The 72,089-nt window shown below is 41.7% G+C and overlaps 1 protein-coding gene across 2 annotated transcripts; it reads right to left on the reverse strand.

The window, feature by feature from the left end:
* Nucleotides 1-4,553: 4,553 nt before the first annotated feature.
* Nucleotides 4,554-47,730, reverse strand: SCHIP1 (schwannomin interacting protein 1). Of its 2 annotated transcripts, XM_022573453.3 has the most exons (7): nucleotides 47,247-47,730; nucleotides 33,770-33,888; nucleotides 13,851-13,968; nucleotides 12,677-12,874; nucleotides 11,674-11,797; nucleotides 9,199-9,292; nucleotides 4,554-5,291 (listed from the first exon to the last, which is right to left on the reverse strand). In XM_022573453.3, exons 1-7 carry the CDS (start codon nucleotides 47,322-47,324, stop codon nucleotides 5,240-5,242), a joined length of 783 nt encoding a protein of 260 aa, XP_022429161.1. In that variant the 5' UTR covers nucleotides 47,325-47,730; the 3' UTR covers nucleotides 4,554-5,239. The 2 variants fall into 2 exon arrangements, with proteins under 2 accessions (XP_022429161.1, XP_089767085.1); XM_089910959.1 differs by lacking the exon at nucleotides 47,247-47,730 and having other exon boundaries at nucleotides 33,766-35,094.
* Nucleotides 47,731-72,089: the final 24,359 nt, after the last annotated feature.

The raw sequence follows: 72,089 nt of genomic DNA on the forward strand, positions 1-72,089 counted from the left end.
AAGCCTCAATTAAAATATCCTGAAAAACTCATTACCCGTCAACCTACTTCATAAGAATGTGTCATATCCTATTTAGAAAAAATAAATGAACGTCAGTGCAAAAGGTAATTGCATTTCTAAGCATCAGAATTCAGCTGGGGTGGTAATAGTCAAAGCCTGGTGCTGAGGATTGCAGATACCCAAGGCTCTTCCAGTTGGACACCAAAGTGGTCTCCTGTAGTCACTTGATAAATATTTGTGTTTCTGACATTATAGTAAAATCCAAGTTCTTGTTTCTGGAATGAATTGATTGTTTGCTCATGACAAATCTTATTTTGACCTTATCCAGTTTCTGCCCCAGTGGCTAAAGGAAGATATAGACTGGGGATTAGGATTTAAACTAAACTGAAGAGGTCCATGAAGTGAAAAAGGGTGAGTCACTGACCTAAAGAAGATTTTCTAGAGGGAAGAGGCACAGCCTCTAGCAGTGTGGGTTGGTGGTTAAGAACACAGGGTTTGTCTTCAGAGACCTGGGTTTGTGTTCCAGCTCTTTCTTAAAGGACTATGGCTGCCCTTGTTAAGGACTTGCATTAGTTATGGTAATGCTAGCTATGGTAACAAAGAGATTCAATGCAGTATAATGGCTCAAACATAATCAGAGTTTTTCTCACTTCTGCAACCGTATGGGGCAAACCCTACTGGACAGCAGGCAGCTCTCTTTGTGCAGTTGACTCAGGGACCCAAACTCCTTCCATATTTTGGCTCTGCCTTCCGCTAGGTCCTTGTGATAGCAGCTGGTGCAAGGAGAAAAAGAAACCATGGAGAAGGCAAACCCCTTCTTCAAAGCCTTGGCTAGAATTAAGACACATCACACTCACTCTGTTGGTGAAAATCGGTCATGGGTCACATCTAAATGCAAATGGATGGTGGGTGGGAAATGTAGTCCCTGTTTGTTTAGCCACTTCCCAGGGACAACTATGTAACTAAGAACATGGTGGAGAGGGATGAATTTCAGTAGATGGCTAGCTATAGCCGCCATAGGGCTGTCTGTCAGAGACAGCAGAGATGACATTCTGTGGAAGGAAAGTCTCCAGGATCATAGATCAAAAATTTTGAGAGGGGAGGGACTTAAGAAGCGTCAGCCAGTCATGGGGTTTCAAGCTTGAAAACGATGAGATTAAACCTGAGTGAAAATCAGGCTGAGGGGCTCCTCCGGCAGCTGAGAGAAGAGGTGTCAGGCATCAGGAAGAGTAGGGTCCACCAGCTAGTGGAACTGTCAAAAGGGTGGGTCCCAGGCTTCCCTGGTGGCACAGTGGTTGAGAGTCCTCCTGCCGATGCGGGGGGCATGGGTTCGTGCCCCGGTCCGGGAAGATCCCACATGCCACGGAGTTGCTGGGCCCGTGAGCCATGGCCGTTGAGCCTGCGCGTCCGGAGCCTGTGCTCCGCAGCGGGAGAGGCCACAACAGTGAGAGGCCCGCGTACCACAAAGAAAAAGGGTGGGTCCCAATGATCAGGGTTTCTCTTCGAGAGAAAACTCTGCGTTCTGTGCTGAGGGCTATCATTACAAAGATGGTTGAGGTTTGCCTCTACCCTCAAACAGGAAATAGAGAAAAATCTGTATTCAGGAAGCAGATGACAATCCTTGGAGGCCAAGTTGCACGTGCGTGTGTGTGTGTGTGTGTGTGTGTGTGTGTAATAGAGAGAAAGAAACAGTTGCATCAAGGAAGTAACAGCTATGCTCTAGAAATGAGTTGGTGTTAGTCAGATAAGGGGAGTTGGTCTAATTTTCTTTTAAGAAACTAAACTTCTCTTCAGTAGACTCACTTGGTCTTCCCTACCTTAATTAGCTCTCTGTAGTTTGAAGTATCTAAACAAATACCAAGTAATGTTTAAAGAAAAAAATGAGGTCATCACAGAATTAAAGCCCATGGAGATGTAAGTACAAGCATGTTTATTGCATCGCTGTTTTTAGTGGCAGAGATCTGGGAAGATCCTTCATGTCCATCAGTAAAGGGAATGACTAATAAAAGTATGTTCCAGCATACTGGGCATTACTATACAGCTGTTAAAAAGAACGGCTTAGGTCTGTATGTACTGACCTGGAAGGGTGTCCACGGATAAAGCAGGTTGCAAAGCACTGAGTTTTATGTGCTCCCACCTTTGCATAAACAAATTGAAACACAAAACCTGTATGTGTGTATCTGTTTGTATAAGTGTGGAGAAAGGTGTGTGAGAATACACTCTAAGTTTTAACATCAGTATTTGGAGGAGGGAGGGGGGCCTGAAGGTTGAAGTGAACTTTTCCCTTAAGCATCTGTTTTGTAAGTTAATGATTAATAAACAAGAAAAAGCCTACAAGGATGTGTTAAACCTCAGAAACTGGTAAAATACAGAATGCCTCCTCTACCCAAACTGTGATCATTTACTTCTCCTGTCAACAATTATTGGGTATCTACTGGGTGCCAGTGCTTTCACAGACACTGTTTTATTCAATCTTTAGAATAATCCCAAGAGATCTTATCTGCAGAAGGTAAAATAACGTAGAGCTTTAGTAACTTGCTTAAGGTCAAATCACTAGGAAGATGGTGGAGTCAGCATTGTGCCCAGTCCCTTCTGGCTCTAGAGCCTGTGCATTCTTGCTTACACCTCTCTCTTAAAATTGGGAGGATAGGCGGCCCTATTTTTTAACTCAGGAATTCTAGCATCTAACTCAGCCAGGTAAACTAGTGAGGGTGCTAATTAATGTATGGAAGGGTGATCTACAGCAGATAAGAATCCTGTTGGGAATAATCCCAGTCCTTGCTGAAAAAGCTAATCAAAGGGGCTGGAAAGACCCGATTTTGAAAGAATCCCCTCGGAGGTGAGTCACTTGGTGACATCTCTACCAGAGGCAGGGAAGTGTGAAAGGAACATGGGTACACTGGTATAATCTCCTTTGATGGTCTTGGGGTGGTGGGAAGAACTGCTCTTCTTTCAGCTGGCTTTGCCCCCGGAAGTGTTTTGAGGGGCCCTTGTGGGTGTAATCTCACTTCCTTCCTTCTCGAGTTAGGGCTCTTCACTTATAATTATGGGTTTCAGACAACTGAAGCATTTCGAGGCCATGGATTTCTTCAGAACATACTTCAAGCCAGAGAGGCAGCATTGCTTAAGACAAAGAGAAAACTCATTTCTAAATTCTTATTGGAGTTGGCAGTTCTGGCAAGGATTTAAAGAATGAAGATCGTCTTTCTTGGTGGGCTGAGTTTTAGCGTCAGGATTTCAGGTTACAGATGTCGCTGTAGGAGGTTTCGGTCACGTTACCACTCTCACTCGGGCTCAGGCATTTTCGTGGCATTCTTCCTAGGTTGGCTTTCCCCCAAAGTTCCAAATTAATGGGAATATATTTCAATTAGAAAAAAAAAAAGATACTAAAAAATGATTTAAGAAAAGCTAAGAAAGAAGGAAGTCCAAGGTAGTGGTTCTTTATATTAGTGTCACCAAGGGACCTTTAAAAAATCCTGGACCAATTAAATCAGTGTCTATGGGGGTGGGACCCAGGCCCCCGTGGTTTCTAAAGTTCCCCAAGTGATTCCACTGTGTCGCTGAAGATGAGAACCGCTGGCTTAGTGACCAATATTCTCACCCAGCTGAAGCAACAAAGCTCCACTAGCTGTGCCTAGATTTTCAGGGCTGGAGTCACCCCAGGGGAGCACTGACAGCTGGTGCAGGACTTCGGGGTTCAGTTAGAGACCTTGGTGCAAAGAGGACTTCGGGCTCCACCCTTCAGCCCAGTGGCGAGCAACCTGTCCTGTTCCATAGCCAACTGTCGAAAACCAAAATACATTTATGGGCTGCATTATTTTTCTATTCCAAATGAAAATAACTTGATTGAAGCCCATAAAGAAATGATGAGTGTTTCAATGTAAGATGGACTATTTTACTAAAAGAAGAAGGCTATGAAAATTGGCAACTCTGAATTACTTAAAATATCTATCTGGGTATTTTTAAAAAAGGAAACTGACTAACCTTCTATCTTCAGATTACATCATGGACCTTATAGTGAAACCAGGTGGTCTGTGGGTGGCTCTGGAATGTTGATTGCTCATCTCAGCTTTAGTTTAAGGTTCTCTAATACCTGCGTGGACATTCGCTAATTACATCGATTTTCTGAAACTCTCTACCTATTGAGGAACAGTCTGTAACCTGCTTTAGACTTGGCATTTTTCTTCATGAGACCAATAGAGGTGGTTAAAATGTGAAAAATGGCACCAACTGGCCTTGGGAAAAGTGTAAATGCAGGCATCGTCTGTTCACGTGGCAAATTTGGGAAACGCAGTTTGGATGCAGTCATTGGCTCTGACAAAACCAGCAGCTATTAAATAATAAAGTATTGAAATTCCAGACTGATAACTTTCAGCAGTAACAGTGCTGGCTCTGATGTGCCTGATGTTGTCATCTTTGGATCACACACAGACACACACACACACACACACACACACACACACACACACACACAAACTCTCCCATACTCTCCACGATCTTCTTGGCGATTCCCTGCATTTCTTGTTCTCCGGAGCCCTTTGTTTCTTCACTGATAAAAGCTTCCCGGTGGGGATTTCAGTTGAGGAAGAGTGAAGACGGAAGAAGTACAGCCAGTGTAGGGCTTGCTAGTGAGCAAAAAGACATATCCTATGAAACAAAGTTTTAATTTTTATTTTACATATTTATACATAAAACTTTTAAGGAACCCTCTGAATCCAACAGAATGTTAATAGCACATCTAAAAATGAACTTCAGGTAGTCAACATTCACAAAATGTTGAAAACTGATTAAAATATACATATTACAGAGACCTACAACTTCACTACGAGGCAGGCATGTATTTTTTGACTTGGATAGCACCGTCATTTACAGTTCTTCTTTAAAACTACAGTGAAGAATGAAAGCAGTCAAATGGTAAAATACTGCTCCAACTCAGAATCTCTAAACAAATAAAAATAAAGTTAAAACTACCCTCTTTGATTAACCATGATTTGGGATGGTGTAAGTACTGTACATTTTTTGTAACAATATTTTATTAAAATGCCTGATATTTAGTGGCACAGTAAAAACATTAAAATAAATTAAGAAGCAAAGGCCAGTCACTGGACGTTAAGCTTCAGACATTATCGATGACTAACACTGATATTTGTTTGTTTCTATGCCACCTTTAGCAACAGCATTTTTACAACCACAGAAGCAAAATAAATTCTAGCTTGTCCTCTGGTTGGATGGCTTCTTTTCACTTTGCAGGCATTTTCTCGGCCATGTGCTTCTGCTGACTCTCAGCGTGTCTGTAAAATGAATAATACAATTATTTAGTGCTAAGGAGAAAGCCAAACTGCTTTCCCATCAACAGCTAAGACATCCTCCAAACGGAGGCTCGGAGTTACTCATAGTGAAATCAAGAGACTCGAGAAATGGTACCTCATTCAAATGGATTTGCCCTCTTCCAAGTTTTATATTCTATGTACGATTCCTTTTATTTAGTAAGCCACTGGATTAACCTGAGACATGTAGATGTCACATTCCTTTGAGAAGAAAAGTGCCGTGTTTAAAAATGAAAAGAGAAAAGTAACTAGGATAATTTATTCAACAGATGTTTAATATGTGCCTTCTCTGTGCTCCTGGTGCTGGGGATTCGGTGGTGAGCAGACAATGATCTTTGTTCTCATGGAGTATATATTGTAATGGAAAGAGACAAGAAAGGAACAGACGGCAAGCAAGGAGATAGCAGATAGAAGATTAAGTGCTAAGCAAAAAGTCAAAACAAGGTGTTGTGATAGAAAGTAACTGCATGACTACTTTATCCAAACACGCACATAGATGCAAATCTAAGTATTAACAAGGCTCTTGTTAATAATACAATAGTTCAATTTTATTCTTACAAAGGCTAATGTCTTCCAAACAAACGGTAGGCCTTTGTGGTTGTCAAGATTTCCCACATTTGCATATTTTTCCCCCCTCAGTCCCAAGGGCATGATCACGGCAGTGAGGGGGCGACAGGGTGGGGTGAGTCTTACTCATCAAGCCCTATTACGGCCTGTGAGCCCAAGGTTGGGCTAACCAGCAGCTGGCCAGTGGAGGCGAAGTGGGAGGAATGGCTAAGCTGCTTACGTCACTCGATCGGGCACTAGGTAAACGTCTTCCCAGGGAGTGGCAGGGTCTGAAGGCTGCAAGAAACAAATGTTTTGAAGGAGGATCTTAGGAAATTATAAATCTGGCAAGAGAAAAGCATCTAAGGGTGTGGTTTTCAGCTGTCATCAAAGGTCCAGGGGCAGTTTCTGGGTGTTGCCTAGCCTTGGGTAGTCAGTGACATCAAGTTTAAACTCACTGGTATTATGCAGAATGTCTCCCATCTGTGTTACAGGGCAAATACATTCAGAAACAGAGAAGTGACAGCAGCGTCCCTGCCACATGCAGCAGCCCACAAAGAATATTCTGATATTCATTTACCAACAAAGGGACTCAGGAAAAAGACATCAATAGCACCCTATTCCTAAAAAAGAAATTATGCCTTCTAGCAGACCATCTTTTTTTTTTTAACATTTTCATAAAGTAGCTCATGGGCCTCACTTGGACAAATTCAGCTCAAGAAATATTTTGATGCCCAGTGACTAAGATTCCGTGGTAGATAATTAAAGTGTAGTTCTTATAGCAGTTTTAAAATATGTATCTGTGTGTGTGTGTGTGTGTGTGTGTGTGTGCGTGTGTGTGAGTGCATACAAACAACAAGGGGTTTTCTGAGACAGAAGGAAAGAACAGGCAGGCAAGAGCTTCAGAAAATATTGAAAGCTGGGTGTTATTTTGAGACATACATACAAGGGTGAATTTCATTAAAATTGTAAACAAAGGAGGGAAAGGGTTTCCGTCCATAAAACCAAAAGGTTCTCGTCAACTATTTATAAAGTCTTTACTAGGATTTATTTCACTCAAACCCCACAAGGACTTCTTTTTATCAACAATCCCTATTGAGGACCTACTACGTACTTGGCAGGCCCTGTATTAGGTTCTGAGGACACAGCAATGAATGAAAATAGTGTTGTCTCTGCTTTCAGGGGGCTTATAGCCAGGTTGGTTGTAAACCATATAACACAATAGGATTAGCCTCTACTTGGGAGGGATGCCATGCTGCCAGGAGCACAGAGGGCCCTACATCAGTCTTGGGGGATCAGGGAGCACTTCTCCAAAGAGGTATCTAAACCCAGGGTTTTCAAATTAGGCTGTGCATTGGAATCATCTGGAAAGATTTAAAAACTCCTCATGCACAGGTTACTTCACAGAATAATTAAATCAGAACCTCTGGGAGTGAGACCCAGACATCAGTATTTTAAAAGCTCCCCAGATGGTTCCAATGTGCAGCCAAAATTGAGAACCACTGATCTGAACTGGCACCTGAATGGTAGGAGCTGCACCGGTAAAGGGAATAGGTGAACAGGGCTTCCCAGCGGCCAAGCGCTTGGCCTTCTGGGATCTGGCTGCAAAACTCTGGCACTGCTACCTTTAAGGAAGTTTAAGTATCCTTAGATCCCTCCATGAGCAAAATTATATTTCTGCAGCCAGGAATGGGCATAGAAACTTCTCCCCACCTGCTCTAATTTAAAGGGTTCCTCCAGTACCTTTAAATTAGTGACTCCTCTCCTTTGAACCCCATGGTTCTGCCCACCCTGTCTCCCATGATCACACCATCTGAAGGGATAAGCAAAATTCACTGCAAACCTAAGTAATAGCCTAACATTCTGAGAGAAGGGAGGAGCCTCTGAATGTCGTCTTAGCAACGAGGGGTGCCAACGCTGCTCTGAGGGGCAGAGAAACGGTCTCTGTTATCATAGGCAAGCCACAGAATTGACGAAAGAGTCTATATATTTTTCAGAAGATGCATGTCCTGGTTGTATATTTCACTACTGATTTCCCATAATCTTAATCCCTATATGCAAAGTTGTTAGCGTAACAAAAAGGCAGGTGTCTTACAATTGTCGGTGCAGTGCCCGGATACAGCTGTAGGGGGCAATAACAGTATTTGAGTGTTACTATATTTCACATGCAGGCAAATATGCTAAGAAGGTATGAGAAGACCTTCTGGGTTTTTTTGTTTTCGTTTTTTTTTGTTAGGGGTGAGGCAATATAACATCCAAAGCGTACAAAACAGAGTGCTGCCCATAGGTCTTTAAAAACGAACTTAAACATAGTTCTGCAGCATTTATTTTGCTACCCAAGCTATTTTTATAACACTGCATTTAGAAAAATATTTCACCCAGCGTTACACATTGAGAAGTGGCCCCTGTGATGAGTGCTGAGAGCATTTTCACTACATATGTTTTCAAACTTCTCCTGGATGGCTCTGGATCATGTGGTTAATTCCTCACGTTACCGTGACAAGCAGTTTTCTTTCTCTCCTTGGGAGCTTCTACTCTCTGAATACCATTTCTGGGATTAATAATAACTGTTGCCTTGTGCTTTAAAGACTTCCTATAAACTGTCTCGGAAAAGGCGGCATCGTAAATACAGTATAGGATCATAGGAATGCTCACGGTATTTCATATACTTTATATATTTATGGTGAGAGGCTTTTCCACAAGGAAAACTATGAAGAAATGCAAGATCTTGACCAGCATTAGCCTAGTTTCCCTATGCCCCAGGGAAGGAAGCATTCTTTACCTCTTTACAGACAGGCGCTCGGAACCAGGCCCAGCTAGAAACTCAAGTCTTGGAGTCTCCCCATGGTGAGAGCAATCTGGTGGCGCTGGTGCTGTGGAAAGATGCCAGTGTCCTTGCCTTCCGGGCATGGCAGATGCGATCAAGAGTCAGGTCATATAACAGCAAGTGCCACTTGGTGGCACCCACCACGTGCTGGAATCGTGCCAGCATGGAATGGCTTAGGGATGACTCTCAAGGGGACAGTCCTTCAGGATAATGTCCTTAGGCCAGAATTGCTGACCTGATTTAAGTGGGGGTGGATGAAGTTCTAATGCACTTACAATCCATCACTAGGGGAGGATGGTTGTGAAGAAGCCATGCATTTGGATGGGAGCAGTTTTGGCCACTTCCCCTCCATCTAAACAGCTGACACCAGCAGAGATTAGGCGAGTTACTGACGGAAGTAAGGAAAGAAGTTCTCTAGAGCTCGCTCTTGCCTTAATTCTTAGACTTCCAACCATCCCAGGCTTCCTTCCTTCTTTGCAAAGATGAGGCACCACTGACCTGGTCAGGTCCTCGATGTCCACCAGCATGGCGTCTTGCTCTGTGTGCAGCTCATCTCGTATGAGGAGCAGCTGGACCAACTCTTCATTCAAGCCTGGGGCAAAGAAACGAAAGCATTTAGAAACAGATAAAATTGCATCTAAGTCAGGATGTGAAACCACTTATGCACCATTATGTACGTACGATAGATACATACATATATACAAACAGCTAAACATAGCAGGAGACTATTTTTGCTAAAATGTAGAGTTCTTACATTAGCTTCTCATAAGCCCAGGAGAGGTCACCAATCTGAGAGCACGACTAGCTTGCATACTTATAGAAGTGTTGACAGAAAAGGAGTACAAAGTATATCCAATTACATTCACATTAGAGTGGGAAAAGAAATTGTTAGCTGTTAGGAAAACAGCTTGTTAGAAGAAGCGGGATTTTGTTTTCAAGAAATGTGAACGCGGAAGTCTGGGGCACGTTCAGTTTTCCACCGTTCATCTTCAGGGTGCTCCTGCCACACGGAGAGCTGGGGGGCCACTGCACCCGACAAGAGCCCCATCAGACCCCCCGCTGGGGAGGAAGGCGCCTTGAGGATGCTCAAAGGCTCCTCGGGGTCGAGGCGAGGAGCCTACGTGCAGGTTGTTCTAGGAAACAGTAATATCTAAAGCTGTGGGAGAACCAGATGTGTAAGACCTGAAGAAACAACCCCTGAGTTCTCTGGACAATGGGTGCTGAGGAACGTATTCTTTAGGATTTCTACTGGGCATAAAATAGATGGAAACATAACTAGTCTTCCTGAAATCAGTGTACTGGGTTTAATTTGGCTTCTGCCATTGAAAAATATAAACAAGCAGGGGGCTCTCTCTTGCTTTTTCCCCCCCTCACATCAGCTAAGAGTGAAAGCTTCTAGGTCTGGACATGTGGACACATAAGGGATAGCATTCATTTAGCAAGAGCTCTGGGCCCAGAAATCAAAGAAAGGAAGGGGGTATTCAGCGAGGTCCTCCTTGGAAATGTTTTCAGAGATCCTGACCTCAAATGATGCATTTGTCTGCCTTTAGTTCAGATTAGTTTTCAATTTAAAAGAGGACCAAAAAAAGTCATACAAAGAGGTCTAAAACTCCATCTACTCCTGAAAAGGACTAGCTGGCAATGTTATTATTTAAAAGTCTAAGAAGGATGTTTCAGTGGTAAAAGATCAGAAAGCCTTTTAAGTCCTTAATTCCTAGTAATTTACGCTCAACTAAAATTAAAATGTAGTAGAATTTTTTAAAAGCCTGTGAATCTATGGTTTCCTAATTAAAATGTTAAATCCTTTCTCTTGATTTTAAAATGCTGAAGGTATTAACTTGTCACTGAATACATCCAATTTTATTTTTTCTAGTGGGTTCTTAGGGTAGCTTTTTATACTAGTACTCAGTAGGGTGCCTGCATAGTGCATGGGAATGTCTTTTCTGTATGAAGTTTTAAATTTTTTATTATGGACATTTTCAAAGAGATACAAAAGCAAAGAGAATTGTTTAAGGAATCCCCCTGCCCCATGCATCCAGCCAGCTTCAACAGTTATCAACTCATGGCCAGTCTTGAACTCATCTATCTCCCCTTCTCCCACTAGGTCATTTGAAAGAGAATTTCAGACATCATATTATTTCATCAGTAAATGCTTCAGTATGTGTCTCTGAAGACAGGTCTCTTTTTTAAAAAAATTGAACATAACCACAATACCTTTATTGTACCTGAATAAGTAAATACATCTAGTTGGTTTGCATTTGGTTGGCATGTCTCTTAGGTGGTTTTAATCTATCAGCCTACGGACTTTATGGACTTGTATGTTCCAGAGGCTGGAGGGCTCGTGAGTTCACCTGGGCTAAGCATGCTTTCCCAGTGAGTGAGCTCTCTCATTGGTCCAGCACCTGCCCTTCCCTGCGTAACCAATCACTTTGAGTGAATGCCGCTCACTCACCACCCGCCCTGCACACTTCCTGTGGAGGCCCTTCTTCATTCTGGGGGGAAAAGGCCCACGCTTTCTCACCCTATAATTTTCACATATTGGTCACATATACTTTCACCACCTGGAGTCCCACAGCATAAGTCGAATAGAATTTGATGACCTAAAATGAATGTACGTGCAAGTAAAGCTGAGCGTATAACTGTATAATGAATGACTTGTAACTACTAAATTACATTCTACAAACAGGCGTTGGGAGCCAACTATATGCCAGGCACTGTGCTGGGAGCTGGGGATTTCAGATGAATAAAAGGGATCCCTAACCTCTGTGGACCTTGAAAAAGTCTTAAAGTTTCTCAACATTTTACAGTTAAAAAAAGCAAAAAAAGAGAGCGTTGTGATTCTCTTCTTTTCCTTGCAAGTACACAGGAGGACCCCAATGAAACGTACCAAGGAGCTGAACCCAGGAAATAGTACTATCCATCCCATGATATTTTACACTTAATATCCCATTTTCCAGAGCATCTTACACTTACTTTCTATCTGGGAATGGAGATCATTGACTATCACTTGTAGCTGCCCAATAGTCATGTCTCTCAGGTCAGTGGGCTTTAAACTTCTTTTCATCAAGCATTCACTTATATGAGGCATGTGTGGCAGCTGAAGACAGAAAGGGAAGAAATGGAGGGGTGAGCTGCAAGCACACTGAACGTACGACCCAGTTTTCTCCTAAAAGACCCACCTTCATTCACCCACTTCAGGTTCCTTGCTTAAAAGCTCTCCCCATCTGACTTTCCCAATGTGAGGCCCTCCATATATGCACATCATCTGAAATGCTATTGGCATCAGAATGGGACACTACTCAAATCAAAAGCTTTTGGACTGGTCTACAGCTGAGAGTCAATTATTACATCCACAAATGAATTACCAGGGAGCTCAAGTAATGTCAATGACATGGAAAAAATTAATAATATCAGCTACTTATTAACTTATAGCATGCTACAAGCACTGTGCTAAGTGCTTTGACTACTTTTTCCACAATTGTGCTCTGACACAGCTATTATTATTATACCCATTTTATAGATGAGAAAACTGAGACGTGTCCAGAGCCCCACAGTAGGTCAACGGCAGAGCTAGTCTTAAGCTCCAAAGCCCAGGGCTCTCATCCACTCTGCCACACTGTCTTCATTGAAAAGGGGGGGAACATGAGCTAAAGCAATAGTGAGTTTGCCATAGCAATGGGTTCTTAAACTGAGACTGCTTTAAAGGAATTAAAATATTCCCATGACAGCTAATACTGCCCCTAAGAAACACAGTAGATATGAATCAAGAGCAAAGTTCACTTTTGTGAGTGAAATCTGTTGCGTGTGTATCCTTCAGTGATACAGTAGGAAGGAAAAAGAAACAGACTTATGACAGTACGTTTTACACACTGCCTTGTAAAAACCCAAGTTTGCATAACTCTGGGAAAGGACTGGGACAGCCTCAACCATTTGCAGCCACCAAACACTCGTTTGCATTTCAGCGTTCGCTGCTTACAAGATCAGCGACGGGAGACTTCTTCCTGTTCTGTTTTTCCACTTCTACTTGCATTTTGGCCATTGGTTTGGCCATGGCAAGGGCCATTTTGGCTTCGGCTTGCAATTTCTTTTGCCTTGTGAGGAAATCCATGTCATCCAGGGATTCGGATTCCTCTTCAGTAGTGTCTCTATCGGAATAGGAAGAACTCTGTTTGCTCTGTGAAGGGAAAAAGAGCAGCCCTGAGCTTTGCGTGCCGGGTACCGTCTTTGGAGATGAGCTACAGTCTTCCCTGAGCCCTCTCTCAAAGCAGCCAAGAGTCCCCTCCATCAGGGGACTCAACTCTTGATTTGATTTGTACCCATTGCAAGTAACATTTTAAAAGCTACTTTATTTCCTCAGTCAGTGATAGACTCTGATTTTAGCATAAAAAGTAACATAATTAATAACAGGGAGAATATATATTTGCAACAAACTTGAGACATTTCTTTGATTCTTGCTCTCAAACCTTTCTTGAAGTGAACAAACACAGCAAAATATTTAACCCAGAGCTAAGGCGGTGCGTTGCTCCCTGGAGCGGACAGGATCTCAGATATCCTATGAAGTTCTGACGCGGCACTGCACTCAAAAACCAACACGGTTTCCTATTAGTTAGTCTTTGGTAAGAAAGGCGATAGACCTCCCAGAGAGGAAAGAAATCCAGCAACTAGCACCCAGGATCATCAAGCCATCTTTTGTAATACGTGTGCAAGGAAGAGTAACCAATGTTTAACCCACATTACCTTGCTGGCTTCTCTGAGCAACAGCTATGTGCTACCATTCCCACCCCTGCCTGGACCCCATCCCCTGCCTTTTAAAATGTGTCCCATCGTTAGTCTGTGCTCATATTTCTAAGCCCAGTGGGGAAGGATTGGTATATAGTGTATTTTCTTTTATAATTTTTAGGGCCTATGTGATTTCTCTTATGATTTAGTATGAAAGTCGTCGCTAACTTTAACAGAGCTTATGTATCCTTCTTGGATCACAGTTTTGCTTTTTCAATCACTGTCAAATTTTAGGAGCATGCCATGTCAAGAAATGTCATGAGACACCGCTTTTTTAATCTCTGACATGTTTGTTTCTGACTAACAACAGAAAAGAAGCTAAACGACCAGGAAAGCACACTCTGAGCCTCAGTGGCAGCTTTGGGACTCACCATGGGAGACAAGGGGGTGTCCAAGCTCGTTTCGGTCTTGCTGTCATCGGCATCGCTGTCCTTATCGCTGCCGCTGTCGTTGACAAAGCATATCTGCAGGTTCATCCCACTCTGCAGGCTGGGCAGAAGGAAACAGGACACTAATTCCATTCAGCTATTTGTTATCTGGTAGCAACTGAAAGAACTGCCTGATTTTGCTAAAGAAAGTAGTTTAATGTGTTCTTCACAGGGAGCAGTGAGTGAGCAAATATTATTCCCAACTCATAAATGATAACTTTTACTAGAAGATAAGAAAGATAACTCGATAAGCTGATAAATGGTAACTTTTAACTCATACTGTATTCGTTTTTTCTTCCACACACAAATTCACGCTGGGAGGAAAGTAATTTCAGGCCACATGACAGCACCCAGCACAACATCAAACACGTAGCTGGTACACAACAGAAACGCGTTGAGACACTGAGTTTACATTTTTTGTCGATGAAGAGGAATGGGTCCTCAGCCAAATAAGGCTGCTTGGTGTCATCTAGTGTCCTGCCCCACGGGGACAATCCAATGATGCTCATTAGATACAGCATCCCGGGGCCAGAGCTCTCCGAAGAAAGACTCCTTTTTATTCCCAAATAAGGTCGTCTGAAGGAAAATTTTATTTGAGGCGGTTGTCAAAAGCCAACCAAGGGAGCCCATTTATGTCATTAAGAAAAAAACACACCAGAGGTTCACCCTCGAGAGACTTAAGGAAGCGTCCAGCTTAGTCAGAAAAGCAGAATGTTGGAACGCAAGGCTCTACAGACTGCCTTGCGCGCAGAGCCTCAGAGGCAGAGATGTCTTGGGAGCTCATTATGTTTGTGGCGAATCTGGGAAGCTCCAGAGGGATGTTGCCGGAAATGTGGTCACAAAGGGCCAGCCGGCTGTGTATCTGCTATACACGCAACCAGGCTGTGGATCCAACTCTGTGTCCTAACCTTCATCTGAAGTCGAACACATTTCATTGTTGTTTGACAACAAAGTGTTTTTCAAGAAGCACTTTCTTAGCATCCCTAGTAGCCCCAGTCTGTAGGTTTAGAGAAAGAAAAGGCAGAAGGAAACTGCTAAGCAGCAAGGGGTCATAAGGAGGCTCCTGCAAGCCAGGTTTAGGACAGGGGACACCAAATCTGCTCTGGCGTCATTATTGTCACAGTGAGAAATGCAAAGAGCAACTCGTCTGATAGCTGACATTCCCATTTGCTTTTTTTTATTATTATTCAAATGGGGAGGGATGCTCTGCATAAATTGCTCAAATGCCTCATTTAAAGCACTTTGATTGAAAACAATACAGAGCTCAGAAAAAGAAAATGTACTGATTGTTAACACAGGCACCATAATTGTTATGGGTATGTACCGCCACCTATTGTTAACTTCTCTAATTACTGAAAGTCCCAGCTTATTTTCCCCAGGAGAGAAACGCAGCCTTTCCCTCTGTAGGTCCAGTTCCATTCCCCCACTACCCCCCGGTGCAGGCAAGCAGACCCAGGCCTAGGGCTGGCCGCAGAAAGCGACAGGTTCTGCTGTGATCAGCTCAGGGTGCTTGGAATCAGTAGGACTTAGGTTTGAATCCTTACTTCTTTCCCAAGGCACATTACTTTATGAACCTCAGTTTCCTCATCTGTAAAATAGGGTGAATAATTCAGTGGTTTGTAGAAAGGATGAAAAGACCTCAGAGATGGGCACAGGGCAGGTGCTCTGTACCTGTTCATTATCCTCCTTTCTCTACTTCCTGAAAGCCTAGACAAAAACACCCACAGAATTTTAAAGGTGATGTGACTTTGTAAAGGGACCCCTGCAGTCACCTACTTGAATACCTGGCCTGGTCACAGCAATTCCTGATGCACAACTGACTCACTGGGGGGTCCCGAGCTGACTTTCACTGTTAGGCAGCTTGAATATTTATTGAGCTGGAATTTGTCTCCTTTTAACTTTCTATCATTAGAATATATATGTTTTTTTTCCTGGAGAAATATAATATGTTCAGGTTAACCTTTGATAAATTATTTTAAAATTTATTGTCTGTAGTTGGTAAAAAAAAAACCCAAATCAACCCATTTTTAACGATAAAACTCAAGATACATGGATTGGACAACAGTGGAAATTAAAAAAGTGCAAATTAAAAACAGACATTTTAAAGTCATATTTTAAAATAAAAAAGACATTTTAAATTAAACCTAATTCGAATCAAGGATTATGTAGTATTTCCTATTTATTGAATAACTAAAGTCTTGAAAAGAAGACACTATATACACAGATTATAAAAATATAAAATAACACATGATACCACTGCAAAATAAGGTTTAAAACATCCAAAGATATATATTTTCATTATGAAGAAAGTCTGATCGTAAATTCTGTTGTTCTGCCCCCAAATTGACCTTTGTGCTAAGGATCAACTCAGACCTAAATCAACTACCCCATGCAGTGTTTCTAACTCAGGAAAGGACAAGAAAAAAGAAAAGGGAAGGATTTAGTAGTCGGAGTGAAATGAAAAAACACCTCAGGTAGAAATTCAGAAAATCGCCTTAGTAACACATTATCACCGTGGGAAACTGAGCAGAGCTTCTTACAGGGTGAGCCTTATAATTCCTTATAGCGGTAATCACCAAGAGTGTTACTCTCAGGAAAAGGAAATTATATGATATTACAGCTAATAGTTCAGCGGGGATTTTAGTACAGACATCTTAAAACGGACTCAGGTTTCAAGAAGGATTTGTTTGCCTTTAGCCTTTAAGAGGGTTTAAGATGAAGGCGGTCTTGGGGAAACTCGACCAGAGCTCCCAAGCAGCGGCCAGTGCTGAGGGCCTCTGTGCCACTGGGTCCAGGAACGATAACGCCTGTTCCTGGCCCCTTCCCATGCCGGGGAGGCATGGCTGTTCTGAGGCTCTCCCGCCAGCCACTCGGAGCCCCCGTCCCTCACACTGCGGTGTCTCGCCTATAACCAGGCTATGCAGTCTGGCGAAATCCCAGCAGCTGGGGCTAATTTGCTTGGAGCTCTCAAGCACCATCTGAGGTGAAAACAAAACACTAACCTCTTCTTGTTAATTAGTGATATAATTTAAGGTATCCAATTCAGGGTTACTTGATGTTTGGAATGGCGTTCGGCAGAGGGCTATGAGCAAAAGGCTGCTTGATGTCTGCCTTGCCTGTGGATTTGATTACTGGAAGGTCTGCGTCCTGGTCACCCCGGAAACCTCTTCTCCTTATGCCATGAAAAACCACACTGCAGCCCAGAGTTACTGACAGGGAGCCGAGGGTATGGGGAGGGGGCTGTCATGGATGGAGAAGGCTCAGAAACGTGAAGAGATAGAGACTAAGTGTGCCTCCTGGACATCTCAGTGTGAGTGAACGTGGCTTTCTGAGCGACAGTTCCTGTTGGCCAGGATCGGGAAAGCATTTAGTTATAGGCTGTTCAGCACCAGTGTCCACTTGGCATTTACAGTGAGGAAAACTTACTTAGAAAACACATGTGCTGACCTCCAACTACTGTCAGCAGGGATATTATGAAAGTATGCTCGGAATTGAGAGAATGATGGAGATGGAAAGATCTTAACTACTAAGAGGATATCTCAAAGACCTAGCTACCTGGTGATACGATTTGGTATAAAGACAATACCTTTTTCAAAATACAGGGACAAGACCAGTTTACTCCGTGGGAGAAGTGATGGGATGGTCTTAAAGTTTGCTGTGACCTCTAGTGGGGCAGCGGCATTGGGAATCTGGCCTTTGTCCTTGGCCTTGGGTTGCAGTGACTGGGAGTGGCCTGGTCTGACGGCCAGCTCCGAATCCCAGAACCATTTGGTGTTTTCTGATTTTTAAAACAGGACTCTCCCAGCACTAGCTTAGACCGCCAGCATCCACAGAGGAATGCTGAAGATTCTTTGGTTCTATCTCCTGCACCACGCCTTAGTTAATTTCACTTGAACGGTTACAGTGAATTTGAGTTTAAAAGTGTGTTCACTTCATTCTCTCCTTGGGCTGTACAACCACCTGTGGATTCCAGGCAAGGCAGCGGTTACTCAAAGAAGTCAGATAACTTGCCCCAGATCTGTGACAGCCTGATTATTAAAATGGTCCCAATTCTTCCCCTCTCTCTATCTGGTCCCCCTATAATAAGACTGCGGGTTCTCCATCAAGAGGTGGAGTCTATTTCCGAACCCCTGGGCTGGCCTCCTGACTTGCCTTGGCCAACAGAATGCAGAGGAAGTGACAGTATTCCAGTTCCGAGCGCCTCCATCCGCCCCCCCCCCCCCACTCCCCGCTGCCCCAGGGAACCGTGCCGCTGCCCGCAGAACAAGTCCAGCTCAGCCTGCTGGCAGAGGAGGGACTTCGTAGCACAGAACTCAATCGGCCGTTGTCCGAACTGAAGCCCCAGGCACCTGATGGAGCTCAGCCAAGAGCAAGCCGTAGCGGTACCTCGCCAACCCGTAGCCAATCAATCATAGACGCACGAGTAAGCCCCATGGGAACCCAGCTCTGATCAGCAGCAGAAATCAGTGCTTATCACCGGATGCCACTGATGTGGGTGGGTTTTTTTACACATCACCACCATGGTAACAGATAAATGGTACAAGATCACAAAGCAAGAGACTATAGGCTGGGCCTCTGGTTTTTGAATCCAGTGGCCTTTGCCCCATACTGCACTGCACTTAACCTTCGGTTTGGATATATTAGGTCTTGCCTGTGATGGCAATATAATTTTAAGCACATAATGCCTCCTGTAGTTCTTATAACTTCAAGGCAATCGTATGGTTTCCTTAAGAAACAGAGAGGAAACTTTGAAATGCCTATGGATTTCAAACATGCATTGCTCATCTTCTGTCCAAAACCAGTGCGGCTGTGAGAGCCTCTGGCCCTGCCATGCCATTCATTACTCAGTATTCCCAACTAGTTTGTGGCTGGGCTGTTAAAATATATTATTTCTATTTATTTTAATGAATCTCCGATGCATTATTCAAAGGCTTTCTACATAATGAATATTATCACCCATTATCTTTTCCTGTTTCATGAGAATTTCAAAGGGGACGGAATATAAAATGTGGATTGTAATTACCCAAGGGTAGCTGTAAACACATTTCATTTTTCTAAGGATTTGTCGTGAAGAAAGAACGTGGGAACAATTGAGGTTTGGGTAAGTTCTAGATGTACTGCGTGTGTGATGGTGTGTCTACAGAATGTGCTGAGGTGGGTTAAAATGAGGTGCTGCTATTCCTTAATAAATTGTGAAATACCTTTCCCATTTCCCAAACCTTGCTCCTTACTCTTCTTTTCCCTACTGACTGTTTTGTATTGACATTTACCATGAAAGTTACAGAATTACTACTGAAAAAAAAAAAGGAAAGGCAAAGTTTCTACTTCCCAATATTTGTTATTGTGAAAATATACTGCTATTTCTTATTTTACTTTAGTGGGATTGTGTTAACTTTCTTTTGCTAAAGGGTGTGCAACGCATGGGATGATAATTTGACTTTTTAAAAATTTTTAAATTGAAGTATAGTTGCTGTACAATGTTGTATAAGTTACAGGTGTACAATACGGTAATTCTCAATTTTTAAAGATTATACTCCATTTATAGTTATTATAAAATATTGGCTCTATTCCCTGTGTTGTACAATTGTAGCTTATTTTATACCTAATAGTTTGTACCTCTTACTCCACTACCCCTATGTTGCCCCTCCTGCTTCCGTTTCCCCACAGCCATCTCTCCTAGGTGCCAAAGCGGTAACCATTAGTTTGTTCTCTATATCTGTGAGTCTGCTTCTTTTTTGTTATATTCACTAGTTTGCTGTATTTTTTAAGATTCCACATATAAGTGATATCATACAGTATTTGTCTTTCTCTGTCTGACTTATTTCACGTAGCATAATGCCCTCCAAGTCCATCCATGTTGCTGCAAATGGCAAAATTTCATTCCTTTTTATGGCTGAGCTGACTTTTTAAAAAAGGGTGATATTCACATAGGTGCAAACACTGCTGGTCTAACATATATGATCATACACACAGAAGTACTATAAATGATTTTTACAACTATATTAGAAAGAAAGGGGATGTTTAACTGTTCATTTGTTTGTTCATTTGATGATCAGGCAATAACATCTCTGCAAACCCCACGGCACCGACTGCCCAGTGCTGAGCTGTTGCCTCCCCTTTGGCCAGGGCACACACTTTCTAGTTCACTACGGTCCCACCTATTGCCTTTTATCTGGGCTACTTCATTCCTTTATGTTTCTTGCTGTCCCCTGAAGGCATGTTACAGTTCACGGCCCCTATATTAAGTGGATGCATAGTAGTAGTTGATCCAGGGACAGAAATCAGGTCTTTTAACAGGTACCAAATGCTTGGATCATTAAATCACAATATACAAATAGAAATGTGGACTCTATAGAGCATTGGAAGGGAACTCAAAAAAATACTTACTAGACACTCCCTATCTTATAGATGAGAAAGGAAACACTTTCACTTACCTGGACATTAATTAGTGAGTAAAGTGTTAACCAAGAAGAGTGAATGAACGGGGAACTAACTGCAGTAGAAAAGTGGTCTGCGGGATGGGGGAAGCAAATGCAGAAGAGGGATGGAAAGCCGGCTCTCCCACCATTATGTGCCCAGAGCAGTTAAGGGCAGTCTCAAACTCTGTGCTAGAGAGAAGGCTGGGGGAAAGGGGGGCACCATGTCTCTTCATGTCCTGTCCTCACCCCACGTCTTACAGGACTCAGGCTTTTGGCTTCCTCAGCGAAAGCCACGGAAGGTAGCTCCGAAGGCGGCTGGAGTGTGAATGGCCCTCTCTGGGTTTTCTTCTCCCAATCCTGCACATACTTTTTGTCTGCTCCCTTTTCTAAGGCTCGTTAGTTCTGGATCTTCCATCTGTATGTGTTTGCGTGAGGGCTGGTAGGCATCCAACTCCACGTGGCCACAGAATCTTCTCACTACTTAAGTAACGGATAGAGAAGTGGACTAGCGTTCACCAGCTTTTCTATGGTGAAGCAGCAGCCCCTGTGGCCTAACCCGATTCTCTAGGGAGCTATAAATACTTGCATTCCTCAGACAGCTGCTGATTCTAATTCCACATCAGTGTCTAGTTCCTTCAATAATGACCACTTATATGTAATTCAATTTGGAATTATAGGATCTTAATGTTAAAAAATGCATTTTCACCAGAAATATTTTCTGCACGAATTGAAGACCAGAAAGGGTACTCTTCTGATACTGCAATAATAATGGAATAAAACAGCCATTTCTCCTAGGTGCCAAATGTGGTCTACTTTCTCTTAATTAAAGCCAAATGATTTCTCAGCAATCTACTTTCTGAAATAAAAAGAATTACCACTTTTGAGCATCTACTATATTGTAGGCACTTCATATATATTACCTCTAATCCTCAGATACACCTAAGACAAGTATTATGATCTCCATTTTGCATATGAGAAAACTAAGGATCAGAGGTTAAATTATACAAGGTCACAAAGCTGGCATTTTATCCTAGGAGAGTGTGGTGAGAAGCCAGGGCACTATAAGAAGGCTAGAATAAATTCATGAATGGAAGAATAAAAGAGAAGATGAAAAAAAAAAGCAAAACAAAAAATTGGAAACAACTTCAGTGTCGAACAATAAGAGATTAAGTATATTATGGATTGACAAATATACACTGATATGTATAACACAGATAACTAATGAGAACCTGCTGTATAGCACAGGGAACTCTGCTTAGTGCTCTGTGGTGACCTAAATGGGCAGGAAATCCAAAAAAGAGGGGATAGGGCTTCCCTGGTGGCGCAGTGGTTGAGAGTCCACCTGCCGATGCAGGGGACGTGGGTTCGTGCCCCGGTCCGGGAGGATCCCACATGCCGCGGAGTGGCTGGGCCCATGAGCCATGGCCGCTGAGCCTGCGCGTCCGGAGCCTGTGCTCCGCAACGGGAGAGGCCACGACAGTAAGAGGCCCTCATACCGCAAAAACAAACAAACAAACAAACAAACAACAACAAAAAGGGGATATATGATACATATGGCTGATTCACTTCACTGTACAGTAGAAACACAACATTGTAAAACAACTATACCCCAATTTAAAAAAAGATTGATAGAACTACAAAAAAAAGTATATTATGGTGAAATATATGACGGGCCATTATGCAGCTAGTAAAAATATATATAATGGAACAGTTATGATATGGGCAAATATCCCTGATGTATTGTTAAGTCAAAAACAGAAACAAAAACCAAGCTCTAAAACAACAGGTATACTATGATTCCAAGTTTGTAAACAAAAATGTGGAGCTCTCTGTACAGAAAAAGTGGCAGGAAATATACCTAGATATTTTTTCGTGGAAGAAATTCAGTTGACTTCAAATTTTTCTCTTTTGAGTGCCTCTGAGCTGCTATGTGTGGGCCTTTAGCAGGAATTTAAAAAAGGAAAAGGAGAGAAAATGGGTGAGTTGATTAGCACTGTGTGTTGGAGAAAGGTGAGTAGGATTAAATATTTGACAGCTGGAAGAGGATGGCTGCGTGTCTGACTCAGATGGTGTCTATGCAGGGACCATGACTCACGTATGAGTCAGGCTGGGCTTTTGTTTTTGGCAGGGTGCTGGGGGTAGGAGATCCTGCCCCCAGCAGGGGGGAGGGCAGTAAGAAACACATTTTCTTATAAGTGAACATTTCTGTGGATGGACTCTTTGACTCAACTGTTGCCATCCCTCCCCAACCCAGTCTCAATCCCGTTCTCCTTTTTGGATCTGCATAGATGATAGACTCTCAAGTAAAGGATATACATTTCACTCTTTGTATTTTTAAAGCCAGCCTGCCTATTTACTCTGCTCAGCCCAGACGGAGTTTAAACTTGTATCTGCCGGACCTGCTGATGAGTTTCAGCTGCTGGAGCTGAAGTTAGGCTCATCCCCTTCCGGACCGGTGTTTACCTCTGTGAGGCTGGGGTAAAGATACGGCAGTTGAAGAGTCAGTGCCTGTGGATGTTTTTGAGGGGTATGGTTAGATTTGGTGAATATCTTAATTGCAAATTCTTTTACTGTCTTGAACACTGAATCACTGCTTTCACCACTTCTTATGTTCATGTTTAAAATAATGTTGGGGCTGCCATTTAGGCTTGGTCCCATAGTAAGCTTCATCTCAAAGACCTTCTGTTTCATGACTCAATTTGTGGTCATTTGATTCTATTCAGTCATTAAAAAGAATGCAGTAGATTTACTGAATTGCATCAATTCTATGACACATGGTTATTCATCTTTGGCCATCTTCAACGTCAGGGTATGTCTCACAATCTCAGCCACCCATGCAGCTGGTGTCATGACTGCTCTACTGAGCTGTAACTCTGTCAGCCAACAAACCATATAAGGACCACTGAAGAAGAGGTGGGCTCTGGTAGTTGACCATTCATGCCTTCCGATAATAAAAAAGTGCCAGCATCGAAACCTGCAGAATGGGGGACAGTGGCTTGGAAGGTGAGGCACAGCACCTCCTGATGGCACAAAGGGTGACACTGTGGGGAAAAGCAAAGATGGACAACTCTAAGGGAAAGTGGTTAAATGGAGAACTGAATTGTGAATGTGAAAAGGGTGTAGGACTACCTTAACCAATTTCACTTTTTCTTATTTTGTTGTATGCACAAAAGACACATGTGATAAAAATATATACCCAAATAAACCTGAAAGGACTTTTCAATAACTAAAACAAAAATTCTGGAATTCCCTGGTGGTCCAGTGGTTAGGGCTCCACGCTTCCACTGTAGACCCCGAATAGCCAAAGCAATCTTGAGAACGAAAAACGGAGCTGGAGGAATCAGGCTCCCTGACTTCGGACTATACTACAAAGCTACAGTAATCAAGACAGTATGGTACTGGCATAAAAACAGATAGATCAATGGAACAGGACAGAAAGCCCAGAGATAAACCCACGCACATATGGTCACCTTATCTTTGAGGCAGGAATGTACAGTGGAGAAAGGACAGCCTCTTCAATAAGTGGTGCTTGGAAAACTGGACAGGTACATGTAAAAGTATGAGAGCAGGGGGAGCAAGTTTGATTCCTGGGTGGGGAACTAAGATTCCGGCATGCTGCAAGGCACATCACCAAAAGAAAAAACAAAAAACAAAAAAAAAATTCTAAGTGTTAAGGAGGCATGTGTCAACATTTTATTGGCAGTGGTTTTCTGAAATATCTTCCATGGGTTTTTAATGCATGTGATAATCTGAATGAGAATAATCTGAGGGGCACAGAAAATTTTACAAAAATACTGAACAAAAGGATTGTGTTAAAACTCCAGATGACAGAGCTCACATGCAGTCAGTGAGGCTGTTTTCTCATAGCAGTGAGTGCTTATGTAAACTCTCAAAGGAGCCGGTCTTCATATGAGCTGTGTGTGTCCAGACACATGTGAGGGACCACTGTCTAAAGGGAGTGCAAATTTCAGTAATAAAGTCATGATAACTTGTCAAAGATGATGCACCAATGAAAAATCATTTCTAGAAGTTCTTTTAATTAAACATTTGGCTGTCCACTGGAGCCATTTTTAAATATAAAATGCAGCCCTGTGGGCTTCTTCTCCCTGTCTCCCACCCTTTTGCAGTAGCTCTGACAACTGAATTCTCACTGGCGATAATAATAAAATTCATAAGACAGAGTACAGCTGGATATGCCTCTAGCAAGATGTCAAATATCGCTTGCACAAAATTAATTGCACCTAATTAAACTGGGGTCATTGGCATTACTGTAAAGTGAGGCTATTTATTAGACAAAGAAAATTTCACAAATGCCAATTTGCTTTTCTTTCAGGTTTGTAAAAGAGAAGAATTGCTTACATGATTAAATTTGTTTTGCCATTTTAATCCTATTACTCTTCAGAAGATCCACTTCAAATTTTGCTTCACTTTAAAAATTGTGTAATATTTTAGAATACTGCAGATAATTCTTGGAGGAGGGCATAAAAATGATAGGTTTTCTGTAGATTACCCGATGAATTTTCAAATAGTATAAAAAAAGAATTTGCAAACTACCATTTGCAATGACAGGTACTTTGGAATTACTCATATGAAGGATTTTCTAAGCAAATTAATAGTACACATGTATGAGATTAATATGAAGTTCAAAAGGTATGTTGCATGTTACAAAGAGGTTGTTGTAGTATGTACCTATTAATTCAGGAAAGCAAATTTCATTGTGTTGAAACAGGACAACCTCTTCTCACTCATGCTGGGTATATATGACCACTGTGCTTACTTCTTCTAGGAAATTATGCAAAAATTATTACTATCAGAGACAAAAGGATGATTTACTTTCCTGGCAAAATGAGGCTGGTTTGACCTGTGATCTGTGGCAGATTATATATTCAGATTCTCAGTTCCTCACATTCGAAGCTCCTATGAATCCAATTTCTTTAAAGCCTCTCTAGATCACTGCTATCTGTCCTATCGAGACAACTCCCTGGGCTATGGTGCCTCCCCGCCCCCTCCCCTCCACACAGCCCAAACACAAGAGGAGGTGGTGGGTAACTATTACTGGTCTTATCTCAGCCATTCGCCAATAAACCTATAAGAACAAGAAAGAAATGAGTTTTGATCTGGGGATGTTGGAATGGCTGAGATAAGTAAACAGTAATCATTATTCAAACGAGCGTCTCAAAAGCTCTCTGGGGCATTTCTGTTTTTCATAATCTTCACAATGCATGGAGAGAAGGGTATATAGCCTTTTCCAGGTTACAATATTACATTGCATACTTTGTGAATAGACTGTATTATGTTGTATTTATATTTATGTGCATGTAAATAAAATCTATCTTGGGGTAAGGGAAGAAGAGAAGTCGGGGGGTCAGGTTCATTTTGTGTTACTCTGAGAAAAGGAGAATGGAGATGGCAGAAAAAGTTTTCTCCATGATGTCAAATCAGCTTGTAATGTTTGAAAAATGAAAGACTTCCTAGGTGTCTGTTACTAATGACCACTCTGTCCTGTGTTTTCACAGCAGCCAAGCCAGTTTCCATTCCTTTAGTAACACTAAGCTATATAAACTCAGAATCCGAAATATAATGCTGATTCAAGATTAATTTGGTCAATGAAAAAATATTTTATAGCAAAGTATTATACTAGTCATAAGAGAAAAGGAATATTTAATTTTTCTAAGAACATGAGTAAATCTAACATTTCTTAGAAACTTCTTTCAAAAATAGGTCATTCATTTCTCTCATTTCCTTTTAAGCTTTTAGCTGGAACATTTTTAAACAGAGAAAATGGACAAAGGTCATACGATCTCAGTTTGAAAAGGCTGATTATGTGTGGATTAGCACATTTTGAAGAAAAATACGGCACTTCCTATACTGGCCACATTTCAGTATAAGTCAAATTTAATTAGTTGAGTTATGAAGCAATATCAAAAATTCTTTTGCTGCAGTATTGGGCATGAAATGTCTTTATGGGATTATCGTAAGTCTAGCTTACATTTAATAGCTTGTCATTCTTTTAAAAAGTACTTTAGGAGATAGCACTAATTAGAAAAATTCAGTGGGGCTGAAACCCAAAGGCCAACAGAGAAGGACTTACTCTCACAGGAGCAGCTTAAACTTGTCTTCCCAAAGGACCCTCCCGCTACTTCACAATTTCTCACATAATATGAAGTGAATTTTTACAGGTAAACACCCTTTAAAATGCATAAATAGAAGTCCACTATTTTGCCAAAGGATCCTACTTACCTGGGTAGGCCCTGCCTTAAAAGTAAGCTTAACACTTCAGAATCCATTGCTTGGGCAATTAATTGTAAGTCCTCAGCCTCATTTAAAATTGAGTCCTGAGCTCCTTAAAGCAGTAAATTCAGCTAATATTTACCTGGTTTTGATTATTTAACTAGTTCAGCATGTGTGCTTTGGAGCATTCTGGAGTGCCACATCAGTGACCTCAAAGTTCTAACATCCCTCAAGTACTTTTGTAAGAAAGAGGTAAGGTACTTCTAGCTCAATGAAGAATTTCAGGAATTGTAATACATTAGAGAAACACTAATTCTAATAGGGATGGAGAATATGGGTTACACGATTGCAACTGAACATTTCCTAAGGCTTTTCTCCTACATTATTACTGAGGAAGGAGAATGGCAGTCAGTCTTTGCAGACTTTAAATTTACAGGGAAAAAGTGACATTTCTTAGGAACGTTAAGTCTCATTATTAACCATCATCCTAAGGGGGATCCAAAAAGTCATCGTGTTCTCTGAGAGGATGATCTCATCCCAGAATGTGGAGAGGAAAACATATGAGCTAACAGGATATAAATAATCTTCCTTATGGCGAGTCAACAAGTGTAGCTTGTTATGAGCTACTGTGAAATACGTATGTGTTTAGATAGCTGTGTCTCCAAAGAGGGTAGATGACTAAGTGATTCTCAAATTCTGCTCTGCCAGAAGAGTTTCAGGTGGGCTTTAAGGGTTTATAGGGGAGGGATGGTGAGGGGCACTGAGCGCGAAGTAGAGTGGCATTGAAGGGAAATGGTGGGAGATGGCATGTTCTGGGCAGGGGTATCCCAACCCCTCTCCTTCAGTCCTCCTGGACCAGAGGTCTGCTTTGTTTTACATACATGGTTTCTGCACAGGATTTTATATTTCTGCTATTAAAAATAACAAAAACCTTCATGAGACCTCTAGTTACACATGGCATATCGAACACAGGAATTTATCTTCTCTCTCTTCTGAAATCCTACTAAAATAATATTAAAGGAAGAAATAAGGTATGAACTTACATGGACAAAGGAAATGGAAAAGGAGACAGTGGCACACAAGAGAGTTGTTTTTTGTTGTTTTTTTTTTTGCGGTACGCGGGCCTTTCACCGCTGTGGCCCCTCCCGTTGTGGAGCACAGGCTCCGCACACGCAGGCCCAGCGGCCATGGCTCACGGGCCCAGCCACTCCGCGGCATGCGGGATCCTCCCGGACCAGGGCACGAACCCCCGTCCCCTGCATCGGCAGGCGGACCCCCCAACCACTGTGCCACCAGGGAAGCCCCCACAAGAGAGTTTGAAAATATTTTGAAAGACAAAAGGCAGATGGATGAGGGGTATTTGACTTAACTACTTCAATTTGCTAGGTGTCTGCAGGGGTGGCTGGTGGAGAAGGCACATGCATTTTCACTTCAGGATCCTGGAAATACTCAGGTGCATCCAAAGGCAGGGGAGTGGGGTAAGGCTGCGTACAAACCAAACTGATTAAACAACTGAAAGGAAAACCTAGATCTTCTAACTTGCCCTGACTACGTGTGGTCTGGCAGGATGAGAAAGTTTACTATCTAGAGAGGCTGCATCGGGGAGCTCTGGGCTAGGGCTCCCTCAGGCACAGCTGAGGTGGCAGTGAAGCGCCTTACTGAAATCAAAGGAATTAAGTGAAATTCTGAATTGTCAACCATTCCCCTGCTAGAGTCTTACACTGGCAGCCAGGCTTAAAATTCCTTAGGATGAAGTTGAAGAGTTCTTCCCTGTGACAACTTACAGCCCAAGAGAAAAGAGCTTTGAGCACTTTTAATTGGATGCACCCTTACAAATAGTTGTGTTTTTATTTGACCATTCTGAAGTGAAGTTCACCATTCATTAATGCAACAACTATTCAGTGACTATGTATTAGACACTGTCTAAGCAATAGTTATGGTGGTGAACAAAACAGACAAAGGCCTGCTCTCTTGGGGTTAATTATTTTCGTACTAGAGAAAGACAAGGAACAGATTAAAAATATATATAATACAACATCAGGTAATGATAAGGACCACAAAGAAAAACAAATCAGGGTAAGAGGATAAGCAGGGTAAGAGAAGAGAAAGTGGTAGGTAGGTTGGGAGTTTACCTTTTAATTGGGTAGTCAGGGAAGGTCTCTCTGAGAAGACAATATATGTCTCCAAGCCCCAACCAGAAACTTTACAACAGCTTTTAGTGTTTTACACTTAATTATTAATAGAAATCAAAATGAACAAAAAAACAAACTCAGAAAAAATCATGGACAACGTAGAAATCAGAAGGAAACATTTTGAACAATTTAACTAAAATTAATGCCCTCAGTGAAATGAGAAAGCATGATGGGAAAAATTTTGAAAACATAAACAAAATGGACAAATTCTTAGAAAATACAACTCATCAGAACTGACTCAAGAAGAAATCAAAAGTGTGTACAATCTTAAAACCACTTAAAAAACAGAAGCTGTTAAAATCAAACATACAAAGTAGACACTGGGCCCAGATGGTTATATTGGTAAGAAACAGCTCATTCCAATATTATGTAGACTTTTCTTAGACAATACGAAAGGGGGAATAGTAGCTAATTCATTTACACCAGCATAAACTTATACTAAAACCAGAAAAAAAAGTTACAAGAAAAGAATACAACAGACCCATGTGACTCATGAATGTAAGTATAACAACCCTAAATAAAATACTATGTATAAAATCCAATACTGTTCAAAAAAAGATAATACCCCCAACCAATTTTGGTTTATAATAGGTATGCAAAGATTGTTCAATATTTTGAAAATCTATAAATGTAATTCATTAATAGATTAATAGAGAAAATCATACAATCATCTCAATAGATGCAGAAAAAGCACATGATAACATCAAAAACCCATTCATGATAAAAATGTTTTTAAAATTATGAATATAAGGGAACAATGTTAATCTCATAAAGAGTAAAATTAAAGAAAACATAAAATTAACATCATCCTAAATGGAAACATTAGAAGCATTCCATTTAATATGAGAAATGAGCTAAGGATTCCAACTACTACCATTTTTAATCCTCAGTGTACTAGGGTACCTATCCAGTGCAGTAAAACAAAGAAAGAAACCAGAAGTAGGAGGACAGAAAGGAATTTTAAAAGCTGCTATTTTTTGTAGATGATATTGTTTTAAACGTCCAAAGAATGTACAGACAACTTTACTGGAAATAATAGAAGAGTAGAGAAATACTAGGTATAATAATAACGAAATGGCTGGATACACGACTAGTGTACAAAGTAAGCTGCAGCAAACAACAAGAAAGCATTATCTAAGAGAATTTAAGATAATATCAGAATATCAAATATGTAGAAATAAATATAACAAAAGATATGCAGTATCTCTAAATGGAAAACAGGGATAGGAAAATTTAATACTGTGAAAATGTAATTCTCCCCTAAATTATTGGGTTGGCCAAAAAGTTCGTTTGGGTTTTTCCGTAAGTTCGTTTTCCGTAAGTTCGTTCGGGTTTTTCCATAACATCTTATGGAAAAACCAGAACGGACTTTTTGGCCAGCCCAATATTTCCAGATTCAGTGCAATTCTAGTCAAAAATCCCAAGACAGTATTTTGCTGAACTTGATTTGATGATTTAAAATTTATATGGAAGAATAAAAAACCAAGAATAGGCAGTAAAAGAGTAAAGAGTCGAGATATCAGGACTTATTTTGAAGCTATAGTAATTAAAATTGTATGGTACTGGTGCAGGGATAGAAACACTAACCAGTGAAATAGAATGTATTCCCATTAATGTATAGTCATACATAAGTGGTCTGTTAGATCAGTCAGTAAAAGAGAATTGTTACTAATAAATATGATGGAAAAAATGGTCATGTATATGGAAAAAGATGAAATTAGACTTCTCCATTCCAAATCAGGAAACCAACCCCTGATTGCTTACAGACTTAAAAAAAAAAAACACTTTTAACTCTTAACAGGAAATCTAGGTTAACGCCTTTTGGACCTTAGGATAGAAGAAGATTTTTTATAGAAGCCTCAGAAAGCACTGACTCTAAAAGAAAAGTTAGATAAAAATTACCATTAAAATTAAGAACTTCTGGTCATAAAGACACATTGAGGAAGTGAAAAGACAAGTTACAACCTGGGAGAAGATATTTGCCATACATACAGCATATTAAGGATTAGAATCATAACTAAAGAACTTCCATAAATCAATGAAAAAAACATAAAGAATCCAATAGAAATTTGGACATGAGGCCCAAAAAGACATTTCACAGAAGGGGAAACAGAGATGGCTAATAAACATAATGAAATATCATTTAATGCCCACATTCAGTTAACAAAAGTGTGAAAGAAGTTGACAATATTGAGTGTTAGAAAGCCTATATAGATCCGCAGGATCTCTGAAGCATTGCTGGTAGGAGTGTAACTTGTGCAACTATTTTGAACAGTTTGGCATTATCTTCTAAATAGGAACATTCATGTATTTTCCTAGGAATACCAGTCCAAGGTACACACCAGAGAGAAACTCTTGCACACAGACAGCAGAAGACACATACAAGGATGTTTATAAGCAGCACTGTTTATAAAAGCAGAACCTCTGAAACAACCCAATGCCTATCATCAGAAGAGATACATTCACATGGTGGAATATAATACAGCAGTCAAATCAGGGACTGGCAAAGGGGAAAATGGGGCAATTTAAATTTCAGAACAAACAATAAAATTTCTCAAGTAATCATAGTTTACTACATGGTTCAAGGTGAATAATATATGACCTTAATAATGTAAAATTGAACAGTTATTTGACCCCAAATTATAAAGTAATTATATTAGGAGGATGGGGAGGGATATATAGATATGTCTGTGGGAGGGCTGTAAAAGAGAGTTAAATCCCAACCTTCCGTATTTAGCAGTCAGTAAATGGTTTAAAAGTAAAAGGTAAGAAGATAAGCATTTTACTCAGAGACATAAATACCAGCTTAAACAACTAAGGAGTTAAAAGTTATTGTTTCTGGAGAGTGAGATGAGGATAGAGAGGGATGGGACCAGGGACTGTTACTTTTATGTTGTTATTATATACTCTGTAGTTAATTCTACTTTACTTTCAAAGTCATATAATACACATACACACACACACACACACACACACAACTTCGATTTTAAAAACCACAGCTCCCGTTTGGACCAGATGGATATGACATGGCTGAGCAAAGAGATGGGGTTTCTAGAAGAAAACTTTTTGGTGCTTTGGGGACTACTAGAGGGCAGTAGCAGAGATCTATAAGACTATGGGGTCCAATCTACTCATTTTACAAAAATGAGGAAACTGAGGCATGGTAAAAAACTAAGTAAATTGCTCAAGTCTCAGAATTAGAAGCTGACTGGGACTAACCCTCAGGTGTCCAGGTCCCTAGGCCCGAGGTCCTCCTGCCACATCCCACTAGGAGGAGAAAGAGGTGCTTCCATAGCAAAGGGGAAGGCTGACCTTCCAGCTCTGGAATGACATATGCCGAGAGCGAGGGAATCCTCTGAGCCTGAGCTGGCCCACACCCAGCTGAGGAGGACACACCTAAACACTGCATAGCCAGGCCACAGCTCCTGTCTCCAGGCACTAACTCACCAGGAGTGACTCCTAAATACGCACATATATGAGTGTGTGTGTGCTTTCTGATTTTTGCTGATTTAGATGAATCTGTAAGGATCAGACAGAAGTATGAGGCTTGCTGAAAGCTCGATAAAATAGATACTAAAGTGTCTAATTCTGGGCCTCATATGAAGGAAAGAGTGGAAATCCGTTGGCTGAATGAATGCATGAATGCTATCATTTGTCTCCCACACCTGGTTTAACATGGTAAGTATACCTAGTATTTATACAGGGGATATTTGCTCTTAGAAAGCCCAAAGGAAGAGCCAGGCATTGTGACAAGAAATGGATATTTGGGGAGGGATCAAGAGAATGCTGATGGGTCTTCAGTTACTACCATCTTTATTAAAACAATCTTTTATGTGCTTTAATCACTTGGAATACCTGTACTCATAATAGTTAATTTTGCAGATTGTCTATACCCTCCCTAATCAAAGTGTGACCTATGGACTGGCAGCATGAACATCAGCTGGGAGCTTGTTAGAAATACAGAATCTTGGGACTTCCCTGGTGGTGAAGTGGTTAAGAATCCGCCTGCCAGTGCAGGGGACACGGGTTCGAGCCCTGGTCCGGGAAGATCCCACATGCCGCAGAGCAACTAAGCCCGTGTGCCACTGAGCCTGTGCTCTAGAGCCTGCAAGGCACAACTACCGAGGCTGTGTGCTGCAACTGCTGAAGCCTGTGTACCTAGAGCCCACGCTCTGCAACAAGAGAAGCCACTGCAATGAGAAGCCCACGCACCGCAATGAAGAGTAGGCCCTGCTCGCCGCAACTAGAGAAAGCCTGAGTGCAGCAACGAAGACCCAACGCTGCCAAAAATAAATAAATTAACTAATTAAAAAGAAAAAAAAATACAGAACCTTACATCCCACCCCAACCTACTAAATCAGAATCAGCATTTTAACACAATTCCCAGGTGATACATATGCACACACATATGTAGAAGCTCTGGTCTACAATCCTATTTTCTAGATAGAATCATAATTTTAATATATTTTAATTGGAATTAGAAGTTATGCAAATGATCAGTGATACCCTGAAATCAATTAAGGTAAAAAAAAAAAAACCACCTGCAGGACAGTTTAAGCTCTGTAATAAACATTCAATGATCAAAGTGGGAATTGTATTTCTCAGTTACCAGTATTCATTGCAATCAAATGCATCGGGGGGTCAGGCTGGATGCTTTGGGACTGCTTAATGGGAAATCTGGTGGTCTGCCACACTTCTCCAAGCACCAGTCAGCTTGCTTAAGAGTGTAGCTTGACTCCCCCTTCACAATGCAAAATCAGAATTGTGTCTAGAAAAAAGATGAAATATAGAAATCTGACCTCAAATGGCTGGGCAAATGGGCCAAAAATCCCCAAAGCTAAAACCCAAAAAACAAACCCAACAAACAGGTGGAGAGGGATCTGTCTAGCACGCAAATAAAGGTGGCAGTATTATGGGGAAAAAATCCTCAAGGATTTAAAGGATATCTCTTATTAGACATACATAGTCAGATGACAAAATCCATTAGGCACATATCAGAAAATCAACTCAAAACACTCACCGGGAGGAAAGGCTTGGCTTCCCACTTTTGCTACAGCTGGTATAAATTCCTGGGCCATCATCAAAGAAGCTTCCAAGTGCCAACTTCTGTCGGATAGATTCTCTTTCATTTTTCTGTGCCTAAAATTTCAGGAAAATAAGACATGCCGATAAGCAGGCAGATACGTCACAACCAGAGGCGATCTAACTGCTAAGTCTCTTAGAACTATAATATTAGACAAAAAGTAAACAGGCCAAAACACAAGAGCATTTGAATTATTAAGACTGAAATTCAACCAGTCTTTCCTGATTCCACGTCTGTGAGCATTTTCAGTGCTTTGGAGTCCTTTATGATCACTAGTCTCGGAAATCACCATCACGGTAGTAAATGATCATCATCAAGACAGAACCACAGTTGACCCCTGAACAACACGGGTTTGAACTGCTCAGGTGCACTTACAGCAGATTTTTCTCAAGAGTAAATACTACAGTGCTACACCACCCACAGTTGGTTGAATCTGCGTATGCGGAACCACACAGACAGAGGGCTAACTATAAATTATAGGCAGATTTTTGACTGCGTGGAGGATCGGCGCTCCTATCCCCAGGGGTTGTTAAAGGGTCACCTGTAGGTTATTTGGCACTATAATCTTTCTTCTTCTTACCTGCTAAATATAACAGCGTAAAGTCATGGAGGGCAAGCACTTTGTCCTAAATCAAATCACTTTTATCTCAAATGTGGCCCTTCCCTGGATCTTTTCCCTTCTTTACATGGTCCCTTCAGTCCACTTTCTCTATGGCAAGAACATTGATTCGTTCAACCAACAGGCACCAAGCCTCTCTGAGAGGCAGGAGCTACGCTGTGACGCTAGAAGACGGCCCAGGACGGATAGACACAGCCCCTGCCTCCACCCATTACAGTCTTGATGGGGACTCTTGTTTCCATTCAAGCTCATCTCACCAGGTTTAGATTGTGAGAAATCCTAACCTAGTGCCTGGAATAGCTGGAGGATTCTCACTGGACCCATCTGTTTCCTATTTTGAAGGGAAGTCAGATCGTTGTGCATAGGAAAAGGATTTGGTAAACTACACTACTGAGATAACTTGGATACGTTTACAACACTTGGCTTCGCATAAAAGTCCCATAAAAACTCACCATGCTGAACTTTTAAACCCTTTAAACAACAGAAGATGAGATATGATTTCCTTAGCTAAAAATAAAACAACTACAAAAAACAAACAATGAGTTAGACATCCTGGGGTGAGAATGAGATTTTGGTTTTCTGTTTGGTGGGATGAGGGAGGCTGTGAGAAGCACCATTATATGTTCTGAGCAGGGGGCTGAGGACTCTGCGGAACAAATTATATAACGAAACCCAGCTCACGTGAGTGGGCGTGGTTATGGAACGCACGACCGCCTTGATTCTCTCAGTAGGAGGTTCTGGAGCCACGTTTGCTGCTACCAGTACCCACAAGTTACAGTGAAAGCTCTGAGCCATCATCTGAGCATCACTGTGTCACGGTAATGAAATGGACAACCTATGGGAAGGACAGGCTGAAAAATGGCTTCATTTCATCCCCAAGTGAAGGGCAATATACTACAGGTTAAGGCTGCTGTTTACTATGATAGCTACTAGTCACATGTAACTATTTACATTCAAATTAAAAATTAATTAATTAAAATAAAAAATTCAGTCCCTCAGTCATACTAGCTGCATTTCAAGAGCTCCAGAGCCACAGCCACAGGTGGCTAGTAGATATCATATGGGAAGCACAGAATAAAATATACGACAGCGCAGCACCACTAAGACAGCGTCAGCTTCAACGGTCTGCATCAGAATTTCCTGTAGAGGCTTTAAAATGCACATTCCCATTGCTTCTGTGCCTTTGGGCTAAGATCAAGTGTAAAATACACATCCCTAGACTCTAGCACTGGGTATTGAGTTTCAATGGGTTTGAGAACTTCTGGGCGAAGGAAAGCTCATCTTCATTCTCCTTTTCTCTAACATTTTAAAATTCTTGGACACTACAAGCATTCTTTCAACTTTCATACTTAGCAATTATATTTAAATCTATCTGTCTATATAGATATCCCTCCCCCGCCATTTTGTCATGTACCAGTGGAACTGTGTCATACTAGGAGCTCCTGTATTTGTGTGTATCTGTTAATACAGCCACAAGGTGAAAGACTACTTTTTTTTTTTAATTAATTAATTTATTTTTGGCTGCATTGGGTCTTCCTTGCTGCATGCGGGCTTTCTCTAGTTGCAGTGACCGGGGGCTACTCTTCGTTGGTGTGCGTGGGCTTCTCATTGCAGTGGCTTCTCTTGTTGCGGAGCACGGGCTCTAGGCACACAGGCTTCAGTAGTTGTGGCACTCAGGCTCAGTAGTTGTGGCTCACAGGCTTAGTTGCTCCACAGCATGTGGGATCTTCCCAGACCAGGGCTCAAACCCGTGTCCCCTGCATTGGCAGGCGGATTCTTAACCACTGCGCCACCAGGGAAGTCCCAAGACTACTTTTATACAGTTACAGATGTGATGCTGATCTCATATTGTTACTGGGCTAGCACAGCACTGAGCCCTGAGAAAGTAACCATGAAGTCGTAAAGGGAAGTAAGAATGCTTTTAATTTCACTAAGTACTTGCAACTGTACTGCTGAGAACGTTAATTAAAGCAACCCACCCTTCCAGATATGTAAGGCTGGTACTGGCGATGGTCCTGCCAAAACAGAACCACAACACTTGACATCTTTATTTAAAACAAATTCATTTCAAAATCCCCAAATCTGCCACACAGATTCAATGTAGTCAGTGAACCTATTTCTCAATCCATATAACAGCCAAAAGAGAATCTCACTCAATGTCCTCTACAGTCAGAAAACCGTTGAGTGGAATGAAATATTCAAATATAAAATCGGTAGATCACAACATGTGTGTTAATGACTAATGTTGTCCAGCATCAGCCTGGGGTCTGGGAGAGGTTTCATTTAAAGAAAACACCTTTCCCAGGTCTGAGGCGCGAACACACACTTGATTTCATGTCTATCTTTCCTGATTTACTTTGTATACTAAAGCTATAGATAGTGGAGAAGGTCTTAAAAATATTTCTGTTTACACTAATTACTGTTTTTATACAGAATACTTCATTAACAGTTTAAAGACAACTGTTTTGTAATACACAAACTTTCTCCCCTTCTCCTCTTCTTTCTCTGGATCCCACTGAACAAATCAAGAAAAGTATAAAGCATATAAAAGCCACCATAATCCCACCACTTAGACACAGATCGCTGCTGACATTTTGGTATATTTTCTTCTAGTTTTTTTTTTTTACCTTATATGTGTATTTTTCTCTTTTTTATAAAATTGAGATCATAATGTTTATATTATGAGAATTTCCCTCCTTCATTCAAAATTCTTAAAAAATACAATTGTAAATGGCCGCATATCATTCTCTCCTCTGGAGTTATCTTCTATTGTCACCCATTTGGGTTGTATCCAATTAAAAATTACAGAGAAGTTAGCATTTTACATGAATTCCTGCCCACATGTCTGATTATTTCCTCAGGATAAGTTCCTGGAAGTGGGATTACCAGATCAGCTGAGTGTGAACACTTGTTGAGGCTCCTGACACATTCTGTCACACCGCTCGAGAGAAAATCTGTTCCAATGTACATGCCCACCAGCAACGAAAAAGGGTGCAGCTTTCACTATATCCTGGCTAACACTGAGTATTTTCACTTAAAAAAAAATGCCAGTGTTTTTAATTTGATAGGCAAAAAGTGCTATTCTTTTTATTTTAATTTCTTTGATTAAATATTTAAATTTTTTCAGTTAATGTACTTGCTTTTCTCTAAACTACTTACTCCTAGCTTTGCTTATTTCTCTATAAAGGTCTGAGAGTTCTGAACATTTTAGAGTAAGCATTATGCTTAGTCCTTTTGAGTTTGGCATCTAAATGTTATACAGTTAAGTCAATAGCTCACTCCCTCTTAAGTGTCTGCTGGCTCTGTGCTTGGAAAGCCCTTCCCAGTCCAGAGGTAAAGGATCCCACTTGATGTTGGAGGATTAAATGAGACAATTTAGGTAAATTGCTTAGTAGCAGTACCTGCCCTATGGTAATGTAAATCTGCAATAAACGGTAGCTATTATGATTAATCCTCCAACAATTCCTGGTCTGAAGATGAGGAAACAGAGGGTGAAGGAAGGTTACCCTACTGTTAGATAGAAGAGCTAGGATTCAAGTCCATCTTTCTGGTGCCAGATCTTCCACATCTCTTCTCCACATCGATCGCTAAGGTGTCCACGTGGACACCATGTTGAAGATAAGAGGCAGGACTCATTTGATTCAGATCGACTTCTTTCCTGAGACGGATGTGATGCTTTCTCAGAAAAGGAGAACACACCTGACTGCAAAACATACACACCACATGCCTAATCATAACCGCAAATACTTACAATACAAATATCTTCTTATCAGAGCCACTCTTTGGACACCACTGCTCAATCTTCCTTTCGGAACAAACCGCCCTAACCTTTCAAGTAACTATGATTCAACTGACTAGTAAAACAGTTTTTCTCTTAAAATTCAACAATTGGAACCTGATTTCCTTCTTGTTGCCCACATGTGTAAAGTATGAGTGTGTGTGTGTGTGTGTGTGTATGTATGTATGTGTAGTTTCAAACTTCTTTTGTTCTCTAAGGAATTACAACTGCAGGGCAATTATGTCCTCCAAACCCCCAAAGCCCAAACATGCCCCAGGGCGAGGAACAGTGACGTGCACAGGAAAAGGGAGAAGCGGACTCAAAACTACACTCGCCAAGTGTGTTTATGGCAAGCGGAGCCATGTCCCCTCCTAAAATGGCCTTGGGAAATACTGTCATAAAACAAAAGTGAAACGTCTAAAATGGATATTGCAGGCAAAAAGCAAGACGGCACCTGAGGAGGAACGGCTCATCACTATGAGACAGAAAGACTATCGAGACCATTATCAAGAGTGAAAATGTGCTCACAAACTCACCATTGACCAGCCACAGGCAGTGTTTTGTCCTTGCCTGTCGACGAATTCCCTGCTGCCACCCCCTGTGCCTGGGCAGATAAGGCTCACGATGGCTTTTGAGGGAATCCTGTGAGCCAAGATCTCAGAACACAGACCACTGAGCCGTTTCAGACCCCGAACGCCGGTGCTCAGCCTTTCCCATTGTGCCACCATTCTGCTGCAATTCCCCAAAGTCGACGAGAAGAAAGAGGGGGGATTTGGTAAAAGAAATAAAAAGCAAACGGCCCAAGCTAATGTTCTGCTTGGGTAAATACTGGCTATCTCCAAATCTGGTCCATCCCCAAGTCCTTTCCATACTTTCTTCGGGACACGGCTGCACCCGGCCCTTACACACCGGTTACCCGAGCCCCTCCTTGGGTCCCGCCTTTGTCCCTCTGGCACCCCGTTCACCTTGCTCGAAGCATCCTTGTGTCTCTGAAGCAGGGGCCACCTAGTCTTTCACATGCCGGCCTTATAAATGTATAAGCAGAAGGCTGTGTGTCTTGTGCATTTCTGAAATTTAATTGGCAAACTGCATGTTCTTGGGGGCAGCTGCGGGCCCACTGAGGTTCTCAGAAACACACTTTGGAACATAACATCCCGAGCCTAAACCGAAAGCCAGCTGGTGCTCAGGACACTGCGAGCAGCTGCTTCCTTCTGAGTCCTGCACAGATGCTGATTCCAGATAGCTGGCAAGGAGAGGGCCTGTCTGACCCAGAGGAAGGGGTTCCTTAAACTCCCCAAAGGAGGAAGACTATTTAAGGAAGCTTGGCTTAGAGAGTCCGGGGGCGCAGTTGATGCGAATGGCACAGCAATGCTCTAGGAACAAAAGCCGATGTTAAGCTTGGAAGCAGGGGCAACCGGGGCCTGGATGGGATTCAGCTGTGGGGAAGGGAAGTGGGAGAAAGGAAAATGTTTCCCCCCAGGTTTCCTGTCTTCCATCTCTTCCCTGGATTGATCTTCCCCTCCTTCCCAGCTCCACGGTTTCTTACTTTTACCTGGGCACCATGGGAACTGAAATAGCTTGTTATATTATTGGATGTGCTTATTTTATAATGCTGCCTCAGTACAATTCACTACAAATCTAGGAATATACCACTTCTAGCAGCCTCCTTTCTGCCTTGCTAAAGCTGTTACCTCTGTCAGTGCTTCTTACACTTCAGGGTGCATACAAATCCCCTGGGGATCTTATTAAAATGCAGATTCTGATTCAGGGGCTGGGCCTGAGACCCTGCATCTCTAACAAGCCTCAGAAGTTGCGAGGGGTTAGCTATTTCACAAGAAGTTTCTCTAAGTTGAAGAAGCCTCCAGGCCTTGAATTTTCTTTCTCCATCTTCTACCTGGGTGTCCCACACAGGCCTCATGTCTGTTAAAGCAATGATAACCAATGAGAAAAAGGAAAGCAACGTGCCATTGAGAAAAAACTCCCTAAGGGCTGGGGGCTGCATTATTCTAGAAGCTGATGAATGCCCTGGTCCCCCAAGGCCCAGGAAGAAACTCTGGATGCAGGGAGGTTGCTGTGCCATCGGTGTGCCAAGTGGAGAATCACATGGGTGGGTACACGCACAACGTGGCCCTCTCTCTCTCTGGTCACAAATTTCTTTAAGCCAGTAGTGCTCAAACTTGATTATGCATGAGAATCACCTGGAAGGCTTGCAAAACCAGAGACTATTTTTCTGATTCAGAAGGTCTGAGGTGGGGCTGAGAAAGTGCATTTCTAACAAGTTCCCAGATGCTGCTGGCTCAAACATCCTGAGAACCATGGCTTTAAACACCTGAACAGATCGAGGAGCTACATGCAACACAGAGTTGCTTCTTCTTTAATTGAGCACAGATCTGTTGCCTGGGGAATGTCCAGACTCTGGATCCAGGTGCATTGCATTTGCAGCCGTCTGGCCTCTGCCAAAGGCCTTGCCAGGATGCCTGTTTTGAAGCAATTAGTGATCCCGTTGCTTCAGCGCCATCTATTGCCTAGTGATATCTGGCATCATTGCCATTAGCGGCATCCACCAGGGAATGCAACTGGCATTCTGGAGCTCCCGGTGGAAAAGAACTCTTCCTTTAGTAAAATAATAGTCCCTCTCATTTCTCTCCTCGGCTTAAGAAAGAAAGTTTTACTCTAAATTTATAGGCGGCATTCTAGTGTGGAGGAGTCTGAGGCTTTTAAACATTAGGAATCGGAAGGACAGAACTTATTTGTTAATTAGGCAAATTTTATTAATTTTCTTTAAAACAAAAAATAAAAGAAAACCCAAATATACTGATAGTACTTTCTAATTATTTTCTCACTATGGGTTTATCGCAAGATCAAAATACGAAAACAGCATTCTGTAAAAATATGGATTGTATGCTTTTGAATGTCAAGGGCATAAATACTTGCTCTGTGCAGGTTATTTCAAGTTCTTGCATCTTACTTCAAGACGCAAGCTTCCTGGGAAGAGCTTTTCAATTATTAGTGGAAGTGAAAGTTAAATAACCTAGTACCTTTCCATTGTATCACTGAATGGATAGTAAGTCTGGTTGTTCTGTTTTCAGTTTGCTTTTCTGACATTTTCTATTTCAGATACTTACACTAAACAATCCAGAAAGGTCTCCTGAAATGCTGTTGAAATCTCTTATCTGTGCATCCTCGCACCCATCTACCTAAACAAGTCCTCTGGACTAGATGTCAGGCCGGGCTGTTGGGCAATGTTGAGACCTGGGTTCGACTTGCTCAGCATCAGACTCAACAGGAGAGCTGCCTTTAGATACCTGAAGTCCAGGACGGGCATCCATGGAGGGTCCAGGGGCCTTCTGACATCTGTTTTCCTTAAGGATTTGCCAGCATCAAAAGGGTTGGGATGCCAGTTCAGAGGATGGAGATGTTTGTTTACAATTAGTTAACCCTGAGGATGGTTTGGCCTATCGACTGCATTCCTTCTCCTCACGCTATAGGGAGAGGAGATAAACATGAGCAGGCAGACAGAAGTGCCGTCCTGGGCTTCCCTGGTGGCGCAGTGGTTGAGAGTCCGCCTGCCGATGTAGGGGACACGGGTTCGAGCCCTGGTCTGGGAGGATCCCACGTGCCGCGGAGCAACTAGGCCCGTGAGCCACAACTACTGAGCCTGCGCATCTGGAGCCTGTGCTCCGCAACAAGAGAGGCCGCGATAGTGAGAGGCCCGCACCCCGCGATGAAGAGTGTCCCCCGCTCACCGCAACTAGAGAAAGTACTCGCACAGAAATGAAGACCCAACACAGCCAAAAATAAATAAATTAATAAACTCCTACCCCCAACATCTTCTTTAAAAAAAAAAAAAAAAAAGGAGAAGTGCTGTCCTGCAGAGTCCCTAACACTTGAACATCTAATTTTTAAGTACTGGAGCAAAAGTATTTAACTCCTAGGGTTGAAGTTCAGTAGCCATTTCCAGCTGCCTGGGAACTCTGGTGGAAGTACAGGAGCCCAGGGTACAATCTACAAGGATGACTTATGTAGTGGGAGTGTTTCAATGTCAAATCCTAAAGGGACACAGTTGAAAATTTTCCTCACCTCTGAGCAGCATATCCAAAACATGAACTGCTGGGTGCATCTTGAGCTCTCCCGGGTTCTCAAATGATTGCCTTCAGAGACTACTTTTAACATAGGACAGTGTTATCTGGGGACTCTATTTTTAACAGGTGCCATTTTACAAGTCTGTAAAACCACCTCAGTCATTCAGTATCACTGTCAGAACACAACAGTCCAAAACACCTACTGCAAGGTTATGCAACAGCCAAACCACAATCAACCACCAGGAAGCTGGTGTCCCCCGCCTCCCATATCAAGGTGGGCTGAGGATCTGGGGTAGCCGAACACAGGTGTGTGACCAGGAGGGAGGGAGAGCAGGAGCCCGGCACAGGGCAATCGGGACCAAGAAGACCCAAGTTAACCTCTTCACTACTGACACAGTGAGAGGCCTGCGTACCATAAAAAATAAATAAATTAAAATAATAATAATAATAAAAAGGATTAAACGAAATACTACATAGAAAGTACTTGGCACAGTGTCTGATCCAGAGAGAAATTCATTAAATGGTCTTGTTGCTAATATTAAAGGTAGGGGCGGGGTAACCTCCTGAGAAGAGTGGAGAAAAGGATAAAAGAGATCCAGAAATGTCCAGAACAGACAAATCCAGAAAAGACAGAGAGTACACTGATGATTGTGGTGGGGAGGTGGGAATTAGGAGTAACTGCTAACGGGGACAGGCTTTTCCTGGGGGGTGCTGACGCAAATATTCTGGAATTAGATACTAGTGGTTTGTAGAACCTTATGAAATACTAAAAACCATCAAACTATATACTTGGACATGTGAATCTTATGGTATGTGAATTATATCTCAATTAAAAAATAAACCGTACCCTCCGCCCAAAATGTGTGTGTGTTTATTTTTTAAATTGAGGTATAATTCACATACTATGTATCTGGAAAATCTCGTTATCTGAAAGAACCCACTCCCTACCACGCTGGCTTACCGAGGTGCGCCAACAGGGTGATACGATGCAAAGAAGCCTGAACTAGGAGTTACGAGCCTTCATATTTACAAGACCTAAAACCAACCGGGCCCGTTCCTCCCTTGAAAGAAAAGGAGACCCTGGCCCAGAAAGTGGAAGAGACTGTCCCGGGGGGCTGAGGTAGGGCTGGGCTCCAGGGTTCAGTAACTTAACGGGGTTCCTCAAGCATATTCAGCCCTTCCAGACAGGAAGACGGGAGGGTTCATGGAGGTCGACGGCTGCTTTTCCTCAGTAATTGTGTGGGGAGGGCAGAGCTCTTGTCTGGAATGGCAGCTGGCATTCTGCGTTCCTGTTTATTACAGTTTATCTCAAGCAGTCATTTCCATTCACCTTTTTAAAAAAACATGAGGCGCAGCTGTGGCTTCACTTTAAATATTGTTCCTTCCAGCCTTTTAATTTGTTCACGGGCTCCTCCCTAATCTTTCACCATAATTGGATGCACCACACTAGAGACAGCACCCCGGAGAAACAAAGCCAGGCAAAGTCGGCTTGCCCATCCTCCGACCACACACGGCCCTGCCCGCAGCTCCTTCTGCCAGGAGTGGCCTGGGGACAGAAGGTAAGGCCAGCCTGCCGGTGTTTGCTCTGCTCTGGGACAAAGTGGGAGCCAGTCCTCTACCGTGCTTCACGTTACATTTTCTTGATTTCCTCTCTCTCTCCACGGGTATAATTTGGATCTATCCCCAGCCCTGAGATGGTGCAGGCTGTGCGTTTTCTAGGTCCACACTGACCATCTGAAGGTCCACATCCTTCCAGGTGGCATCAATTCCACGGCAGCTTATTTGTTTGTACGCCTCCCCATTTGGGCTGTGAGCTCCTTGAGGGAAAGCCCAGCCTCCCTTTCGGGATCCTGGCCCCGCACACAATGCCAGGGACACAGGAAGGCTCTTGGTGAGTAACGGCTGACGGGATCAGGACATCGACTGGCAGGCTATGTGCCTCTGTGTCCTCAAGACAGTGGGCTGTGGGACCCAGCGGGTCAGAGGCTGCTCAGAGAAAGGCAGGGCCGTGATAGACCGGACTTTCACACCTAGGATTCTGCCAAGGTGCAGGCTTTCCTTCCTAGACACTAAGATGTGCTTTCTGTTGAGAACAGTCTTACTACTGTTACTGAACAAACCAGAGGTCCTTAATGAAACATCAGGACCTTCCCTAAGGAACTGGAACAGATGTGTACTCTTTTCCTTCCTTTGCCTGGGTGGAATCTAATTTTAGTCATCATAAAGTGACCTTTCCCCTGAAGGCTGTTTGCCTGACTTTGAAACAAGCTTGTAAAATAATCCCTATATACATGCGGTATTTATCAGTGCAACTGGTATAAAAAATTCTACTGTACCCAGGCAGGGATATACCGATTTTCCAAGTGTTTTGGACAACTGACCTCAGAGTGACAGGAGATGAAAGAAGAAATTATTAAAACTTGTATTTTTATTTACGTTTTAAACATCTTATTCTTAAAAATATCTATTTGTATATAGTCAGCCCTCCATGTCTCTGGGTTCTGCACCTGCAGATTTAACCAACCAGAGATCAAAAATATTTGGGAAAATGCCAGAAAGTTCCAAAAAGCAAGACATGAATTTGCCATGTACCCAGCAACTATTTACGTAGCATAGCATTTACACTGTATTAGGTACTATAAGTAATCTAAAGATGATTTAAAGTGTACAGGAGGATGTGTGTGAGTTATATGCAAATACCGTGCCATTTCATAAAAGGGACTTGAGTATCCTGGGATTTTGGTATCTGTGGAGATCCTGGAACCAATCCCCTGTGGATACCAAGGGACGACTGTATATGTTTTATACATAAAAGATGTACTTTTACAGTGGTATATGTGTGTAATATATGAATAGAATACATGTATATTAAAGGCTTGGGCTCAAAAACATTTTACTGATGAATACAAGGTGAAAAAAGCCTACAGACCACTGCTTTATGGCATCTAATTTAATTTTCTAGTTAGTCAGCCAAACAGCAAAAACCAAACAGAGGAAAAAAACTTAGAAAAGAAAGATTCTAATTAGGAAAAGTGATTTTTATATTAGCTAATTATTTTCTATCCTTTGTATTTTAAAGAAAGCACATGTTGCCCTGTTTCACTAGAAGTTCTTAATGAAATGATCAATAGTGGTTTTTTAAAAAGGAAGCCTTTGTAGTTATCATGATATGCATACATTTGAAAGCACTTTGCCTGAGAAAAATAGTTAAAAGCTGAAATGACAACAGAACGACTTCCATGTTTAGGGTCCACAACAATATATACTGATCTCTGGGCATCCTCCACATCTAAAAGTTTCATCTAGTGGTCTTTTGTACTAACCTCTCAGATACTATTTCTCTTGAACTCACATGTGGTGTTCTACTGCCTGAGTGAGATTAAGGGTTATACAATTCAACTCTGTTTTGTTGTTGTTGATGTTTTAAAGCTACTTGAGCCTTACATGTTTGTCACTTTAGTCAACGCTGTATCAGGTTGCCTGCATACCATGGCTCGGTCATTCCAGGCATCTGGGCTCTCTGTTTCTAAGTAGGATGAAACTACAATGGTCATTACTTTATTGTTATTGCATTAGCAGTGGTATGTCTTTCATTTTCCTAAGTGCAAACTGACCTACACTTTCCTAGCTGAGAAACGCTGTGACAAAGAAAACCGTGACTAGTCCTTTGGCACTGAAAATAGAGGCAATATGAGAACTGTGCACTTGTTCTACTGGGTTGGGTAAGTGCCCGACTCTGATTGCTGAGTGTCCCAAGTATCTTTTGCACACCCACTTCCGGCAGGAGGGGACATCGGAGAGGTGTCAGGGTTTCAAGACTCTATGAGCACTTATCCCCTTGGGCCCTCACTTCCTTCTTGGGGATCACAAAACACACAGGACAAAAAGGACAAAAAACACACAGATCAACAAGGCAGGTCATTTAAACCTATTTAAGTTTCAGCTCCTGGAGAAATAACATAAACTATTGTGAACTGCTCTAAGAAATAAAGTATGTCCTTAAAACAGGCCTCATACTTACACACAGTTATGTATGTAAGATTTAAATTGCCGTATTTTACATTATTATACGTAAAGATCTATCAAGACAGAAGCTTCTATCTCAATCTAGGGGAAAAAAGTTAGTGACGTATTTGATCAAATTAAAAATTTAGGAGCAAGTTTTACTGTTTTAGGATATTTGCCTTTGAGGGAAAACAGGTCTTTCTTTCCAGGTCCATGATGGAAGGTCCCTGATTCTTCATACTGGGCTGTGTTGTGACCTACACTTGACTTATGGGAAATAATAAGGGGGAAGGACATAGTGTTTAGCCTTCTGTGGACAGACAAGCATATGCTTGTAGTTTAATTTCATTACCTCACCCATATAACTAAAGCTATTTTTACTTGGGGCTGTTATTACCAGACAATTACCATAAAAAGCATACCAAAAATATATGTACTGACTTTCAAAAGAAAAGGCAAGCAAAGAATTAGCAGATACTGTATCAGTTTTTTTTTTAAAACCTCACACTTCTCTTAGTAAAACTTTATATTTTTCATTGTTTAAAAAAGCCAAACTCAGAAAGATAGATTACACATGCTAGTAATTATTTCTTGCAGGTGAACTGTCAACATGGCAGTAATTTAAAAAATTATTCCTTCACATAAAAAGCCTGCCTAGAAACTATATGCATAACAGAATGTTTTTCAACTTCAGAAAAACAACATGTGTATTCCAGTTACTGCTATAATATATTAATGAATACAAACTGGGAAACACAGAAAGAAGAACTCTCCCAGCTTAATGCATTCGATTCTGAGCATTTAGCCTTCCTGAATAGATTATGGCAATGGCCACTGAGTGTGGAATTTGGCCACTCCTCAAGGGTGATCTTTCTCCCAGTTAGAAAAATGGTCCGATTGTTTACAAACAAAAGAGCTCTCCCCCCTTACCTTTTTATAATCCCCCTCCATATCCAATGGGGATTCTTGACTGATGATGTCATCCATTCCATCACTGTCCAAATTCATCCTTTAACTCTTTAGAATTTCACTTAAGAAATAACCTCCCATGAATTCTGATAGGCTGACGTGCAGTTGCCCAGGACCCTGGTTACCGCTCATGCTGACATGGAGAGCCAGCTAAGAGTCTGTGTCCGGCTGTACGTAACCTTGCCCCCCTCTATCTCAGAGACACCGCCCCACCTGGCCTCCCTGGTCTGTCCTGCGCTCCAGCACGGGGGCAGCTGCTGTTCTCCGAGACTAACTCTGCCCTGACACTCAGCTCGTTGAGTCCAGTCTTACCACGTCTGCCGTCACCTTACCCTGAATGATCCTGCCTGGATTCCTCTCCCCAGCACCTTTTCTACCCCAAGTCGAGCAAAAGCTGATTCAACTCCCCAACTCCCCACTTCAGGACTGAATGTGGATAGGAGTTCTGTAAGGAATCCAGCAACCTTTTACTGAACCAGCGGTAGAGTGTATGGGATAAAAATAGATGTAAAGCCCAGCCTTGCAGACTTCACTGGTGAGTTAAAAGCCGGGTCTTCCGTGCCAAAACCAAACAGTATAATTTAAAAGTTAACCTGGAAGACAGATGCTTGCCTTTTTTTCCTTTTCCCCATAACCAATCGTTCCTTAAAATCAGATGTAAAAGTCTCATCTTCAGGGAGAAACCCCAACACAAGAATGAAATTCATTTCCAACACATTTCCAAATTCATTTCTGCTCCAGGATCGCTGCTTTGTTCTATTAATATAGGCAAGAGAAGAAGATCCATCAACTTTTCTTTAAAAGCCGGTGGCAGGCTTTTTCACAAAAGAGGACGTTCCTTTCTGCTGCTCTCTTTACCCTTTTCCCATGGCTTTTGGTTTTGTTTACTGGCTTTACATACAGAGAAGGAAAAGGCCCACAGCTGGAGGATGTTTTGATGCAAGAAGCAGATAAACAGAAGTGCACGCACAAACACACACTCCTCGTTATCGAATTACTACTGCCACAAACTAAAACTTATATCCAGTATTTTTTAAAAGTTACTGTGCGCAGGAGAAATGGGCCAAAGAAGAATTCGAAGGCCAAGGCTCTGTTGAGCAGCACAGTCTTATAGCCTGACATGCTTAGACAGGGAGCAGCAAATGTACCCGTCAGTACTTCTTCCAGTGTGAACTCCTGACCAACCTCAATGCTGTTAAGAACAGAGTTCTAAAGCAAAAGTGCTGTTCAAGACAGCTTTGGCATCTGAACCTTTGCCGACATGCTCACATTCACTTGTCTACCCTCCCTCTCCACAAATTAAAAAAAATTCAATTCGTGGTAGACTTGTAGCATCAAGGTGTCTCACTGTAGTAGCCCTGCTTCCTTAAAGCGAATATTTTCCCTGCAACCCATGACCCATATCCAAACACCCCTTTAACTCCATCCACCCTCATCTTCCACCTCAGTTCCCAAGAGAATGTCTTGTGCCTTTGTCAGACAGTTTGACGGAAGTTGTATCTCCCGAGCCACACTTGCTTTTGGGAAGGGCTTCTCTCTAGCAGAGATCTCCCTTGTCCTTGGAATGTTGTCCACAGACGGAAACATTAATAGTTCATATGAGTGCTTTTCAACCGAAATCTTCTGTGGAAACCACATACAGTTAGAAGGTAAACATGGGTCTGCTCAGGTTGAAGAAGGGGGCCTACCATGAATTTCAGTGATTTCAGTCTCTTACCTAGGTTAGCATCCTAGCCCACTTAGCAGTCTATAATCAAGAGCTAACATGGATGCAGCTATAAAAATTTATTAATTTATTTGGCCGTGCCATGCAGCTTGCAGGATCTTAGTTCCCCGACCAGGGATTGAACCCAGGCCACCGCAGTGAAAGCGCTGAGTCCTAACCACTGGACCTCCAGGGAATTTCCAATGAAAACTTAGAGAGTACAAGACTTAGTAAAGTACATAAAACTATAAGCCTAATTACTAACACCTTTTGACTTTAATTTTAACAGGGTGGTCTTAAATATATAGTTAAAATGACTGAACCCTCACTATTAACTATGTAATGTATAAACATATTCAAATTAATTTACATACACCAATAATACATTGACCACATACATACATATATATGCATATGCATATACATTAATAATATATTATTATTTTTGGTGAAGGGCACCTCAAAACCTCAAAAAGATGGAAATTCTCCAGCCATATAACAGCAGCAAGGATTAGTACTAAGAAAGTACTAAAGATCATTCCCCTCCTCCAGCCCCTATATCTTTTCTTGGCATAAGTGATTCTCTCATAAGTACTATATAGAGACAAGTGATAAATCATGTCCTCTTGAAACTTGGTCCCCAGTGGTGATGAATTTATTTTGCACCCTCCCTAAAGAAGTGCTTGTACCACCGCTATCTGGATGGCTTGTGCCGGCTTAAAATACCTGCTGTTTTCCTAACATGTGAACTGATCTTCGATGTTTTCTAGAGCTTTGCTACTCAAAGTGTGTCCTCCGACCAGAGCATCCACATCACCTGGGAGCGGACTGCAAGTGCAAACGCTCAGCTCTCACCCCAGACCTACTGAATCAAAAAATGCACTTTTAAAAGAGTGCTAGGATTTTTTGAGTGTGCTTTAAATTTTAGAAGCACAGCTCTAGACCTTGAAAAAATTCATTATAAGAGATTATATTATTTTAGATCATATTTCTAGGCATGGTGGCAAGATCTTGACTTTAGATGCCTGGGATCAACGCTGTAATTAATTTCACTTCCAAGAGGTCCAAATGAATGCAGGAGAGGAAAAAACAAAACAAAACACGACCTCAAAAGGCTTGAGCTGAACATAATGTTTGGTGGTTTTGTAGCAGCTACGCACAAACAAGGGGATAACAGTCACTCATGTCTTTCCTACAGAGAATTCTTCCTGATTCCTTCCTCTACTGCTGCCCTCTAAAATGAACTGTGCTGGCAAAACATGGGCCCAGATACTAATGCTTCCCCTTAGAAAATGTACACAGAGCCACTTACAGTCCCTGAGGTTGAAAGGGCCTCTGCTCACCCCCCTGCCCTGAAATTCAAGGACTAGAACGGAGAGCTTCAGTTTCCTGTCAAGCCATGATCTGAACTGCAAGGTGCATTGCTCACATGAGCTAATGCTTTTAAATGATCATTATCGGTCACTGGTGGAAATTATTGACTGTGAGAACACCGACCACATTACTGGGAAATCACTTATGCATTGTCAAAAGATTTTCCTATTCCTATTTTTTTTTTTCCCTATTCCTATTGATGGAAACTATTTCATCCTGATTAACCCTTCAGCCTCCTACAGCCTTTCCTTCCACCTTAATATCCAAATTCCATGCGCTATACAAACCGACACCTGCTTTATAACCTCTTTTCAAATAAACTATTTTCTTCTGTGCAATGTTTGTCTAAATTTGCTTTGCTTTTCAATTAAGGTATACCGATAGCTAGATAAACCACGAACATATGCGTGCAATTTTGCAATGGACTTTTCAGTGTAGGTTTCAAAAGTTAAACTAATGGCATTGGGAGCATGGAGTGGAGGAGGTGAAAGTGTTGGGAGGAGACAGAGTGCCGGTCGTTGACCCACATCAGAAAAACTGAGGACCACAGACATGAAGCTTTCTGCCCAGCTGGAGACCTGAGTACAAGAAACTCAACTGCAGTCGCTTGGATGACGGCGGCACAGCTTCCGAGGGAGACCAGGATTAATGCCCTCATTATGTTTTTCTGTGTTCTTAGCATTCTTTCCCCCTTAATGGCTCTCCTACGCTGATTGTCACTAGGCCTTGGGATGGTTGTTTTCTTCTGAATTCAAGCAATTTTGTCAAAGTACTTTCTATTTCAGGAAGCTTGGTAATTTCTGATGCTTCTAGATAGTGCCCAGGGGAATACTAAGTACACCAAGATTTCCAATTTTCCCTTGGTATAGATAATATAAATAAGTAATAGAATACAGCGCTATGGATGTCGAGCTTCTGCATGTGAAATCTTAGTTTAAGATCGTGTGTGTGTGCGCGCGTGTGTGCGAAGGTGGGGTCTCTACTCTCCAAAAATCATGCATGCGCTGATATGTATCACAGTGATGTTTCCATTTCCTTCCCCTCCTCTATCCCCAGCCCCTTTCCAAAAGAAAATACTAGGCTTTTGGCTTAAGATATGCATATGCACATTTATTTCTTAAAATCGCTTGATGTCTAAAACGTGATGTTTGAGGCCCCCAGTGCTACTTTAAATAGGAATGATGTGCTTGTACTAAATTTCTATTTCAGATCAGGCCCATACTGAAATCTTGTTAAGATGCTTTTCCCCCCCCATTTGGGCACCTACAACTGTGCTCCTTTTGTGGTAAAAAATATACAACATTACATTTTCAGATATACAGCCTAAAAACAAGTGCAGATGAGTTTACATTCAGAACTATTTTCTTAATTTTTAAGGTGATGGATATGTTTGTTACTCTCTCCTCAGACAAACACACTGTATCTCAACAAGGCAAAACACAATTATACCCCAACCAGGCAAAACAATGAAAACAAAGAATTCTTCAGCACTTAACTATGGGGAAAAAAATTTCCCAATCATAAAGATCTATAGAACAAGATGGAAAAATAACTTCATTGAACTTTATTTAGTTTTCATTGAACTTATATTTAAAAGCCTGTATCAAACAGTGCACTAAATGCTTTGAAATTCCCCTCTCCATTAGGTCAATATATTTTTTCCCTGCTATGGATGAAACCAGGCTTAAATTGAGTGGAATCTTAAATGGAGTCAAATTTGATACCTTGTTTTCTCATTCACAGGAAGAGGGACTTGGGAAATGAGCCCTCCCTTGCCCTGGTGTCAACAGGGACAGACTATATTTCCTTTCTTTTGTTAACCACGAAATAACCCACTAGAATCTGGGCATGAAGGGCTGTTTACTACTTTCTCCAGCAAGAATTTTTAATGTACTATTTAAACTGATATAACCCCTAGTTTTATCATTTGAGACCAATATAGGACATCTTTTATTTTATGTGCTGGGTATGACACTTCAATTGGGCTGAAACATTTTGTCCAAGAGGTATTTGGTGTTTCAGGAGCCAGTAAAATTATCCCTCTGTATGGTAAAAAGATTTCTGAAAACTTTGCAAAATTCAATATATTAAGAAGGGTGGCTTGAGGATGAGTATTTGCCTCAGCTGACCACAGGTATTTTGAAAAAGTACTTGGGGATGGACCATGAGGTTCACCTTGGAAAAATTCTCTTGGTGAAGGAAAGGTAGGTATGGAGGTGTGTTCTTAATGCATTGTCTGTGGGAAGGGGGGGTGTCTGTCTCTTTCATTTTCTTCTTTGCACTGTGTCTCCCATCTCGGCGGATGGGAATGCTGGCAACTGGGCAAGAGGCTCGTAAGCCAGGTATAAGGAATACCAGGATCAGCTTCACCAACTCCCCGTTGCAGTGCACAGATCTGAGCTTCTCTCTGGTATTATGATGCAAAATCCTCGTCCTGGGGACTCGGAACAGCACCAACTGCAGAAGATGCGATTCAGTCCAACACACATTTATTGAACACATACTCTGTTTGCAGGGCAGGAAATGAAAATCAGGTCTTTGTTCTCAAGAAGCCTGTTGTCTAATGGGGGAGACAGACTTATATGTCACTAGCTGTAAATGGGTTCTAACAGAAGTAAAAGCAAAATGCACTGAGAAGGAGAAAGCTTCCTGAAGAAGGAAGAAGGTGACATTTGAGCCTCAGAGCACATCAGCTTGCAACAGGTAGAAGCAGGTGTGTGTGTGGCAGACTTTGCAGGCTGAGGCATCAGAGCAAAGAAAAAGGACTGATGGCAATTTGGGGGCAGGAGTACAGGGCTTGGAGGGAGGAGTGTTTCTGCCCAGGGTTCTGATCATGGTTCGGCCTTGACTGCCATACAAAGGGGTTGGAAATTTATCCTAAAGAAAATGTGGAAGCATCAAAGATTTCTCCTCTGCTTTTTCAAGACCAGGTGTGTATTTGAAGAAGAGTTTCTTTATGCTCCCAAGCGAGGAAAAGGACGAGAGTCATTCACATACCATTTTACTTTCTTTCTCCTCCATTCCTATGGTAGCTAAGAACGTGAGGGTGTGGTTTATATCTGGGGTGGTGATAAGGGAACTTAAGCAATGGAAAGAAAGGGATAAAAGCGTGTCATTGGCTTTCCATTCACATCAATCTCCAAAATTAACTGCAGGGAGAGAGGAGAAAATATTTGGGAGTTTTTAAGCAAAATGGACCCTTTGACCTAAGCGTGTACTTTCAAGTTAATGATATTTCAAAGCTTTCTATCAGAGATCGTTTAGAAGAGTCTGGCCTCTCGAAGGCTGCCAGGCCTGAAGCTGTGGGCAAGGCTCTTTCCTGAAGAGACTGGCTTCCTCCCAAGACTGGAAAATGGAGGTTGATAGCTCTATCTTTTAACACGGCTACGACTGAAAATGACAATACATGCCTCAGTAACCTCTGTGCTAATGTAAACCCTTGGAGGGAGGAAAGTACACGAAGATGATGACAATGTGAGAACCTTTAAAAACAAAACAACCATGAAAAATTCTGCCTGAGAATTTCTCTCTGATCATCCCTCCTTGGATTAAGTCGTTCAAAGCACAGTGCATCCACCCACCTCAAGCAGTGGTTTTCAAGCTCTTGGAAGCAGTGAAACTCTTTTTTTTCAAAACAGTCATCTATTTGGAAAAGCAATACGTGAGAATCAGCTATACTTCTACATATTAGTAATAAATAACTGGGAAGTGAAGTGATGCATGGTTTTCCTGGGCTGCTTATAATCTTCACTGAGCCCTTTATGTGCATTGGGAGAAGGTGGCTCTTAATTCATGGTAACTGACTTGCTTATGCAGAAAGGTGGCCTCTGGCAGGGACCTGCCAACTCTCATGCCAGGATGTTAACTAGGAAAAATCCCATTTCACAGATGAGAAAAGTAACAAGAATTAAGGGGATAATCGGACCCACAAACACTGAAACCGGGGCAGATTAATGGTAGGAGGTTAGAATAGGAATAGGATTGAAAGTCACCCCAATGGCCATCAAAATGTAACAAACCACAATGCTATAGAATGTTTACAGTGTCTTTCTTCTTAGTCAATTTTATATACAGTAGGCACATCCATCCATTTTATTTGAGAGCTTGTTCTTAGCACTGGGAGAGCAGATTGACACAAACCTAAAAATCCCTGCCCTCATGGAGCTTCCATGGAGAAAGGGAGACAGAAAATAGACAAATGAGTAAAAGTCTGATGGCTGGTGATGAATGCCAAATATAAAAATAAAGTGTAATAGAAATATTGGGATAGAACTGGGGAGTTGGAAGTTGACATAGTAAGTCCAGAGAAGGCCTTCACAAGAAGGTGACATTTGAGCAAAGATCTGAAGAAAGTGAGAGAGAAAGCCATGGGGGTTACCCACAGGACAAATATAGGATGCCCGCATGAATCTGAATTTCACGTAAACAGTGAACAATTTTTTAATATAAACATGCCCCAAACACTGCAGATCGTTTGCTAAATCTGCAACCCTACACAGGGTACCCGGAGGAAGCACATGTCAGGCAGGAGGGGCAGCAAGTGCAGGGCCAGGCCAGCATGGGGGGAGGGGAGGAAGGGACGGAGGGAGGGGGACGTGGGAGAGGACTCTGAAAGGCATCAGGGGTGAGGTGATGTGGGGCCCTGGGAGGACATGGGTTTTTATGTCGAGGAGGAGAATTTTGAGATGGGTGACAGGCTCTGACTTAGGTCTTGAAAGATCATTTTGGATACTTGTTGAAAACAGACTATGGAATGGGGGCAAGGGCAGAAGCAGCCCCAGTTAGGAGGCCGTTACTGCGCTGCTGCTGCTGGCAACAAGAGTAATAACAACATATATCTAGACACGTGCACCAAAATGCCCAAGTAAGTTTGAGGGGAATGGCCTCCGAAGCCCCCTTCATGGGCTCTCCATTAAGAAACCTTGGTACACATTGATGGAGGAAAGAAATCAGCCCTACAAATAAATTCCTTCTACTCACTAAGATGCTAACCTTGAGGAATTTGCTTTAACCACTGCATTATCATCCTTAAGAATAAGTAAATAAATAAATAAAGCCTTCATCAGAAAAGGGGAAGTTTTTGAAAAACATCAAACTGTCGATATCACCAGTGACCGTGACAACATCAAGCCAAGAACTTAGAGAAACCGCCCTTGCTGAATCCAAACGCACATGGTGCCCAGTGGGTTCTAAAACTAAGGTTTCTAAGTAGGATCGAGACGTGGCTTCAAGGTTAATGTTTTTGTTTATGCTGAGTTATGAATAAAGGGAGAGCATTTCAAAAGAACATACACATGAAGATAGTCCTATAAAACTCCATGGAGATGCAGAATCTATTGCCTATTATTATCTGCCTAATGCATGTGATTTTATTGTGAAAATAAGCAATAAATACTTCAAAACTCTCGAACACATAATGACTGTTATATGTTGTAGTTCATATAAAATAAAATCAATTTGTCTTCCTCTGGAAGCAGTAGGCAAAAAAATCTCTCCTCTCCAGATGAAATTGCTGATACCTGACCAATTTTTGACTTGTAAAACCAGTGATTCCATGTTCAACCTACTGAAAAGATATAGGGAATAATCTTATAGTATCTTGCCTTTCAAAAATTAAATTACATAGCATCTCTGAAAACTGAGCAGAAAAATGATTTTAATTATTATAGTAATTTAATCACCTGTAGCCATGCCATAAGTAGGTTAGGCTCTCCCTGGATGTTGACACTACGCTCCCAAACTGTATTCTGTGTAAGTTTTGGTTGTTTCCTCAGATCATGACCCTTTTCTCTTGGAAAGAATTCCTACGAAGTACCATCTTGATATTTAGGATCTATGGCCCTAAATGTACTATAAAATAAAAATACTATAAGACAAGTCTACAGTTACAAAATTCCAATTATTAAGCAGAGCAAAGGTGGATAAATACACTTTCTAGGCACACATTACTTAGCTGAGAAACGACTGCCTTGAGTCTTGTGAGATGTACTATCCTGCCTGCATATAGTCACCACTGTGAAACCCGACCTTATGAGAAACACCTGCTGGTCTCAGGTAACCTACCTCACACAAGGAAGAGGCATTGTTAGACTAGAGAAATGGTCCCTTAGAGCTTCTAAACTCGGTCAGTTGAGTGATATCCTGATATTAACTATCCAGGACTTGGACTAGCCATGCTTGCTGCTGCAAAGAGCAATTTCTCTGAAAACATTCTCGTTGTCTGTTGACAACGAGGATACTTTCAATGTTGCCTCCACAGTCCAGTCACGCTCTAGAACTGGTCTTCTGAAATCATCTGTGTTTACTTCAACACTCCAGAGAGCAAGTTAGCACACAGATGAGTATGTATTACTAGAAATTTTCTATTTGGAGTTTTTTATGCATGTTGGTACCTTAATTCTTATTTACTAGTCATTTAAAACAACACGCTAGTAAAAATAAGTTTGGAGAGACATACAAGAGCAACTTTAAACGTCAAGTGCATGCCAGCTAATTTCTGAAAATTCTTAGATCATCAATTATTACTTCCTATTTATATAATTTCCTTCAAGACAATCCTAAAAACTGTATGTGAAGCAAGTCACAACCCTATGCAATGAGCAAAAATCGTATTTTTCATTGTTATCTACGTGAAATTCCAGATAGATTTTCCTTCTCCAAAGCCCCTGAAATTCAATTACAGTTCAAAGCAGTTCGTCTCATTTGCACAGACATACAGAATGTGCAAAGCACAGATCACCTCAGTGGATTTCACATATGCTTTAAAGGTCAAAGAAGCAGTGTTTTCTGCCCCATTACTCCCCAGAAAATCTAATTACAATTCAGATACTGTATGCGATGAAGGCCAGCAGTGGAGGATAGCAAAATCCCTTGAAAATCCGGAAAGAGGCAACCTGCTGCTTTGGAAGAGGAAGGCCTCCCCTCCCAAAGGATGCCGGCCTCACAATCACGCTTTAAATCTTACCTGATACGAACAGTTCTCCTGATGTACCATCTCAGTGCATCCTAGGGCGCAGACCCCAAACAGGACTGCTCAGCGAAGCTGCGGAGGGAAAGCGCGGAGCATCCACTGGCGGAGAGCAAGCCCTGGGAAGGCAGGGGCTCCCCGCAGATTAAAATGGATGCTGTTTCGCTGATCAACCTGCGCAGTGGCACTGCCTGTGCCGGGAAGCGCGCAGCGAGCCGAGCTGCTCTCCTCGGAAAGCAGCAATGAGGCTTACAAACATGGAGCTAGGACCGGGCTGGGGGAGGGGGCGCGCTCATCACTGGCACAATCAGCCAATTATATTATAGGCACAAAGGAAAGGATCAGCCTGGGGCTGGTGTGACCTTCTGGTGCTTTATGAAGGCAGTTAACTGATGTGGAAACATTCTAGCCCTCATTAAAGGGAAAAAGGCCGGCGAGGGAGAAAGAGAGAGACAGACACAAATCAATGTTGCAGTTGAGCATTTCTAACCTCCGGCATCATCCTTCCTGCCCACAGATGCTGCCTGCATGGTGCTTATGAAACGAGAGGCCTTAAGGATCATTTCATAACTTTTAACAGGCGAAAGGGAAAACAATCCATTCTGAATACTGACACTGAAGGGATGTTCTCTGTGTTGAGTGTCTGAAATGTTTGTCAACTTTATAACTAAAAGGAGGGCCTTCACTCTTTAAAAAAAATAGATTATTTTGTAATTCTTTTGATTTCCCACTTCTTTTTGGCTCTTATCAGCATGCTTTTTAAGTCAAACAGAAATAAGATGAAATAATTTTCCTATAATTTTTTAGGGAGGAAGCTTATTAAAGTATTAAAGTCAGTATAATTAATTCATTTCATGAAAATGAAACTAAACTGCAAGGTTTTTTTTGACAGTAAGGCCATATATGTATATGGCCCAATGCTGTGACCTGAATATATAGACACCCCCAATATATCACAATATGATTGTAGAGAATGACCATTTCACCTAAGAGACAGTAATGGAAAGGATTCTGGGCTTTCAGATAGTAATCAAAGGACGTACAAGTTGGACCATACATGTCTCTGGTAAAAAGAATAGCCGATTTCTAAAATACTTCAGGGTGGTTCTAGGATTTTAGGATATATAAAGAGGAACAACTAGGCTTATAAATTCGTGAAGCTAATTTAATGATAGATAATTTAAAAACTAAACACAATAAAATTTTCTTATCTATATTTCTTAGTCGCCATAGGGCAACTCATCTTGCTATTTCTTAATAAAATGGCTCTGAGCAAATCAATGATATTCAATAAAATCTTGACTGAATTTAAACCATCAAATAAAAAAAATCAATAGAGATATTATTCTTAAGCTATTTTGGTATAGCTATATCTATCTATCTTCTTAAATAATCTTACTAATAACTGCAAAGTCTTCATTATGCTATTAATCGAGAAAAACAAGTACTTTTTGCCCGACGAATGGAATCAACATGTTTGACAAGTTTTCATATCAAGCTCGATCTTAAGGAATGCTAAGAGTTTGTGTTAGGAATATTTGGTGATATATTTTTAATTTTATAACATCTCTGCTTCTCGGAAAGAAACAAACCTATTTTCCTAAATATTCTTAATTTTCGTGATTTGAAATTCTGACATGAGAAAAGTTGGCCCTCTGAGTTCAACCCGAGACACACTCACAAGCCTGGCTTCAGCTTCCTGTTTAGGACAGTGGAAAGGTGGCAGGAAAGGCCCAGCTGATGATCTCACAGGCTGGCATTTCAGCACTGGTCCAATGGGTTCAAAGGAAAAAGCACTCTGGACGTGCACCCTGCAAAGTTCACGGGCCTTCTCCCCGGAATCTAGGAGAGAGCTAGGCCACCTAACATGTGCAAGACTTTTGAGGCCTGTTCGTTGGAGGGTGGCACAATGAGAGCTTGATGAACAAAGCAGAAGCCTGAGCTAGATTATGAGTCTTCTTAAAAAGATGATGAAGAAAGGAGGGCAGAAACTCTTCAGTGAAAGGAAATAACATGCAACATATCCCCATCCAAAATTTCATCCCTCCTTATTGAGTAATCCATACAGGACAGAGACAGAGACAGACTTCTCTGTGGAGTGCCTTGCTATACAACTGCCCAGATGAAGGCTCTGGAATCCGAAGTATGTGCAAGGAAAAGTAAGCCGAAGTAAAAGTTCCTTTTGCAAGGTAGCAAATAAGATCAGATGGAAATTTTATGCCGAACATAAAACACAATCCCAACTTTCCAAGACAGAACAGCTTTACTTGAAAGGCTGTTAAAACTGTATCTAAGTTACTACTTTGACAATCTATGACCTTAAGGCTTGGGAACATAATTTCAAGCTATACAAAGGTCTAAGAAGTTGCTTCCTGGACTCTGTTCTCTTCTGAAAACTGAAGGCTCTGGGATATATTACATAAACTCCTTAAGACATTTATCATGTGTTGTTTTAAAAAAAAAAAAAAGCCTAAACATGATCCCACTCTTCACAGTTGCTGTTCCATAAATAGTGGAAGTGACTCAGAGGTGGCTCTGGGGAGAACAGATTTCTGACAATTGTATCCTAAATCCTGTCAAAAAACCTCTCAAGAGGTATAAACAAGATAAAGAAAAAAAAAAAAAGGAATATGTCAAGCAAGCTTCCCTTTATAGTCATTCATTGGAAAGGACTTTGTGTTATAATTTAAACTATGATTTGCTAGTACAAAAAACTTTAAACAGAAACCAGCTGTTCCAAGAACATTTAAGCTAGAATTACTTACCAAGCTACAGTGACATTTGTTATTTTTGGACTAAAAAATATTGATGAACTGTTTAAGTGTGATCTATGTAGCATAGAGATTATTTTTTCTTCTCAGGTCTTCACAGCTTCTCTTCCCATAAAAAGTATTGGATTTCAGATTTACATGGGACCTCAAGAGATAAACTGTTATTTTCCAGATATGGAAACTGAGGCCTAAGAGACTTGTGACATGCCCAAGAACATAAATCCTCCAACAGCAGCAAAAAGGCCTCAAAGTAAGAGGAAAAAAAAAAACAAACCCTCCACATTTTCTTTGTGAGTGTGTTCATATAAAAAATGCTAAATTGAGGGCCACTAGACTTGGAGAAATAAACCCCCTTTGACTGAGCCAATGTAGGCTGGCCTTGAAATCAAAATCCATCATAAGGTAAGAGGGAGGTTGCAGTGTGGTTCTACCTAAATCCGAATCCAAGGTATGTTTTCAAAGAAGAAATATTAGAGCATTTCCTCATTAAGCTAATGATCCTGTTTCTGCCACCAAGCAAACTATTATGTCTTTAAATCCAGAAAAACATTTTTGCATTTGTGGCAATTAATAGCAACAGAATGAAGATGGCCAACAGACACCTGAAAAGATGCTCAACATCACTAATCATCAGGGAAATGCAAATCAAAACCATAATGAGATATCAGCTCACATCCATCAGAATGGCTGTCATCAAAAAGACAACACATAACAAGTGCTGGAGAGGATGTAGAGAAAAGAGAATCCTTGTGCACTGTTGGTGGGAATGTAGATTGGTGCAGCCACTATGGAAAACAGTATGGAGATTCCTCAAAATAATTAAAAATAGAACTACCATATGATCCAGCAATTCCACTTCTGGGTATTTTCCCCAAGAAAACAAAAACACTAATTCGAAAAGATATATGCACCCCTATGTTCATTGCAGTATTATTTATAATAGCCAAGATATAGAAGCAACCTAAGTGTCCACCAACAGATGAATGGATAAAGGAAATGTGGCATATATATATTACTCAGCCTAAAAAAAAGACGGCACTCTTGCCATTTGTGACAACATGTTTAGACCTAGAGGGTATTATGTTAAGTGAAATAAGTCAGAGAAAGACAAATACTGCATGATTTCCACTGCAGTATTCCACCGTGGAATACTGCATAAATTCCACTTATATGTGGAATTTAAAAAACAAAACAAATGAACAAACATAAAGAAACAGAAACAGACTCATAGATACAGAGAACAAACAGGTGGTTGCCAGGGAGAGGGGGCGAGGGGTAAAAAGAAAAAAAAGGTAACTATGTGAGGTAATGAATGCTAATTAGCTTGACTGTGGTGATCACTTCACAATGTATATTAATGTGAAACCATCACATTGTACACCTTAAACATATACAAATTTTGCCAATTATACCTCAAAAATGCTGAAGAAAAAGATTAAAATAAATGAAATTTTGAAATAGCAACAGAATGAAGGGTTTTTTTGCGGGGGGTAGTAAATACAGTGGTTAAAAAGTCACATCTGCAGGTCATCTGAGAATACAGTTTCAAAAATGAATTACTGGGGGCTTCCCTGGTGGCGCAGTGGTTGAGGGTCCGCCTGCCGATGCAGGGGACATGGGTTCGTGCCCCGGTCCGGGAGGATCCCACGTGCCGCGGAGTGGCTGGGCCCGTGGGCCATGGCCGCTGAGCCTGCGCGTCCGGAGCCTGTGCTCCGCAACGGGCGAGACAACAGCAGTGAGAGGCCTGTGTACCGCAAAAAAAAAAAAAAAAAAAAAAGAATTACTGGGATCAGGGACTGACTTGGGAAGGGCATAGGGAACTTTCTGGCACAAGCTGTATGACTTGAAAGGGCCTGGTTTACAGAGGAGTATACATTTGTCAAAACTCATTGAATAATACATTTACAATTTGTGCATTTCATTGTATGTAAAATTTACCTCAAAAGAATAAAAAAAGATCCGGTTAATGATATGCAGCTGAAGTATTTAGGGGATGTCTTAGGGATGTCTGCAACTCCCTTTAAATGCATCAAATAAATGAGATGAATTGATGGATGGATAGATGGAAAGCTGTTGACAAAGGGAGTTTAGTAAAACAGTAATTGCAGAATCTGTACGGTGCATAAATGGAGATTCGCCTAAAAACTTTTCAGTTTGAAACAGTTTGTAATGAAATATTGGGGAAAAATGAAGTTATTGGGGGTGAGGAAGATGAGCAAGAAAGTCATTGTTTTAAGCAATAACTTTTAAGCTTTTCCTTAGGAATTTGTGGAAAGCAGGTAGACATTTTATATAGTGTGATGTTGTGCTTCTTTACCAGGCAAGGGAGGAAAAGGAATTATGAGGAAAATTAATCCTATTCACATCAAAGGGCATCGGGTCCTTGAATAACCTGCCCAAAGAAGATCACAGTCTGCGTCACCAATGACGACAAACCTTAGAAAATGGCTTTACAGTTAACAAAGTACTTTCCCCAACATCTCCTTTTACTCTTACAACCTTGTGGTTGAAAGAAATTCCTATTATGTGCCACGTGAGGAAGTGTTTCTGCCCCCAAGGAGTTTGGTAAGGGAAATAAGGCAGTATACAAATGACGAATGAGTAAAGTGCTACCAAAGAGATTTTTTTTTCTTTTTTTTTTTGCGGTACGCGGGCCTCTCACTGTTGTGGTCTCCCGTTGCGGAGCACAGGCTCCAGACGCGCAGGCTCAGCGGCCATGGCTCACGGGCCCAGCCGCTCCGCGGCATGTGGGATCTTCCCGGACCGGGGCACGAACCCGTGTGCCCTGCATCGGCAGGCGGACCCTCAATCACTGCGCCACCAAGGAAGCCCTACCAAAGAGATTTTGTTGTTTGCTCACTAGGAATTCAGGAGAGCAAGAGAACTCTTAGCTAGGTTAGCCAGGAGTCGGCAATAATCTTGTTCATTTGGTTGTTTACTTCTTGAATGTCTGTCTTTTCTATTTCTAGATTAATGTAAATTTCCTTAGAACTTGGATCGTGGTTGGTTAACTCACTGCTATTATCCCCAACATTTGAAATAATACCTGGCATATAACAGGCTCTCAATATTTTTACATGAACGAATACATGATTATGACTTTCAGAAAGTTATTTCATTGTGCTTAGCCTCAGTTTCCTCATCTATAAACTAAGGATGTTAATTCCTGGTTTATTGGGTTGATGACAGGATAAAATGAGAATAACATGTAAAACAGCTCTTAGGTGCCCTGGAAAGGAACAGAAATGGATTTTTTTCCCCTTCTCCTAGTTAAAAGCAATATCAACAGTCCGAGGAATAGAGAGAGGCCTGAAGGATGGAGATGATAGTGGGAATGGAAAGTTAAAGACAGAGGAATGTATTCCATGAGACTGTGAAAAATAAACGGACAGTACCTAGCCAGTGATCTGACCTGGTAGAGTGAACAGGACACGGGGTCATGAGGTTTCGAGACCACTGCCAGAGTAAACTTGGTGCTGTAAAAAGAAACAGGAGGTTAGAGGGAGGAACTGATTCTGAGGGATTGGGTTGCAGTAGTGAGGTCTTTTATTTTTCACCATAAAGTTTTGAGGTGAAGGTGCAGGAGGCAACTGGGGCTCAAAAGAGAAGTCAGATCAACAGATAGAACGTGGGGGTCTTTTGCGGGGAGAGGATAGTTGCAGAAATGGATGAGATGAAGGGAGAGGTTGTAGAGAAAGGACTGATCAGAAACAAAGACATCACTGTGGTGGGTACATCGATCCCCACGGGGGCTGGGGGTGTGGGAGGGGAATTAGGCTTGCTAATCAGCTGACCTTGAGATGAGGGGAGTATCCTGGGTTATCCAGGTGGGCCCAATGTTATCACGAGCAGCAGAGGAAGAACCAGAGAGATGGCAGCGTGAGCAAGACTCTGCCCAGCGTTGTTGGCTTTGAAGACACAGGAAGGATCACAAGCCCAGGAATGTGGGAGGCCTCTAGAAAAGGGAAAAGGCAAGAAAGTGGATTTTCCCTTAGAGCCTCCAGAAGGATTGCAGCCCTGCTGACACCCTGATTTTAGTTTGTGAGATTCATTAGGGACTTCTGACCTCCAGAACTGTAGGATGATAAATGTATATCGACTTAAGTCACTAAGTTTGGGGTGATCTTTTATAGCTGCAATAGAAAATGACAATCCCCTTGGGTGAAAGCCAGCATTCAGAGGGCAAGAGGAAGCAAAGGGGGTGTGGCCGACAAGGTGAGAGAAGGAAAACCAACAGAGTGAGGGGTCAAAGGGAGGGTGCTCCATGGCTTCAAATACCTCAGGGAAGCAGAAAAGACTAACAGGTGGAAAGGGAAACACAACCAAAAGCCATAAGTTTTGACAATGAGGAAGTCATCAGTTTCCCTTGAGAGAATACTAGTGTGTTAGGGGTGGAAGCTGAGTTACAAGTGGTTAAGAAGTTGAGGGACTGTGTAGAGAGCAGTCTGTAAAGAAGGTTGTGGATGAATTAGAGCATTGGGGTGGTAGCTTGAGTGTATAATGGAAGCAGAGAGGTGGTTGGTCTTTAAGATAAGGAGATCCAAACGTCTGTGTGGGCATCAGGGAAGGAGCCAGCTAGAAGGCAGAAATTGACTATGGTGGGTGGGAAATAACTGGAAAGGCCAGGTCCTGGACAAGTTAGATCATGATCACGTAACAGGGCTTCATTCAGCCTTGGAAATGAAGATATGGGCAGTGAAATTACAAAGGAATGTTGAGTAAAGAGGAGATTGTAGTGGAGACGGGGAAAGATGCAGGAGCACACATGGGTGAGTATCTTTTATTTTTATTTTATTTTATTTTTTGCTGTACGTGGTCCTCTCACTGTTGTGGCCTCTCCCGTTGCGGAGCACAGGCTCCAGATGCACAGGCTCAGCGGCCATGGCTCACGGGCCCAGCCGCTCCACAGCATGTGGGATCTTCCCAGACTGGGGCATGAACCTGCGTCCCCTGCATCGGCAGGCGGACTCTCAACCACTGCACCACCAGGGAAGCCCGGGTGAGTATCTTGATTGGGTCCTTGAAGGAGGAAGGATGGCAAAGACCTCAAGGACTGGGAGGCTGGCTAGAATGGAATCAGAGAGGCGGACCAGTGTGGGGGAAGCTCTTCTAAGATATTTTGTAGAAGGTGTTGCTGTATTACTTGAGAATATTCGAGTAATGCTGGTTAATGCTATAGAAGAAAAACAGATGGGCTAGATGAAACTTATAAGCTGTGTTAAGCATAGATAATGAATATGTAGTGGCTTTTCAGACACAAGTGAATTGCGCAAGATTTAGACGATGAGGCAGAGTTCATGAGATGTGAAGTATTAAAAAGTAAGTTAGGGGCTTCTCTGGTGGCGCAGTGGATAAGAATCTGCCTGACAATGCAGGGGACACAGGTTCCATCCCTGGTCCGGGAAGATCCCACGTGCTGCGGAGCAACTAAGCCCTGTGGGCCACAACTGCTGAGCCTGTGCGCTAGAGCCCACAAGCCACAACTACTGAGCCTGTGCGCCACAACTACTGAGCCTGCGAGCCACCACTACTGAGCCCATGTGCCACAACTACCGAAGCCTGCGTGCCTAGAGCCCATGCTCCGCGACAAGAGAAGCCACTGCAATGAGAAGCCTGCGTGCTGCAATGAACAGTAGCCTCCGCTCGCTGCAACTAGAGAAAGCCCGCGTGCAGCAACGAAGACTCAATGTAGCCAAAAATAAATAAATAAAATTAAAAAAAAAAAAGAAGTTAGTTAAATGGATGTGTTAGACCTAGATCAAGCTGAGCATAGAAAGGGATGGAAAGACTAAAGAAGCTTCTAATATTCATGACACACTAAATAACCCCTAGGCACTCAATATTCATTAGATGGTACACTGACTGCCCATTGGTGACACCCATTCTGGCCCTATGTGTCCTCTGCCCAAGAAATACAATTCCATAGCTGCTCATCAGGTGAGAGGGTAAGCTACAGAGGGAGCCTGAGGGACTTGCCCCTGTGTCTCTGGTAAAGCAGGTTGTGTGTCATTGGCAGACACCTTCTGTCTAATTGGGCTTCCCTTCTACACCCTCAAGGCTGACTTGTAACCATATCATCAACAGGGAAGGTGGCTGTGGCAGAAAGGCTGGACACGTAAATACTGCATAACCCAAGACTCAGGTAGTGCGGTCCTTCACATTCCTGGACCATATCCCAAGTAGGATTCTGGCACCAATTCCAATTCATGTGGAGGTGGGGTTTTCCCTACATGAAAACACAGGTTCTTGGATACCAACTGGGTGTCCTACAATTCAGCTCAGTTCTGACACTCTCTACCTGGAGATAGCATCAGATTCCACAGGTTGAGGACTCCCCACTTCACACGCCAACTGCGAGTCCAGGTTGTTACCTGTGCTCCTGACCAACAGGCTATAGATGGGAGGTTCCAATGAACCCCTCCTTGGGTTCAATTAATTTGCTAGAGTAGCTCACAGAACTCAAAGGAATACTTTGTTTATTAGATTACTGGTTTATTTTAAAAGGACATAACTCAGGAACAGCCAGATGGGAGAGATGCACAGTGCAAAGTATGGGGAAAGGCAAAGAACTTTCATGCCCTCTCCCTGAGCATTCCACTCTCCCTAAACCCCTAAGTGCTCACCAACCTGGAAGCTCTCTGCACCCTGTCCTTTTTGGATTTTTATGAAGGCTTCATTTCACAGGCGTGACTGATTAAATCACAGGCCACTGGCGACTGATTCAACCTCTAGCCCCTCTCTGAGGTCAGGGCGGTGGGACTGAAAATTCCAACTCTCTAATCCCTTGGTTGGCCCGTCAGGCAACTGGTCCCCATCCTGAGGTATGTTCAAAAGTCACCTGACTAACATAGCAAGAGACACCTTTATGGCTCCTATCACTTAGGAAATTCCAAGGGTTTTAGGAGCTCTGCGCCAGAAGCAGGGATGAAGACCACATCACAGTATCACACTAAGTATGGCAGCTCATCCCATCTCTTTCCCTTGCATCTTGATACACATTTTAAATTGATTTAATCAGCTGTGATTTGAGTAGCTTAATTTGTTCTGAGACTTCTTGGAGGAGTGCCTGGTAGTGGACTTGGAGGCTACTATTGCACCGAGGTCATTTCCCACAGAAAAGGATGCTTGGTGTCTGTATTGTCCCACAGCTTCTTCCCACATAATCTGAGCCCCAGAAATGGGAAGAGAGAGAAGGGTAAAAATAGGTTGTAATTTTTTATCCTTGTAACAAAATTACCTGAGAATCTTACAAGTGTACGTGTCAACTAATTTACTCAGAAGTTTTGACCATTTTGCGGACGGTTAAACCTGTGTGTGTCCTTTCAGATATTAAAAAAACAGTTGCCTGAGTCAACTGTGAGTCAATGGCTGTCACTTTTTAAGTATTAGACTCTGCTTTTCAAGTGAAAACTAATGTTCGAAACAATCAAAATTGTTTTTAATCAAAATAAAATTATTTTTCATTCCAATTGATATTATTTACTTATTAAATCCCTCACAGGGAACATGAGGCTGTTTTGTTATACACAAACACTTGAAAACAGAATTTATAGAAGTCAGTTACAGTCTTATTCCGACTGTATTTTTACATTTATGTCTTTATTTTGTTTGTGCCACACCAAGAGAATCCTGTCTCGCACAGATAAGTGGTTGCAAATGGTAACAGTCCTTTATAATAGCTCATGCTGCAATCTCCGGATACTCTTCATTAAACATGTCCGGGAGCTTGAAAGCAAAGTCACAAGAAATTTATTTCAAAATTGGTTTACTAATAACATACAGCAACTGCTCACATTTCTTATTAAAAACAAGATAAGAAAAGACAGACTACCCAAACTGACAATACGTCATCAACCAGGAACCAGACCTCCTCATTTGATACATTGGGCGTTCGCTTGTGATTTGCACAATCCACCTGTTAGGCTTGATGTGGAATGTGCCAAACAGATGTGCCGCCCCTAACCTGGCACTGAACCCAGCTGGGCCTCTTGGACAGCCCAGATCATTTTTCCCACCTGGACATGCACAGGCACGAACTTTCAGCAAGACCAGTACAGAGCCACCACCTCCACGGTCAATGACACATTTACAAGTTCAGTTTTGAGAACTGTAAAAGACTACTTAACCTGGCAGGACAAATTAATATGCTGATGTCGGAAAAGGGGGCAGAGAGAAGTTCTTTGCATAGATATGAGGGAATGAACCCCTACCATTTGGGCTGAAATGTTGTTATATGCTTCTCCCCACGGCTTTACAGGACAACTCTTCTCCAAATGCCCAGGGCCTCACAATCTTATTTGCATCTCTATTCTGAATTGCTTTCACATCTCAGAACTCTTTAATTTCCAATTTGATTTTTTAGGGGCTGAGGTGTTTAGCAGTTCATATAATAGATGCAAATGAACCTCTAAAAATACCTCCAGCAGCTCTGGGTTTCTACACATAGTTTGAAACCTGATGCATCAGGCAGTGCTGTAGCCGTGACCTCCCTCTCCCTCTAGAATATTGAGATGGTTTATATTTCAATAGAATCTGCCAAAGTGCTTGTTTATTGGACACAGTCTTAGTCCTCTCCCCATAGTACTCTCTGGCCAGCCCTGACTGAAATTCACACACTGCAGAAAAATAGTAACTGACTCACAGATAAATTTGGGTGAAGTCCACGTGGTTTCATCCCCAATTGTGCCAATGTTTAAGGACCATTTCTTTTAGTCTCTGGCTTTGTAGTCAGAGAAAGCAATGGCAGAAAAAGTGAAAGGTAGTATAAACCTGCCAGGGCTAACACAAGAGTTTCCAAAGAAACATAAGTTGGCCTGTCAAGAGGAGCCAAGCCAGACCTCACACAGTGTGTGTGTGTGTGTGTGTGTGTGTGTGTGTGTGTGTGTGTGTGTAGCAGAAGAAGGGAGCACACCTCCCCTTCATCCCCACTGAGAGCCTTACCTACCAATATAAGTGCATTTAGCTAAAGCAACACATGAAATCCCTGACCACAAAAAAGGCTGTTTATCTCTCTCAGGTTGTGGTTGATTTAAAACCAGACTCAAGAGTATTAGGGAAGGGAACAGACCCTCATCTTGAAGAAAGGTGACCTCTAGTGGACAACTGTGTTTTGCAATCAGTTCAAACTATGAATAGGATTAGAGAACAAAAATAATGTTAAAAATATACTCCATTGTCCTACTGACATTTCAATGATATTTTTAATACCAGTTATAAATATAAATACATAAGTCTTCATTAATAAAAGAGTATAAAAGTCACACTAATGCTAATATATCCAAAATTACAATCTAGGCCATCTTTGATGGTTCCGAAATGGATGGAGCCTTGAACCAGGATTCATAGGCCTGGGTTCTGGGCTCGACTGTGCCTCTGACTAGATGTATTCTCTTGGGCAACTTCATATGTAAGAGCCTCTATTTCCTAATCTATAAAATGGGTTTATTCACAAACTATCATCTCCTTGTAACCCCCACTCTGCCCCCCTCTTTCAGGCTACCATATGGTTGTCCTTTAAAATCAAGTTTATTTTACATGATGAGGCTTCCAAATCAGCAACAACATCAACCACAAAACAAAATTAATACCACATTATATATTAGCACTTGGTAGGTCCACAAAAGCTATCTGCTTTCAACTTAAGGTCTTTCCTAATATAAATGTAATGAAAGGCAATGATTTTCAACTTTTCTTTTTACATTGACTGTGGGAAAAAGTATTTCAAAACTTAAACACATAGATTATGAGTTTATTATGAAATTTTAGTTTATTATGAAAGTTAGAGCTACTATTTTCAAAAATTTATTTCATAGAAAACAAGAATAATGAGAAGAAGGGAAACATAATAATTCATGAGTATATATCTCTTCTGAAAACTACCTGTTCACCAACTGACATATATTCCTACTTTATCATTGAACACAGGTCAGAGGCATAATAATTAAGGATCAAACTCAACATAATCTCTAAGGAACTATTAAAATTCTTTAGTGCTCTTTAAATCTTTTTTTCCCCCTCAATACAAGAGTAGTTTTGAAATGCAACTAGTTATAATGGGATTTAGTACTTAAGAGCTTCCTCAGGTAAATTCTCTAACCAGCTTTCCCAGGGCCAGTTAAACAGCAATCTGGAATGGTTTTATAATCTTTCTCATTCTCGCACCTCAAAACAGGTGATTTTAGTTGCTAAAAGGCAGGAGACAAAACACTAGTCTAAAAAGTATTTTGAAGTATAATAAAAATGTCAGAATGATATCATTAACTTGCTTTATCTTAAAGCTACTGAATTAAGAAAGTTTCTCATCTTCTAGAAATAAATTCTTTCACAATATAAAGGTTAGGGTTAGGAAATTGTGCTACTCTAAACAGTGGACAAGGCGCGAACTCGTTAAGGGTTAAGATCAGTTATGGGCTCAGAGAAAGACAAATATCATATGATATCACTTATATGTGGAATCTAAAAAAAAAGATATAAATGAACTTATTTCCAAAACAGATCACAGACATAGAAAACAAACTTATGATTACCAAAGGGGTGGGAGAGGGATAAATTAAGAGTTTGGGATTAACGGATACACACTACTATATATAAAATAGATAAACAGCAAGGTCCTACTGTATAGCACAGGGAACTCTTCTCAATATCTTATAATAACCTATAATGGAAGAGAATGTAAAAAAGAATATTTATATATATATATGTATAACTGAATCACTTTACTGTACACTTGAAATTAACACAACATTGTAAATCAACTATATTTTATTTATTTATTTATTTACTTTTTGGCTGTGTTGGGTCTTCATTTGTGCGCGAGGGCTTTCTCTAGTTGTGGCAAGCGGGGGCCACACTTCATCGCGGTGCAAGGGCCTCTCACTATCGCGGCCTCTCTTGTTGCAGAGCACAGGCTCCAGACGCGCAGGCTCAGTAGTTGTGGCTCACGGGCCTAGTTGCTCCACGTCATGTGGGATCTTCCCAGACCAGGGCTCGAACCCATGTCCCCTGCCTTGGCAGGCAGATTCTCAACCACTGCGCCACCAGGGAAGCCCAATCAACTATATTTTAATAAATGTTTTTTTTTTAAAAAGATCAGTCGTGGGTTATTCATAAGCAGTAAAGTTAATCTGCACATTAATCCCAAGTGTTCTAAAACTCCCTAATTTAACCAGTTTTCCTTTGGGAATAGCAAAGAGAGCCTCTCTCAGACACGTAAGCTGGGTCAACAAAACATCCGCTGCTTGTAAGTGCTTGGGCTTTCTCATTATTTACTAAGAAAGCCAAGAGAGAAATTAGCAGTCCTTCTGCTGTCTGGTGCCTCCTAGGATACCTGTTTACCTCACTCCTCTCCCCTCTCTCGTCTCATCAGAGATGACGCTATAGGAAGGTAGAGTTCACTTGCTCTCATTCCTGCCATTCAGTCAAAGAGCGGGAAGGAAAGGAAAATAAACACGATCCATTTTTGCCTAGACGCCCATGCTTCCTCTCCTCCTCTCATGGCCTCTGACCCCCAGTGTAACTTGAGGAATAGCAGCCCGCTGAAAAGGCTCACGTCTGCTTTGCAGACAGTGGTGGACATTTATACGGATGGTTTAAGCTACTTAGGTCTTGTTTTGAGGGCTTTAAAATCAAATTCGTTTTCCAAAGGACGAAGTGATTTCTTCAGCAGAGCTGTCACTACAACTGAGGCGATCAGACCTAGGACCCTAATGTTAGATGGCATAAATTTATAAAACGTCACTTTAAAAGAAATTTAGCCTCGTTCACTCACGCAGCTGCCCCTGATTTGATAGTCTCCGTAGCTGCGTGCTTTCTCGATCTAGTTCCCAAGTTGTTATACAAAATTAAGCGCTGGCAGGCTTCCCTTTTGTGAATGAAAAATACTTCTAGAAACATAAGTCAGATTATGTCACATCTTGGCTTAAAACTCCTCAGTGGTTTCCCACAACATTTAGGCTGAAATCCTAAATCCCTAACGTTGCTTCTGCTCT

The sequence above is a fragment of the Delphinapterus leucas genome, chromosome 4, assembly GCF_059928025.1.
Source record: "Delphinapterus leucas isolate spDelLeu-1000000601 "Yukka" chromosome 4, BTC_Dleu_Yukka2, whole genome shotgun sequence".
In the NCBI taxonomy this organism is placed as follows: Eukaryota; Metazoa; Chordata; class Mammalia; order Artiodactyla; family Monodontidae; genus Delphinapterus; species Delphinapterus leucas.

Coding starts and splice junctions, on each gene's coding strand:
- SCHIP1 (XM_022573453.3), bottom strand. CDS start 47,324: ATGAATTTGGACAGTGATGGAATGGATGACATCATCAGTCAAGAATCC. Junction 33,889..47,246: donor TGGAGGGGGATTATAAAAAG/GTAAGGGGGGAG, acceptor CTGAAATTTTAG/GCACAGAAAAATGAAAGAGA. Junction 13,969..33,769: donor AAGCCAAGCCTTTCCTCCCG/GTGAGTGTTTTG, acceptor CCTTCTGCCCAG/CCTGCAGAGTGGGATGAACC.